General features: G+C 34.7%; 1 protein-coding gene across 1 annotated transcript; it reads left to right on the forward strand.

Annotated features, from left to right (window-relative positions):
• Positions 1 to 26,285: 26,285 nt before the first annotated feature.
• LOC131148725 (GDSL esterase/lipase At2g04570-like) lies at positions 26,286 to 33,317 on the forward strand. The gene is made up of 3 exons (XM_058098617.1): positions 26,286 to 26,806; positions 31,726 to 32,215; positions 32,986 to 33,317. Exons 1-3 carry the CDS (start codon positions 26,429 to 26,431, stop codon positions 33,180 to 33,182), a joined length of 1,065 nt encoding a protein of 354 aa, XP_057954600.1. The 5' UTR covers positions 26,286 to 26,428; the 3' UTR covers positions 33,183 to 33,317.
• The last annotated feature ends 38,772 nt before the right edge of the window (positions 33,318 to 72,089 follow it).

The raw sequence follows: 72,089 nt of genomic DNA on the forward strand, positions 1-72,089 counted from the left end.
GGTAAAACATGTAATTTCTACTAATAATCATACTAAAATTCCTAACATAGTATATTCCCTTACCTGACTATTTAAACACTAGCTGCTAGTTACAGTCTCACACGTGCGGCAGTTATAACTTCAACATCCTGAGATAATACACATATAATTTCCCAAATCCACATATGCTCAATTCCTAAAAATCATTTTACCTGCATTCCTGAAATACCACCCATTGGGGTCCTCAATCCTTGTCTGCAGGGTCCCAAAACACCCTATTCCTGAAAATATAATACCCTGATTTTATTTCACAAAACTCTAGTATATTCACATATAATACAGAATTTGGCCTCAAATGAATTGGGTAATACTGAAAATATTCAAATAATCTACTTACCCTGGTTTTGGGATGGTTCCCAAACTTCTCAAATCAACATTTCGCTCCAACTATGTTGTAGAGAATCTCCCTAGGATCACCGTAGTAGCTTCTGATCGTCAAACCGGGGAGAGACAAAGCCGGATTTCTAGAGAGAAGTCAGAGGAACCATGTAGAGAGAGAAAGAAAAACTGATAAAATGGATGTTTTCATCAAAAATCCGTTTTAGGGCTATATATAAAATGCTGTCCACATGGCCTCGTCGACGAGTCTAAGTTGTAATCTCATCGACGAATGCCTACTCTTCGTCGACGAGATTCAGGTCCTAAAAATAGCCCTCTCGGTGACTTCTCGTCGACGAGATGAATGTCCCCATCGACGAACCCAAGAAGGATGCTCGTCGACAAGCACCCTGTGTTCGTCGATGAGACCCTATAAATCCCCTTTAAAAATTTTCCTATTTCTCTCTTTTCTTTTATTATTTAACTGCTATAATTCTTCGGGTCTCTACATAAACAATATCAGCTATCAAGCCACATATCTTGGACGGAAAGACGGTACTGAACTCTTCTTAGACATCTTATAACTCTTTATACCTCAACAAAAAAATTCATTGTATAAAATATACATCCTAAAATTAATTTATATTTTATATTCATGTATATGTAATTTATTTGTAAAATCATTATTTTTGTTCTAAAAATTATTTTACAATTCTAAAAACTATTTTATCATAATACCAACAATGCCTTTGATTTCGTGCTTCAAGGAGATAACATATGGTGCATTATTCATATGGCTACTTAGAGAGAGTAATATTATTGGGTGCCTCGGAAAATAATTGACTTTAGTGAAAGAGTATATTTGAATTTCCATTTTTTTTTCCTTCTTTGCATTTAAAGTGAAAGGAATAAAATTTTGTAGCTTCAACATAGTTCAATCTTCTATGATTATGTGTTGCTTTGTGTACGTTTTCTTTCATCCAATTGTTAAATCTATTTTATAGAATAATGAAAATGCTTCATAAAGACTTATGTATGTTAAGAAATATGTAATCCAAAATATCTTATGAACATACAAAAACCTTATATTATATGTATGGTATAACTATACAAAACTGTTGTGCAAAAATACCAATGCACAACGGAAATACAAATCGTTCAGATCGTGTAATGCAACAATTAACGATGAATAATACGAAAAGACAATCAAACACAGATAATAAAGGAAAGAAAATAATCAATGACACAAGAGATTACGTGGCTCGGCAATGTGCCTACGTCCACGGGAGCAAATGACTGAATTTTGTTGACTTTATGAGTCCTATCCCATTTTGATAATGACAAATCACAAGTATCTCATGTGTGCATTTAGTACTTGAGCAATTTTACATTTCAACACACACATTTAGAAGCCATGGGGAACTTAATGCATATATGACTTGGCCCATTCCATGGAAGATTGAAGAGTAAAAGGATGAAGACAATTATTTTTTCAATTGTATTTGTATTTAGTTGTATTTGTAATTGCATGCTTCATATGATATAATGGAATGCTCAATACTAACCATAGAGAGACCTTAGGGAATCAAAGTTTTTTTTTGGAAAAACCTTTCACCTAAAATGCAAAACACATACACAAAGGTTTGAAATGTTTTTAAGGTCATAAGAGGGCTAAAATGCGACTTTTGTTAAGGCCTAGCCGACCGACATCTATAGCCCAGTCGACCGGACATAACCCTTGGCCAAAATTCATTTTTAGTAAAGTCCCAATCAACCAGACCTCATAGCTCAGTTGACCGACAAGACCAAACGACCTGAATGTAAAGTCCCACTCGACCAGCCTCTTGAAAGCCAGTAAAGCCCAGTCGATCGGACTTTTATCTGGTAGACCGGATCACAAGGCCCAGTCGACCGAACGTTCAGGATTTGGAAAATTGCCTAAGGCTAATTGACCGGAGCTTGCCCCAGTTGATTGGAACTCTCGGGTTGAGCTATTTTTAAGCTCCAAATGGTCAGAATTTTTGAAACAAATTTATATTTTATTCCTCAATAGTCACTTAATGGCTATAATTTGAAAATCTCTATAAATACCAATCCCAAAAGCCATTAAATAATTTTTGATCAATCTTGCTCATACCCTTAGATTTTTGAGCTTTGATTTCACTCATGTTTTCAAATTCAAAGAGCAAATATTCTCTCTTCTACTCTTTATTTGCAAAAATCTTTTAAAGAGTAAATCAATAGTTTCCCACATCTTTTCTTGGAAAGTATTCTTTGGAGAAACCATTCGTAGCTTGTTAATCTTTGAGCATTGCTATTGCAAGATTCAAAATCTCTCTTACTCATTTATTTGAATTAAATTCATTAAGATAAAAACCCTAGCTTCTCCTGCATCTAATTTTTGAAAATCAATTTTGCAGAAATCACTTTTGGGTTTTAGATCTTTGAAAGTATTTCTTGCATACTTCACTTTTTGAATCAAATCACATATTCTTATACCCTCTCATTTATTTAAAAATAATATTTTGAAAGAGGAATCCGAAAACTCTGTTGAGCACAAATCTTATCATTTGAGAGTGCATATATTTTTACATTGTACATATTAGCTTTTTGAGAAGCATCTACTTGTACACAAAATATTTTTCATATCTTTTGTATTCCTAATGTTCGGGTAGTGAATCGTGCCAGGCTTGGGGTATCGTTTGAAGAGGAGGGCTCCACCCTGTAAGGAGTGTGTAATGGTTTGCTCCGCTTGGTTAAGGGAGCAGTTTAGTGGAATCCTCAAGCGGGTTGGCTTGAGGCGAGGACGTAGGAAGGGTTTGCCGAACCTCATAAAAATACTGTGTTTGCATCTTCTCTACCTACACTTTTTATTTTCTGCATTTGTATGCTTGTATTTAATTTATTGTGATTGTTGTGCATGATTTAAATATTTGCATACTTGAATATTTGTAAGATTTGAAAATGCTAGTAAAACCCTAGGTTTGTGAAATACTGGTTGTGTTTTAAAATAGGAGACACTTGACCTAGAAATTTTAAAATATCCAATTCACTCTCCCTCTTGGGAATACACCATAAATCACAAATTTCATTATCAATAATCAAACAAGGTTTACAATAGTATTTATATGCTAATCCTACATGTACAAAGCACTTAGGTAGTTTCTAAAATACCCCTATAGCAATCCTTGGAGGTTTGTCCTCTAAATACCCATCCAAATGATCTTTATGATTCAAAATTCAAAATCAGCACCGAATAAGACTGTCAATGGTTTCATCAAACCATTGATGGTTTAATACCAAGACTAAAATGCACAGACTAAAACTGTCAATGGTTTTAGGAAAATCATCGACGGTTTTCTCCCGAGGGTAAACCGTTGATGTAACCATTAACCAAACTATTGACTGTTTCTTCCTACAGCTCAGCTTCCTTGTAGAGCTCACCATGATTTCCCTGTGCACGTGTTCCACTTAATATGAGCCACATACTCTAACAATCTCAACCTTGACGAATGCTTACCCCTTAGGAGAAATACGAAAGCATAACCCGCAGCTCCACCTAGGATACTAGGTTGGGACGCCTCCCATCTAGCAATTGGAGATGTTGATCAAGTCCAAGCAATGCTTGAACTTGCCTATGGTAATAGGATTTGTCAGCATATCTGCTGCATTCTCAAATGTGTGAACTTTTTCAAGCAGTAGTTTACTAGAAGCAACAAATTCCCTAATCCTGTGAAACTGCACATCTATGTGCTTGGTCCTCGCATGATATACTTGATTTTTCGCCAAATAGATGACACTCTCACTATCACAATGTAGCTGAACTCCACATTTTTGAATACCCAACTCCTTGACCAATCTTGTAAGCCATGATGCTTCCTTGGTAGCCTCAGCCACTGCCATATATTTCGATTCAGTAATAGATAAGGCAACAAGGGATTGCACCATAGACCTCAAACAAATAGGCCATCCCACAAGGGTGAATACGTAGTCATCCAAGTCCCCCACATAGTCAGCATCCACATATCCTACAACTGAAGGATCACCCTATTGTCTGCTGAATATAATTTCATAGTCTTTAGTACCCCTTAAGTATCTGAGGATCCGCTTGACTACATCCCAATGCTATTGACTTGGATTCGAAAAGAACTTACTCACCACACTGATATCTTGTGTCAGGTTTGGTCTTGTACATGCCACATCATACATTAAACATCCCATTGCACTGGCATAGGAGACCTTTGACATATCACGAAGGTCATCGTTCGTCTTTGGGTACTGAACGGTAGACAATTTAAAATGATTCGCGAACGGTGTACTTACCAGTTTGGTATTAACCATTCTAAACCTCTCAAACACCTTCTACATATAGCTACCTTGAGATAAACAAATCTCCCTATAGCTCTGTCTCTATGAATCTCCATCCCAAGAAACTACTTGGTCACACCCAAATGCTTCTTGTCAAACTCTTTACTCAACAGAGTCTTCAACTGATTTACCTCAGTCATATTCTTTGTAGTAATTAGCATGTCATCAACATAAAACAAAAAAAAAAATGAGTGAAACGTCCTAAAGACTCTTCACATAAATGCAACAATCATACTCACACCTCATGTAGCCAATCTGAAATATCTAGAAGTCAAAACATTTGTACCACTACATCAAAGACTGCTTTAGCCTAAAGTGATTTCTTTAGTTTACAGACCAAGTGCTACTGTCCAGGCTAATTGAACCCTTCTGGTTGTACCATATAAATTAGATCCTCCAAATCACCATAGAGAAAGTTGTCTTTACGTCCATCTGCTCCAAATGCTTGTCGTAATGCACCACTAATCCCAACACTACCCCGATGGAAATGTGTATGACCACAGGGGAGAAGATCTCATCATAATCAACTCATTTTCTCTGTGAGTAACCCTTTGCTACTAACCGAGTATTGAACTTCTCTTCTTCTTTTTCTGACACTGCTTCTTTCTTTCTATACACACACTTGCATCCTCTTGCCCTCTTCCCTACTGGAAGCTCCACTTTGGTTCTTATATAGTGATTCCATCTCCTTCATCATAGCACCCATCCATCTAGTTTTCTCTTAGCTATGCACCACCTCTTGAAAAGTAGTAGGATCCTAGCTACTAGTGATAAGTGCATAAGACACTAGATCATCAAGTTCGTACTTGGATGGTGGCTTGATAGTGTGTTTGGGTCTGTTTACAACTATACTATGTTTCTGCTGATCTTCTGAGTTAGAACTCCTTGCATTCCGTACCAAATGATTATTGCTGCTGCAGTTTTCTAGAATTCTCTTCTTCTTCTTAAGTACAATGCAACATGGATTTCTTATTAAAAACCACGTCTCTACTGATCACCACCTTGTTTGCCTTTGGATCCCACATCTTGAACCCGTTTCACCCCTTTCAATACCCCAGAAAGATGCACCGTCTAGACTTTGCATCAAGCTTTGATCTCTCCTCACTAGAAACGTACACATATGCTGGATATCCAAACACCCTCAAACCGAAGTAGTCTATTACGCTTCCTATCCATACCTCCTTTGCAACTTTCCCATCTAGTGCTACCTTTGGTGATCTATTAATGAAGAAACACGCCATATTTATTGCCTCCACCCAGAAGTTCTTCGCGAGCCCTGCATTCAACCTGAGACACTGAGCCCTTTCAGCTATGGTTCAGTTAATCCTTTTTGCCACACCATTTTGTTGTGGTCTCTTGCATACCGTGAAATGTCTCCTAATGCCATGCTGCTTGCACAACTCCATGAACCTCGAATCAGTATACTCAGTTCCATTATCTGACATGAAGCATTTGATTTTTTTTTCCCGGTCTAGTTTTCTATTTCAGCTTTCCACAATTTGAACTTGGAAAATGTCTCTAACTTGTGCCCTATGAAGTACACCTAGACCTTTCGTCAGTAATCATCAATAAAGCCCACTAAATACATATGCCCTCCTCATGATGCGAGGGCCCCAAACATCTGAATGAATGTAGTCAAGGATTCCCTCCATCGTGTGCGTGGCGGTCATGAACTGCACCCTATTCTCTTTCCTAAGCACACAATACCTACAGAAATCCAGCTTGCATGATTTTAATCCCTTCACAAGATTTCTATTATAAAGCTATATCATTCCAAACTCACCCATATGCCCCTAACCATATATGCCACAAGACGATATTGTCTAACTCAAACTCTACAGCTGCAGCTCCACCTACACTGTGGTACCTAGCAGTGCATAAATATTCCTTGGTACTTTCAGCCCCTTCATCACGGTTAGAGCACCCTTACTCACCTTCATTACCCCACTTTCAGACTTGTAACTAAACCTGTTACAATCTAAAGTGGCTAATGAAATCAAATTCTTCCTTAACTCTGGTATATGCCTAACATCACATAATGTCCTCTCCATACCATCTAGTATTTTAATTCTGATGTTCCCTATTCCGAAAATTTTGCATGAAGCATCATTTCCCATCAGAATATAACCATAATTTTCCAACCTATAAGTGGTGAACCCGTCTTTCTCTGGGTCATGTGATAAGAGCATTATGAATCTAGGATCCAAGAATTTGTTAGACCATATGAATCAGATGAAACCAAAAGCATGTCACCATCATCGCTCCCTGAGTCTCCTTTTTCCACTACATTCGTCGAGTTTAATGAACATATTTTATTTTCTACATTCCATTTCTTCCTATCTAGACAATTCGATTTTATGTGCCCTTTTTCCCCACACTTAAAACATCGTATGTCCTTCCTCTTCCTAAAATTGGACTCAGCCTTATTGTTACTCGGTCAGCTCCAGAACTTGCTTCTCCCATGATTATGATTACCTTTTACCACAAGCCCTTCACCTTGTGAATTCTCATCACTGGCCTTCTTCCTTTAGTGAAAGCCCAAAAGAGCACTCACGATATCCTAAAACTCCAAAGTTTCCTTTCCCCATGTCAGATTCGTAACTAGATTTTCATACGTAGGAGACATAGGTAGGGAATTCAGTAGTATCAACACCTTGTCTTCATCTTCGAACTTCACATCAACCCACTTCATATAACTGATGATCTAATTAAATACATTGATGTGTTGATTCATATCCGAACCCTCTACCATCTTAAGCCCATACAGTTTCTTCTTAAGATATAACTTGTTCATTAATGACTTGGACATATACCGACTCTCCAGCTTCAGCGAAACTATTGTTGGTGATTCCTTATTAATGATTTGATACATCACGTCATCAGCCAGACAAAGCCTAATAGTCACCATAGCCTTCACTTTCAATTCCTTCCAACTCATGTTGTCCATGCCTTTTGGATGCCTCCTGTATAATGCTTTCACCATACCCTGCTGCACTAACAAGTCCTTAACCCTCCTCTACCAAAGTTCAATTTGTTGTGAAAAAATACCAATGTGCAACGAAAACATAAATCGATCAGATTGTGCAATGCAGCAATCAATGATGAATAATATAGAAACACAATCACACATAGATAATAAAGGAAAGAAAATAATTAATGACACAAGAGATTACGTGGTTCGGCAATGTGCCTACGTCAACGAGAGCAAACAACTGAATTTCACTATCAATTATCAAACAAGCGTTACAATATTATTTATATGCTAACCCTTTGCATACAAAGGGCTTAGGTAGTTCCTAAAGTACCCCTGTAGCAACTCTCGGAGGTTTTTCCTCTGAATCTTCAACCTACTGATCTTCCTGATTCAAAATTCGAAATTAGCGCCCAATAAAATCGTCGGCGGTTTCAGCAAACTGTCAACAGTTTAATACCGAGACTGAAATGCACAAACTGAAACCCTGCATAGTTTTCTCCTGAGGGTAAACTGTCGATGTAACCATCGACCAAATTGTTGACGGTTTCTTTCTGCAGCTCAACTTCCTTGTTCTTGCTCACCATGCTTTCCCTGTACATGTGTTCCATTCAATATGAGCCACATACTCCAACAAAAATAATAGATAAATATAAGTATGATGTACAATAATATTATTTATATATATATATATATATACACACACACACACACACACAAAACATTCAATTTGTTACATGTGGCTTTAGTATTTTTCGATGACTTTTAAGAAAAAAGCCTTTTTTTTTTTTTTAAAAAAACATAAATAAAAAATACGTGTAAAATAAAGAATAATGACCCAAAGGCAAATAAAAAACTTGGTTGAATCAACAATTATACAAAAGTGAGTCTTGTACAGTAGCATAAATTATTTAGGAAATGACTTGACAACAATCTTGAACCGTAAGTGTAACAGGAAAGTTTAAAACAAACTATAAAGTGATGAATGATGATAAAGAAAAAAGAGCAAACACAACCAATAATAAATATAATAAATTAAATATATGCGAGAGGAGACATGAACGACGTGAAAAAGAAAAGAACGTAGCATGAAATTATATAATTGGTGTAGTTTGATAGTTGTCGAGTATGCTGGACGTTTGAGAAAATATTAGAAACAAAATAAAAATAGTGAAAATGAAAATATAAAATTAAATAATCAATACTAATGATAAACTAGTGAACAAATAATGAATAAGGGGGCGTTTGTTTAATCTAAATGGTCTAAATAAAGACTACTTCTTAAGTGGTTCACTTCTTTAATGAAACCAGCTAAGCATCAAAACGTTTGGTGACTGTTCTAAATTTTCTTAAAATTCCTCTATAGAATCTGACATGGAAACATGTCTGATTCACGTTGAGAGGTCTCTCTTCTAATTTTATCCCTTATAAAACATGAAAAATGACAAAGAAACTCAATATCCAAATAATTAAAATTAGAATAATAAAATTTATATTTTATACAATAATATATTATAATTTTATTTATAATTATTAATTACATATATGCCAAGAAAATGTTATTTATGTTAAATTGAAAACTTTAACTTATGCAATTACTTATTAATTTTATCAAATATCTATGTTTCAAAGCATTAAGAAGGTTAAAATTAAAAAAATAACACATATTCAAATATTAGATACCAAATAATTAAGATAATTTAAATTCTAGATTCAGTGATCATTTCAGGTTACATTCAAAATTGGTTAACAAGATTAGATTTGAATTCATTGTTCAACATTTAACACTTAATTTTACTAATCGCCCATTAAATATAAAGATGATAAATTAATTGGAAGTAGATAAATAATAAAAATATAAACCTAAAAAAGAATATTGAAATGAAATTTGAAAATATAGGTATTTATAGTAACAAGGATGCTTGAGAAGAAAATAAAAAATAATAATAAACATATTATTTGTAGCAATAATAAGAATAGTAATATTAATAATTGTATATGACGAATAATGGCAAGACATGTAAGAAATAAATAATGAATAACAGGAAAATGGAGTAAAGAAGACATTCAACAAGATTGGAGATGAAAAAAAAAAAAAAAAAGCTTTTGAAATATATGTATAAAATACGTTAACAAATCTTAAAATAAATATTTCAACTAACATACGTATAGTTGTAGAAAACACTACTTAAAAAAGTGAGTAAAAATATGAAACCAATAAACAAAAACAACAATAATAAGCTAACATACTAATGAAAAAGTTTTGATACCATATTGTCCTAAATTATTTTAACTAATTAATTATTCATTGTTGAAAAAATTTAATTTATGATTGCGAAAAAAAAAAGGGTTGATTGAGGGAGATTAAAACTCTAAATTCTTCCCTTCAGTTATCAATCAGAAGCGGAATAAGAGTCGTATAGACTGGATGGTTCTGAACGACGGGAGGATATTGGTGGGTGCGGAAGCAATTCATAATGAAGCAACTGTTTTTTTCCAGAATTTTCTTTCAGAGTCTTTAGCGGTTGAACCATGCGATCTCTCCGAGTTAATTCAAAGGCAAATTTCAGATGTTGATAATAATTTCCTTTGCGCTGAATCGACAGAAGAAGAAGTTAAAAGAGCGGTGTTCTCTATTCCAAAAGAAAGCAGTCCGGGACCGGATGAATTTGGCTTTGAATTTTGTAAATCTTGCTAGAACATTGTAAAAAAAGATCTTTTGGATGCGGCTATGAATTTTTTTCAAGGCACTACTCTTTCCAAGTTTTTTTCCTCTTCGTTTATTGTTTTAATTCCGATGATGGATAATCCTTCTAGCTTTGATAAATTCCGACCTATTAGTTTATGCTCCGTGGCTTATAAAATTCTTTCTAAGATTATTGTTTTTAGACTAACCGAGATTGTTGATAAGTTGGTCTCGCATGAACAAGACGCTTTTACTCCTGAGCGTAGTATTTTGAAAATATTACACTTGCTCAAGAAATGGTGCAGTCTTTGCACAAAAAAAATAGTTGGCAGTAATGTGATGGTAAAACTCGATATGGCTAAGGCTTATGACAGAGTGAATTGAAATTTTCTTCTTGAGGTTCTTAAGGCTTTTGGTTTCTCTGAGAGGTTTTGCAAATTCATAAAAAATTGTGTGGAGTCCCCATGATTTTCTGTTTTGATGAACGGTACCTTTAAAGAGTTTTTTCAATCTACGAGAGGCTTGTGGCAAGGGGATCCACTCTCTCCTTATTTATTCATCATAATGGAGGAGGTTTTGACAAGGTTGCTTAGGAAAAACTATGAGATTGGCCGGATTGATCAATTTAATCATCTGATTGGGGCCCCATTGGTTTCGCATTTGTTATATGCGGATGATATTCTTATTTTTGCGAATGGTGGGAAGAGGTCTATTGGAAATTTAGTTTACGTTTTGGAAATGTATGAGAAGTGGTCGGGTCAAAAAATCAGTAAGACGAAGTTAGCATTATTCCTTTCGAAATATATCACTCCTGCTCGGAAGCGTGGTTTATTGAGAATCACGGGTTTCATGGAAGGTAAATTTCCAGTTACATATTTGGGTGCTCCTTTGGTGTTTGGAAAGTTGTTTTCTAGGACATTGGAGCCTCTTGTGGAGAAGATGAGAAAGAAAATTGTAGGGTGGAAATCTAAATTGCTCTCATAAGGTGGAAAATTGATTTTATTAAGACATGTGTTGTCTAGCATGCCTATTCATTTGATGTCAGTTATTAAGGTTTCGAAGGTCACATATTCTCGCATTAACTCTCTTTTTTCTAATTTTTTAGGGGGAGAGGTGAAAGATAAAAGGAAGATTCATTGGCGCTCTTGGGGGAAATTTTGTAAACCTACCTCAGAAGGGGGTCTGGGCCTAAGAGATCTTAAGGAAGTTTAGAAATCTCTTCTCATGAAATTTGCCTTCAGATTGCTCACCTCTAACAATTTGTGGGCAGGTTTTTTCTAGGCTAAATATTGCAGAAATGATCATTTATTAATAAGAAAGGGGAGATCAAATGACTCACGGTTCTGTAAATCAATTATGGCCACCATTCCAGAAGTTATGGATAATGTTAAAATTTTGGTGAGAGGTGGGAATCTTCTTTTTGGTTTGATAGGTGGCTGTCATCAGGCCCGTTATTTGTGAGCACTGAGGATATTTTGAACAAGAAACTATGTATTAAGGATTGCTGGCTAAATAATAATTGGAACTCTGATTTTGTTATGAATTTGGTTGGTGCCGATGAAACAATGGAAATTTTGCACCAAGTGCCGGTGGGTAAAAGTGGGCAGGATATTTTTGTATGAAAGCTTGCTCCCGATGGTAATTTTTCTACAAAAACGGCTTGGGAGGCAGTGAGGAGCAGAAGTGATAATTTTGTGTGGAATAACTGGTTTCGGCATTCTTTATTGCCCAAAAGAATCTCAATGTGTTTATGGAGAGTCTGGTTTAGATGCTTGACTGTAGATGATAGAATTTAGGCCAAAAGAATATCAATGGCTTCGGTTTGTGATTGCTTTCAGAGAAGTCAGGAAAACATTGATCATGTTCTTTCTTTAGATGAGGTGGCTTTAGAGGTTTGCCGTCGGGCTAGTGTGGTGTTGGGGATTCCTTTCGAACGATCCCTTCCTTGGAAAAACAAAATGGCAAATTGATTCAACTATGCTCAAAAGTCGTCTATTAAAGGTATTTTAATTGGGCTGATTTCGTGTTTGATTACGTGGTGCCTCTAGAATCGAAGATGTAAAGCGAGAATAGAAGAAGTTTACCAAAGTATAGATCGGATGTGGAGAAGTGTTCGATTCTGGGTTAATTTTATTGCTGAGAGTATCAATTCTTTTAAAAAATTGAAGAAGTCGAATATTAAGATTTTGAATGAGTTTCAAATTAAGCATCAGGGAGTTTGCGACAGGCCTGGAAATATTATTTCTTAGGCTAAACCTCGAGTAGGGTGGACAAAACTTGATTGTGATGGAGTTGTAGGGGCAATCTGGGTACTTCAAGAGGTGGAGGAATTATTCGGGATTGTCATGGCATTGTAAAAGCGGTTTTTTCAAGTTATTTTGGCAATGGTACGAATAATAGTGCAAAATTAAAAGCAATCAGGGAAAGAATTCGCTTGTGCAAACATTTGCATTATTTTAATGTGATTATTGAAAGTGACTCACGAATTGTAGTTAATTGGTTGCGGAAAGGTAGATGTACTTTGTGGTATCTTTGGGAATTTTGGGAGGAGCTCGTGGTGGAGCTAGAAGGAGTGAACGTCATGGTGATGCATCAATATAGGGAAGGCAATAGTGCGACTGATTTTCTTGCTAAAGAAGGAGAAATGGGAAGTAATGTAATCTACAAAGAACAAAAGCTTCTACCACGTTATCTGAAAGGTATTTTTCTGATGGATAGGTGGGGTCTCGTTTCCATTCATCGTTAGTTCAACTCTAGAGTTTCATTGGGTGTATTTTGATTTAATTTTGGTTGTGTTTATGTTTTATCTTCTTTGTTAGTTATGTTTATTTTTTGTTGTTCTAGTTTGGTTTGGTTGCTGGTGTTGGTTTTTTTTGGAAGGGTTTTTCTGTACTCTTCCTTTTGTTTTATCTTGTAACCACGGTATTACTCCGTCATAAGTGAGGGTATATTAATAAATAAATGGAGGTGCCGCCCTATTTTTTATTTTTTATAAAAAGGACATGAATTTAGTTAAGCACATAATCTTAACAGGTTTTTGTGTTAAAAGTATAATTACTCTTGATATATAAGTGTTACACATATCAAGTGTATAATAGTCAACTTCTTGAAATGTTGATCAAAATTTTCTTTGTGCTAAACCAAATACAGACATGGGAATCTTGTGGTAAATTCAAGATAATCTATTACTAATAAATTCAAGGGTATAATTATCACTCCATTACTATGTTGAAAATAATAAACTATTAATAAAAAATAATAGATTATTACTTGTTGTGTGTAATTCAACTGATTGCTAATTCAATTTTCAGATTTCGATCAATTATAAAATAATAAGAATCTGATTTTACCTAAGCATCAACCACAATCACACCTAAATGAAAACCTATTTATTTTAACGTGTGCGTGTGTGCTAAGCCTGACAAAGAAAAATATATGTTCACCAATCCAATATTCAGCAAAGCCACAATAATAATTCAGTAAAATATAAACATGCCAATCGCATAATCACAAGGACACATTTACGTGGTTTAGCCCAAAAGTGGCCTACATCCACGGCAGAAACTCACCTTCGGAGATACTATATTAAATCTGGCAGAAATAAATATACATACACAGATTTACCCTTTCTTGGCTTACCAATCTCCTTTGGAAATCAGCCCAAGAACGACCCAAGAAATCCCCTCTTCGCACTTGCGAAGAACCCTAGGCTTCTTCTTATCCTTCTCCCTAATTTCCATAAAAGAAAACCCTACCATGAAATAAATCTGTGCATTACCTTCCCTTACCCTTGCGTGAACCTCTGCTAGAGGTTGGAGATCCCCCCAAAGCCGAACGTCCGCTGCCATCTCCTTCTCTCATGCGGCCCTCGCTCTCCCACTGCAGCTGAAAGAACTTTCGCTGCTGTGAAGAAAAGGAAGACCCTCGCGGCTATGGCTGAACACAACTCTCTCTCAGCTGAGGTTGCAGGTCTTGATTTTGCAAGAAGTCTCGTGGATGGCCCTCTTTGAAGCTGCAAACTAAAAAATTCTGAATCCTGAAGCTGCCCTAAAACTGAAAGAAGTCCCCCCGCCCTTGCCGTCTTAATTCTTTTATTTACAACATGAAAAGGAGCAAATTACATCCATGCCCCTCCACTAACAAAAGTGAAAACACACAGCTACTGGATCTCTTTAAAGAATGGACGACTCAGATTGTTTTTTTTTTCTTCAAGTAAGCTTAACACTCCAACAATTCTCCACCTTGGCAAGCTTGTGACCCTTGCACCTCCTTAGCATCTCCTATGGCGGTTCCTCCAAAACAAAAATTAGCAACTTACAAGGTTAACCAAGTTCGAACAATGTTCAAACTTGGATTTAGGTACTGCTTTAGTCATCATATCAGAAGGATTATCCTTTGTCGGAATTTTCCTTACTTCTATTTCACCACTAGAAATAATATCCCTCACAAAATGAAGCCTAACATCTATATGTTTGGACCTATCATGATAAACATGATTCCTAGCCAAATGAATTGTGCTTTGATTGTCATAATAAATTATAACGGTTCCACTATACATTCCTAACTCTAGGCACAATCCTTTTATCCATATAGCCTCCTTCAAGGCTTCAGTCATGGCAATATATTCAGCCTCCGTGGTAGACAAGGCTACCACCGACTACATGTGTGATTTTCAACTAATAGCACTACCTAAAAAAAGAAAAGACCATACTAGACAAAGACTTCTTGGTATCTAGATTTCCAGCATAGTCAGAATCTACATATCCTTTTAACCCTATTTCACAATGCATATCCATTTTTCCAAATATTAATCCTTACTGTTTTGTTCCAGACAAGTATTGAAAAATTTGTTTCAAAGCATGCCAATGTGGTTTTCTAGGTTTGCTCATAAATCTACTCACTTGATTTACAGCATAAGATAGATCAGGTCTAGAACATACCATAGCATACATTACACTACCAACCATACTTGCATAAGGTATTCTATTAATAAACAGTGACTCATTTTCAGTTTCAGGATATTGTTTTCTAGACAATTTAACATGCTGTGCAACAGAAATAGAAGTAGATTTAACATGACTCATTCCAAATCTTTTCAACACCTTTGAAATATAAGACTTTTGAGACAAGTAGAGAAGCTTTTTATTCCTTTCTCTAGTTATTTCCATACCAAGTATTCTTTTAACAGGTCCTAAGTCTTTCATTTCAAATTCAGATTTAAGCATGCACTTAACTTGATTTAACATATCCATGTCTCCACAAGCAACCAACATGTCATCAACATATAATAGCAAATATATATGACATTTATCACATGATTTAAAATAAACACAACCATCATAATTGCTTCTACAGAAATCAATTTGAATCATGTAAGAATCAAATCGTTTATACCATTGTCTAGGTGATTGTTTCAGCCCATATAAATATTTCTTTAATAAACATACATGATTTTTATTCATTTCTGTATCAAAGCCCTTGGGAGGTTGCATATAAACTGTTTTTTCTAAAGTACCATGCAAGAAAGCAGTTTTAACATCAAGTTGTTCCAAATGCAAGTCATGTACCGCAACAAAAGATAAAAGAATTCTAATTGAGCTATGCCTCACAACAAGGGAAAATATTTCATTATAGTCTACCCCTTCCCTTTGTGTAAATCCCTTAGCCACTAACCTAGCTTTATACCTAGGTGGTTCAACTCCAGGGATTCCTTCTTTCCTCTTAAAGATCCACTTGGATCCTATGAGTTTCTGTTTTTTCGGTCTAGGTACCATCACCCATGTCTTATTCTTGTTTAGAGACTCCATTTCTTCTTACATTGCAAAAATCCATTTTTCAGCCTCTTTACTTTCCATGGCTTCTCTAAAAGTCCTATGCTCCACCTCAATTTCTATTTCAGCAGCAGAAAGAGTAAAAACTATCATATTAGCTTCCCCATACCTTTGAGGAGGTCTTATGACCCTCCTCTCCCTATCCCGTGCTAGAAGGTAGGTTTTACTTAATTCAGAGGTTTCTGGTTCTGAGTTTTGCTCCTCAAAATCTGCAGCATCTGTTTCTAAATGGCTATGAGAAGTGGAGGGTTGCTCCACCTCAAGCTGCAGGTCACTAGTATCAGAGTGCCTAACACTTTCATATGAATTTTCTAGTTTTCCCCCCATTTGAGTTTCATTAAAAAGTACATTCTTGCTAATAATACATTTTTTTTTCCAGGTTCTATAACCCAGAGCTTATAGCCTTTAACCCCCTCTTGGTATTTCACAAAAATGCATTTAATAGCCACAGACTATAATTTATCAGTTCTAATGTGGGCATAGGCTATGCATCCAAAAAAATTTAAACCCTGATAATTAGCAGGCTTACTTGACCATATTTCTTGAGGGGTTTTAAAATTTAGAGCTGAGGAAGGACACCTATTAATAAGGTATACAGTAGTGGTCACCACCTCTGCCCAAAAGGTCTTGGGCAAACCTGAAGTGGCTAACATGCATCTTACCTTTTCCAAAATAGTCTTATTCATCCTTTTAGCTAATCCATTCTGTTGGGGAGTATCCCAAACAGTCCTATGTCTAGCTATGCCCTTAATTTTACAAAATTCAGAAAATTCATTTGATAAGTATTCTAATCCATTATCTGTTTTCAGTGTTTTAACTTTTCTGCCAACTTGAGTTTCAACTAAGGTTTTCCATTCTTTAAACTTTTCAAAATTATAACTTTTATGTTTTAGAATATAAACCCATACTTTCCTAGAAAAGTCATCTATAATTGATAGAAAATACCTAGAACCACCATGAGAACTAACCGTAGCAGGCCCCTACAAGTTTGAATGTATGTAATCAAGAGTCTGTTTCATGGTGTAAGTGGACTTCTTAAAACTAACCCTAGTAGACTTACCCAAGACACACTCCTCACAGAATGACAATTCCTCAAGTTTCCTATCCCCAAGCAGCCCTTGTTTCTCTAGCTCCTTTAGGCCCCATTGGCTAACATGTCCTAGCCTCTTGTACCACAAGGAAACCTGATTTTCTACCCTGTGATTGATAGGTGAAGCCTCACCAATCACTGTCTTTCCTACTAAGGTGTACAAGCTATTCTTTAGCATCCTTTTCATCACTACCAGTGAACCTCTACATACTCTTAGGCTACCTCCTTCAAACTTAAACGTGTACCCTGTCTTATCCAAGCTACCAAGAGAAATCAAGTTTCTCTTCAGCTCAGGTATGTACCTCACATCTTTTAGCACTCTTTCAATCTCATCATGCATTAGAAGCCTCACTGTCCCCATACCTTGTATTTTACATGATTTATTGTTTCCTAGGATAACATAACCTCCTTCTAAGCATGTAAAGGACTCGAACCAGTTTTGCAATGGATACATGTGGAAGGAACATCCTGAATCTAATATCCATTCATTTCCCGAATCTCTCTCAGAGACGTTCAACACTTACGCACTATCATACCCATCTAAAACTACATTTGCCTTACCCTTTGATTCAGAGGTGGTGGCATTGGCAACCTTTTTCCTCTCAGGGCAGTCCCTCTTAAAATGCCCTTCCTTGTGACATGCAAAACACTTTAGTGTTTCGCTCTTAGACTTTGATCTAGACCTTTTGCCTTTTCCTTTCTTGTCCCTCTTTTCAGACCTACCTCTCACATTTAACCCTTCCCCTGACCCTGATTTAGACTCAAACTTAGTGTGAAATTCCCTAGAGTGCAAAACGACTTGCACATCTTCTAAGGTCAGCCTCTCTCTCTCCCATACATCATAGTTTCTTTAATATTTTCATATATGGAATCAAGTGAACTCAATAAAAGAATTTCCTGGTCTTCTTTATCTATACTAATATCAATATTAGCAAGATCCAAAAAAATTTAATTAAATTCATCTAAATGTTCATCAATAGATGTTCTAGGGGTCATTCTAAAGGTGTAGAGTCTAATCTTCTTATGGAGTCTATTTGCTAGGGATTTTTTCATGTACAAACTTTCTAGTTTTGACCAAACTTCAGCTGCAGTATCCTCATTGGCAACTTCCTTAAGCAATTTGTCTCCTAAGTACAAGATAATGGCACTATGTGCCTTTTGGAGGATTTCGGGCTTCACTTTGTCGGCGGAGGGTAAACCTAGATTCCCCTCTTGTGAAGTGGAAGCTCCCTTCTTTTCTCCAAGAAGAGCCTCCTCAAGCCCCTCCTGTACCAAGATGGCGCACATCTTAATCCTCCATAAACCAAAGTCATTTTTCCCGATGAATTTTTCTATTTCAAACCTAGCGATCCCCATCACATAGCCAGGCTCTGATATAACTTGTTGTGTGTAATTCAGTTAATTGCTAATTCAATTTTTAGATTTCAATCAATTATAAAATAATAAGAATATGATTTTACCTAAGCATCAACAACAATCACACCTAAATGAAAACTTGTTTATTTTAACGTGTGCGTGTGTGCTAAGCCTGACCAAGAAAAATATATGTTCACCAGTCCAATATTTAGTAAAGCCACAATAATAATTTAGTAAAATATAAACATGCCAATCACACAATCACAAGGACACATTTACGTGGTTTGGCCCAAAAGATGGCCTACATCCACGGCAGAAACTCACTTTCGGAGATACTATACTAAATCCAGTAGAAATAAATATACATACATAGATTTACCTTTTCTTGGCTTACCAATCTCCTTTGGAAATTAGCCCAAGAACGACCCAAGAAATCCCCTCTTCGCACCTACGAAGAACCCTAGACTTCTTCCTATCCTTCTCTCTAATTTCCCTAAAAGAAAACCCTCCCAAGAAATAGACCTGTGCATTACCTTCCCTTACCCTTGCATGAACCTCTGCTAGAGGTTAGAGATCCCCCCAACGCCGAACGACCGCTACCGTCTCCTTCTCTCGTGCGGCCCTCACTCTCCCGCTGCAGCTGAAAGAACTCTCGCTGCTCTGAAGAAAAGGAAGACCCTCGCAGTTGTGGCTGAACACAGCTCTCTCTCGGTTGAGGTTGCAGGTCTCGGTTTTGCAAGAAGTCTCGTGGCTGGGGTGAAGTAGAAGACTCTCGCAGCTGATCCTCTCTAAAGCTGCAAACTGAAAAATTCTGAAACTTGAAGCTGCCCCAAAACTGCAAGAAGTCTCCCCGCCCCTGCTGTTTTAATTCTTTTATTTACAACATGAAAAGGAGCAAATTACATCCATGCCCCTCCACTAACAAAAGTGAAAACAGACAGCTGCTAGATCTCTTTAAAGAATGGGCGGCTCAGATTATTTTTTTTTTCTTCAAGCAAACTTGACACTCAAACAGTTATGTTATAATAACGTAATATAATGGTTCATATTTAGATACCATATTGTCCTTAACTATTTCAATCAATTAATTATTTAATTATTTAATTATTATTTTGTATTTTAAAAAATGTTAAGGACATGAATTTAATTAAGTAGGTAATCTTAGTAAGGTTTTGTGTCTAAAATATAATGGTCATGTTATTGAGAAATTATACAGGGGACCTCCCCCCTCCACATATTCGTGTGTCTGTTTTCTTAATTATACGCATATTGAAAGTGGGTCCCTCTTTGATTTTAAAGAATGTAAGACCAATTTATCACATGTCTAACATTAAGAAAACAGACACACGAACACGTGGAGAGGAATGCCACTTGTATAATTTCTCCACGTTATTAAAACATTGACCAAGATTCCCTCCATGTTAAAAACCAAACAAAGACATTTTTATCTTGTAGTACATTTCTTGATAATTTTACAACTCAAACCAAATAACAATATTACCATAAAACAAGCATCTCATTTTCAGAAATAAAATGCGCAAAAATGTCATTTTGATGAGAATATATTTTATGCATGTTGCAGAAATAATCCTGAAAGACGCCGTTCACATAAAGTCTTTAAGTCAACATAAAGTCTTTAAGTCAAATAGTTCAAATGATATATTACAACTCTTTTTGGCATATAAAGCATGTATACTACATTGTTTTGTTGAAAAAAAAGTAAAAAGAAAACTAGCCACTTCATATCTAGCCGTTGGTTCTCCTCCTCTGCACGCCTAGACATGCCTGTTTTAGGTGTTTGAAATTTGAACTTCGGTTTTGGATACCCGGCCTACATTAAATCACACTCTCAAATGGCCGTAAGACCAGCTCAAACTCGTTCAATCAATCCCATTCATTCCTTCATGCCTCCAACCTTTTTCCACCACCGTCTTAAAATAGTCACCAACTCCTCCTATAAAGACCGAAGGGATCCATCGGATGCCAGCCTTCGTTCACGAGAATGGCGACCATGTCTCAAAGAAGAATGGGTTTATGCCTTCTGACCATCGTTGTCGTTGCGTTGCTTGCGATCGATATTTCCTACGCCGACGTGATCCACTACGAACCTATCCAGAAGGGCGACCTGGGCGCAACATGCACCGGCAAGTCATGCACAGGACCTCCGGCGAATCCTGGCTCCAAAGATGACGACTCCACTGCTAACGATGAGGTGTCCGATGGGAAGGACTCCAATGCACCCCCAACGGCTACAAACACCCTACCGGTCGGCGACCCTCTACAGGCAATGCCACAGGAGATGATTGTCATGGGACACTAATTAAGCCATATATACGTATATTGCATGTATACCTAATTATCAATCTCTTAGCTAATTTTTAAAATTTTAATACCATAATTGGATTGAATCAATTGTTTCTTTTCTCTTCATTTTTTTTATATGAAAGCTTTTGTATTCTCAAGACGTGTAATATATATGCTGGCTAGGTCTTGTTGTCTATATACGTGCATGCAGGCTTATGGTAATTCCAAAGTCTTATAGAGTACTGGTAAGATCTTTGGAGCTTACATGCACATTCTAATATGGTGGTGTTTGGAGCCTTATGAGAACCTGATTATTATTTAAATCAGAATATATAACAAACATGTTGAATGAACCAAAAGGAAAAACATTTGGAAAGTTAATGATCGAAGATGAATGCATGCATGCAATATCTATAGATCATTCATTAGGTGAAAATAAAAAAAAAAAAATTAGTAAAAAAAAAAATCTCAATCTCATGCATTACTTCATATGGTCGAAAAATCTCAATAATTCAAAAACAAAAGGTATGCCCAAACTCCACCCCTTTAATTAGGCTTGAAATAGTTGTCTTTTACTTTTAGTCAAAGTTACAAATGATGAGTTACATGATCCATGAGTCAAATAATTGTAGCAATTTCATCAAGAGGCTACCAATAATATTTTCAGGTAAAAATATCATATGTGCATGACATGTAGAGAATTTTGATCACATCAATACTACACAAAGACGCTGATAATGTTTTTAATTATAAGAAGATATTTAATATATCAAAGAAAATAAAGATACCCGTATATAAATGAGAAACCAAACACTATAAAAAGAAAAAGGAAAAAAATTCATTTTATGCAAGCTATGAAGTTCTAATTGAAAAAAAGATGAGGAATTAAAAAAAAAAAGTAGAATTGTGAGACTTATGAATATATATTATCTCCACTTTCTTTCTTGCAAGTTCTTAGAATAACATTAATGTTTCTAGGGAAAACAATTTTTAAGCGAGAAGATTACCATATAAAGGATTTGACCATCCTGATAGCCATAATAATAAACTTGATCAAGTCACCTTTGTCAGGGAAATCCCAATATATAAAGAGGCAAGTGGCTGGGTTATTTTAATATCAAGAATGCTTTTCCAAAGCCCTAACTAATAAGGATTTGTTTGAATCAATAATTTTGATAGGAAAAGAAAAGGAAAGGAAAATGAAAAGAAAGTTCATTTTCTATTATATTTTTCTCTTTGAATCAAATACTATTAAAAATAAAAGTTTATTCTAATATGATTAAAAATTAAGAAAAATTAAATCTGAATGATCTATAAAGCCAAATATTTGTTCATTGATTTAATATATATTTTATTTTATTTTTTAATTTCTTTAAAAACTAAACATGAGAAACTGGATTTGTTTATGTTTTCCTTTCATTTCCCTTATATTTTTCAAATTTGAAACGGAGTTTAAAGGAAACTTGATTCAATCTTTTGGCATCCAATCCCTTATGGTGCGACAATATTTAACGGACATCATGGCTCTCTGCAATCTCTATCCTCGAACAAACTTCTGAAATTCATTTACATAGTGGAGCAATGCTCGTTAGGGTGATGTTTGTTATTCCTTGCCCTCTTGCTTGTATGGATATGTAGTTGAATGTCTATTGTATGTAGCTGCTATGTTCTCTTGATCCAAATCATAGTGCTAGGAATATTAAAAGGTAAGAGGTAGGAGAACTAAGGATCGAGAGTGCCCTTGATGAGACTAACCTTCAACATGATTAAATATCCAACTTTCTTTAATGCTAGCTTCCTTTATATATATTATTGAATATAGCATATATATATATATATATATAATAACATGGGCATAGAAAGGTCTTGGCGGTAAAACTCTCTTCTCCTTTTTGTGCAAGGAATTGAGATTGAGATGAACAACATGATGGCTAGGTTATTTTTGTTGTGGGGGCAACATGTTTATTCACTAGCTAAGTAGATAACTCGTATAGGTGACACAAATTGCCTTAAAAGAGAGCTACATAAATTTTGGAAAAACATCTTTGCTTTTCTAGTTTTAAACTGTATGTATTCTAACTTTACTTTTAAGTGGACAAAAAGCTCTCGGGGAGGAGTTTTTGGACACCGTCAGTTCCGGCACTTCTAATTGAATGTGACGGACATGTCGGGATTAACCCCACTCAGTTTGGACATCGTATGCCTGAATTGGACACTTGAGTGCTTAAAATGAACAAAGTTTACTAAATTTACCTCTAAGTATATAATTTTTAATCGAGGAGGAGTTTTTAGGCACTTCCGACATGTCTAGCTCAATGTGATGGATGTGTCAGGACAAACACTGCTTGATTGAAACCTCGTATGCATGAATTGGACGCTTGGGTGGTTAAAATAATATAAATTTATTAAGTTTGCCTCTAAGCATATAATTTTCAATCCGAGAGGAGTTTTTAAGCGTTGTTAGCTCTGACATGTCCAACTCACTGTGACGGACGTGTTGGGACCGACCACACTCGGTTGGGACCTCGTATGCTTGAAATGGACACCTAAGTATTTAAAATAAACTAAGTTTACTAAATTTGTTTGTATTCTAACTTTACTTCTAAGTAAGGGAAAAGCTCCTAGGGAGGAGTTTTTTGACACTGTCAGCTCTGGCACGTCCAGGTCAATGAGATGGATGTATCGGGATTGACCCCATTTAGTTTGGACCTCGTATGTCCGAATTGGACACCTAAGTGCTTAAAATGAAGTAAGTTTACTATATTTGTATTCTAACTTTACTTCAAAGTGGGGAAAAAGCTCCCAACGAAGAGTTTTTGTTTATGAATGTTTTAGTAATTTTGGTTTAATTTTTTGAATGCTAAAATGTAATTACAGGTTTTTATAGGAATTTAAAAAAAAAAATTAAAAATTTTAAAGTATTAGTGACGATTTGAAAAACCGTTACTAATAATAGTAGGATGAAGTATTAGTGACGATTTCTAAACTATCACTATAAAATCAACATTTTCTTGGCCCAATTTCATCACTAAAGACCAAATATTATTAACGGTTCTGTAATCGTTACTAATAGTACATTATTAGTGACGATTTTAGTAACCGTCACTAAAAGCATCGTATTAGTGACGGTTATTAAAATCATCACTAATACTTGAGCTTTAGTGACAAATTTGAGTTGAGAATATGTTGATTTTATAGTGATGGTCATAGGCTATTAGTGGCGATTTGTTTCTGTCACTAATACTTCACTATTAGTAATGTTTTGTATAATTTGTCATTAAAAAGTAGTTGTATCAGTAGATATGGTGACAAATTTAAAATCGTCGCTAATACTAATAAAATCGTGACTAATACTATTAGTGACTATTTTTTGATTAATAGTGATAGTTTAAAAGCATCACTATTAACCTTATTTCTTGTGGTGCTTGTTACCTCTTCCAACTTCAGGGTCTCTTTGGTCCATGTAAGAGTCGTAACCAAGTTCTCATACGTGTAAGACACTGGTAGGGAATTCAGTTACATCAGCGCCTTGTCATCATCCTCGAATTTCACATCAACCTACATTAAATCACTTATGATTTGATTGAATGCGTTGTTGTGTTGGTTCAAATCCAAACCCTCCACCATCTTAAACCAATATAACCTTTGCTTAAGAAAGAGTTTATTCGTAAGAGACTTATACATGTATCGACTTTCAAGCTTTTGCCATACAGCTGTAGGAGAATCCTATTCCATGATGTGCTACAACACGTCATTGGCCAGACAAAATCTGATAGTAGCCACCATCTTTGCCCCCAATTCCTTCCAATTTGCTTCATCCATGTCTTTCGGTTGAGCACCATACAAGCCTTTCACCATCCCTTGCTGCACAATAAAATCTTTCACCCTTCTTTGCCATATACCGAAGTTTTTTGGTTCCATCAAACTTAACAATGTCAAATTTTGCAGACAAAGTACCTGAAGCCATTACAACAATTGCTCTGAAACCAATCTATTGTATAAATTGTATTTGCATAAAGGAAATCAAATGCAGCAATCAATGAAAGAACAAATACAAAACTCAACCAAAGAGTTTATCTGAAAGTAATAGAAACAATATAAGGAATTACATGGTTCGGCAAATGCCTACATCCACAAGAGCAAATTTACAAAGAATTTTACTATATGGTGTCAAAAGACACTTACAAGAATCTTCTTACATTACAAATACACTCAGAACAATGTATATATAAAGTTCCCCAAAGGTTTCCCTCCAAACCCCAATCAACTTAACTTAAAAATATGCGTTGGATTCTCGAGCCAAACCGTCGATGGATTGGGCCAAATCTTTAGCCTTTTTAGACATAATGTAAATTATCTGAATTTTGGTGTCAAACTGTCGACGGTCATAGCCAAACCTTTGACGATTTACCTGCTGCTCCTCAGTACTATGATTTTTCCACCGTCTTCTTCTTGTACATGCATCCCATTAAGTATATCACATGCCAAAGGTTTTATGGTCATCTTGTGAGCATGATATGACCATCACAATTACATTTTTGGGAATTTTATAACGCAAAGGAAATAGAAATATTTTCAAGAGGTAGACAAATTATTCCCATAAATAAGATTCTCACACATCATTTCAATGAAATATTTTTAATGCTGCGAACTAAATACCCCTAAGGTTGTGTTGTATGAATTAATTTCTTGCCTCAAGTTGTATTTATATAATTTGAATCAAACTTGGTTCAATATTTGTATTACAGTTTACTCATATATATCTTTTGTGTGTGTGTGAATTCAAATTTAAGATATAAATACCAAACTCCTATGGCTCTCCAAGCACTACTATGGCTATCTAAGCGTGGTTCAGGTGGTAAACTCAAGTTTCTTTTGATTATAATGTCAGGGTTCTAGTTTTGAAGGTTTTAATTTCCTATTTTAGATACATATTTAAGTAGAGAATGATAGAGAGACGGATCTATTTTTTGAACAAATTAATTGTCATAAACACCTCATAAAAAATGTTCTCAAATCTAAATCCTACGAAATCTAGGTTCCTTAGGTACCATAACACCACTCGAGCAAACCATGGATTCAACCCATGAAGGAGCATGATCCGGGAAATATGAATTGCTTCTGTGGTTGGAAGCCTAGCAGTGATCCGTGCTCTTCATCAGCTTCATGACTCAGAACTTCATATCCCATGTCATCTTTCACAATAATGACTTCCTGTACCTGAACCATAAAGTCTCTGCTGGGCAGACCCTGACCAGCCCCTAACCCCGTTCACACATGAGGCAAGCTTATGTACTGCTCATTCCACCCCTGCCGCTGCCCATTAAAGCCCATCACCAAACTCTCACGTTCTCTCTTCACCCCTCCCTTCCATATTTATTTGGCTAGCTTAAACCCCCTTAAACCCCAACTTCAATTCTCACCTCCATCCTCACGAACTAGTACTGGTCAAAATTCAAGGGGCAATGGCACTTACGTGCACCGCTGCTTCGTGGTTTTTGTTTCCTCTGTTTGTGGCACTGGCGGGTGGCACCGCCGGCGGGAGTAAAGTTCCGGCGGTCATCGTTTTCGGAGACTCGTCGGTGGATGCCGGGAACAACAACCAGATTTCAACCGTTTTGAAGAGCAATTTCAAGCCCTATGGCAGGGATTTCCCCGGCGGTCGGCCGACCGGGCGGTTCTCCAACGGTCGGATCCCTTCCGACTTCATCTCGCAGGCTTTTGGTCTCAAGCCGACGGTGCCGGCCTATTTGGATCCCGCCTACAACATATCAGATTTCGCTACCGGAGTTTGCTTTGCCTCTGCCGGGAGTGGCTATGACAATGCTACTTCTGATGTGCTCGTAAGTGTCCTTGCCTCCGAATAGAGTCGAACCATTTCATCTGCAGTAATTTTGATCATCGCTGAAATTTATATATATATATATATATATATATATATTCTTATATTATAATCTTCTTATTCTTTTGTGGCCACTAGTAATTTTGACTATAATCTGATCGGGGTATTCTTTGGTAAAAACTAGTAATCTTGATTTATATCACTGAAATTTTTATATTCTAATCGTTTTTTCTTTTTTGGAAGTAATTTTGTTGACTGAAATTTTTTATATTGTTTATTTTATTCGTAGAATTCTTTTGTGATAAATGTCGATTACTGTACTTTATACCAAACCAAATGTACATTCAGCACTTTATTTTTAATGTTAGGTCGTGATTTTTGCTTAAACATTTGTATCCTGTTCTTATTTCATGAGCTTAGACCATAAAAATGATTTTCTTATTTTAATAAATGAAAAATTTTGTTTTACATCCTTTTAGATGGGGGTTAATTTTTCTTTTTTAAAAAAGGAAAAGGAAGAAGAAACCATCTACTTTATTGGTTACATTAAATAATAGTTGCATTAAATATATATATATTCCTAAGTAATTTTGTTAATGACTGTGTAGAGGGTATATTAATTTTGTAAGAGTGATTAGACCTAACTAAGTGACTCTTAATTCATGTTTGGGGTAATAAAGTTGACAATTATATTTTTTTAAAAAAAACTCATGACAATTGTAATTGGTATATTTTTGAAAATGTTTGAAAATTGTATGAAAAACTCATGACAAATGCATCTCTACTATGCATTAGAACTAATTCACGTCTAATCTCTATAAATCTATCATCCTGAAGAGGTTTTGTGAATATGTCAGCTCACTTTTCATTAGTGCACACGAACTCAAGTGTCACATTACCTTTTTGCACATGATCACGAATAAAATGATGTTTAACTTCAATGTATTTGGTTCGTGAATGTGAGATAAGACTTTTTGAGATATTGATTGCACTAGTGTTATCACATTTGATTGGAACCGTGTCATAGTGCAAACCAAAATCTATAAGTTGTTACTTCATATAAAGATTTTGAGCACAATAATTTCCAGCCACAATATATTCAGTTTCGGTTGTGGATAAGGTAGTTGAGTTTTATTTTTTGGAGAACCAAGAAACTAGAGATTGTCCTAAGTAATGACAATTACTGCTAATGCTTTTTTGATCTACTTTAGTACTGGCAAAGTCAGCATCTGTGTAACTAACAAGCTCAAATGAAGTATACTTAGGGTACCATAATCCTAATTCAATAGTCCCAACAAAGTACCTAAGTATCCTCTTAACTACTAACAAGTGAGACTCCTTAGGTTTAGCCTGAAATCTAGCACACATACAAACAATAAACATATTATCAGGCCAGTTGTTAGCTGTAAGATACAAGAGAATACCAATCATGCTACGATAAAGTTTGACATCAATAGGAATACATTGTTCATCTTTGTTAGGTTTAGTGGAAGAGCTCATAGGAGTTCCTAGAATTTTAACATCTTCCATATTAAATTTCTTAAGCAAGTCCCTAACATATTTTGATTGGCATATGAAAGTCCCATGTTTTGCTTGTTTAATCTGGAGTCCTAGGAAGAAGCTTAGTTCACCCTTCGTGCTAATTTCAAATTCGTTTTACATGCATTTGATAAACTCATTGCACAATTCATCATTTGTAGCTCCAAAGATAATATCATCAACATACATTTGCACAAGGAGCATGTGATCATTTTTGATTTAATGAAAAGTGTAGTGTCAATCTTGCCTCTAATAAATCCATTTTCTAGAAGAAAATCACTAAACCTCTCATACTAAGTTCTAAGAGATTGTTTCAATCCATACAAGGCTTTAGATAATCGATATACATGATTAGGATATTTATAGTTTTCAAATCCCGATGGTTGTTCTACATAGACCTCCTCATTTATATAGCCATTTAAAAAGAGGTTTTTAACATCCATCTGATATAATTTTAAATCCTTAAAAGTGACATATGCAACTAACATGTGAATGACTTCCATCCTAGCCACGGGAGCATAAGTTTCTTCAAAGTCTATTCCTTCCACCTGATTATACCCCTGGGCTACTAACCTAGCTTTGTTTCTAGTCACTACTCAATTTTCATTCTTTTTGTTTCTATAAACCCATTTAGTTCCAATGATAGTGTGATCGTCAGGTTTAGGAACTAGGGTCCAAATTTTACTTCTTTCAAATTGATCTAACTCTTCTTGCAGAGATAGTGCCCATGATTCATCCTCTATGACTTCATTAATATTTTTAGGTTCTTCTTGAAATAAAAATGCAAAATGGCTAACCAGGTTTCTTAAGGAAGAACGTGTAGCAACTCAACATGACGGTTCACCTATGATTTGTTCTAAAGGATGATTCCTAATAAATTTCGAATCTCTAGGTAGTTCTTGAACTTCATTTTCAACTTTATTATCTTCAATTAATTTATCATTAATCTCTGAATTCTTATCTACATTATTTTCAATGGAGAGCATCTTTAATCCTGATCTAATTTCAATATCATCTTCATTATCTCTTTTAGAAAAAGGATTAGACACATCAAAGACTACGTGGATGGACTCAATAACAGTTAATGTTCTTTTATTAAATACCCTATAAGCTCTATTGTCAAGTGAATAGCTTAGAAAAATTCTTTCATCAGATTTTGAGTCAAACTTTCCTAGACGCTCATTATCCCTAGGCATAAAACATTTACAGCTAAAGATAATTTGATTTCAATGATTTTAAGAACACCAACAAATATCTCAAAAATAAATTTTCAAGTATTAAGTATAAGAGATATTTGGATTTCTACCTTATCAAAAATAGTTTGCTAAAAGCACAAGATGAGCTCTTGAATCTTCCAACAAGAATGCAAGACTCACAAGCCCTAGAGATTTTTCTCAAAGAAGACTTATGAATTAAATAACGAGGGAAAACTCAAGCTTAATCTCAATAAAATCAATATAAAACAAGTACAAGTAACGAGAGTGTAAGCCTTATATGGAAGATCTTTAAAACACTCTAACTAAAGGATTTTAGCAAGAAGAATGAGTAAGAATGAGATTTTTAGGCTTGTATGAGAAAAATGAGTATTTGGAATTTTAGAGGATTTTTGCTAATGATGTTTTCCAATCTCCTACTAATCATGACAAATGAAAGAGTATATATAGACACTCCAAAAATTACAACAATTTGGGACTTAATGGGTATTTTTGAAAGTGTTAAATTAGGTTTAATAAAAAATAACTCTGTTTAACCTTGGGAAAAATCTCGCTAACTCGAGAGGTTCGGTCGACTGTATTCAGGTTTTGGTCGACCACATTGCTAAGTTTGGTCGACCGTGGCAATTTTGAACTATAGAAATGGTAGACCATCTCAAGGCGATTTTGAACCCCTTCGTGGGCTTGATTGACCAATACAAAGGATGGTCGGCTATTCAACTAGGTTTGGTCGACCATGGCCAAAATGAACTATACATTTGGTTAGTCGAATGGTTGGAGGGTCAAGACACGTTTCAGTTCGGTAAACCTAGGATGATCCGTTCATTTCAAAATGGTCGATCGTGTGAAGTCAACATGTTGACTTTTGATCGGTTCGGTCGACCAAGGCTTTTACACTGCCTGGGGTTCGATTGATCGAGGCTTATTCTTTTCAGCCAACAATGTGTTCGGTCAACCAAGCTAGTTATTACTAGTTTGGTTCGGTCGACTGGGGCTATTTACAAGTAGAATGTTGACCCTAATTTTGACCCTAAATTTTTTCCCTATTTATGTAAATGTAACATTTTAGCCTAAAGAGAATTTTCATTAAGTGCATAGGGGTCCTAAGGCCGATCTATGGTCATTGAACTTATTTTACCCATCATGCATGCGATGCATTAATTATTATAGATCATATAAAATTACAAACTCAAGACAAAAAATTGAATGCAAATTCAATAGACAAAGGTAGTCTTCATTCTTTTCGCTCTTCCAATGCCAACATATGATGTAATCTTTGTAGTCTTTATGGCTTCCTTGTGTTCTTATTATTCATGCGTGCTAAAAGTTAATCCTGTTCATAAGCTCAATGCAAAGGTAAGAACTATTGGATTTGTCATAATCAAAACAGGAAGGATTCATAAATTCAACAAAAGGAAAGAAAATTTTGAATGAATTCACTATTTTTTTTTTCTAAATATTTGCTTAACAAAAAGGTGAAAAATAAAACAAATTATATATCAAATCAAACATAAAAAGATAATTTTAAATTATGACATATCCTCAATATTTGATTTTTCTTAAATTTTTAATCAAATTAGATCAAAAATTTGTTTTTAATAGTATTTGATATATAGATAGAAAATATAATAAGAAATAAATTTCTTTTTGCTTTTTCTTTCCTTTTTTTCTTATGAAATAAAATTCTTCATTTAAATGGATATTTACTCCCTACTTTAGGGGTTTGTTTAGATCAAGAATTTTATTTGGACAAAAGAAACAAAAGAAAAATAATTATGAAATTTAATTTCCTTTATATTTTTCTTCTCTATTAATTACTATAAAAAATGAAACTTTATTTTAATATGACTTAAACTTAATAAAAATTAAATATTAATGGCATAAAAAGTCACAATTTTGTTCATAGATTTGATATTTTTTTTTAATTTTTTTTCTTACTTTCTTAATAATCAAACATATAAATATAAATTTTTAAAATATTTTTCTTTCTTTTTTAAATATTTTTTAAATTTCAAAGGGAGCTTAACTATATATGTTTTTCTCAAAGAACAACCCTAGCTAGCTAATTTATCATATTTATCTATCTGCCCAGCAAATTGAACCCCCTGCCCCTTGTTGAGTTAATGGATGAATTGAGTCAAATGCATTTCCTGGCACCACTTTGCAGTCAGTGATACCTCTATGGAGGCAACTGCAGTACTACGAGGAGTATCAGAAGAAACTGAGAGCCTATCTCGGAAACGACAAGGCCAATGAAATATTCGGCGACTCCTTGTATCTGATGAGCATGGGGACAAACGACTTTCTGGAGAACTACTACTCATTCTCCGGCCGGCAATCCCAGCTCCCCGTCGGCCGGTACGAGGATTTCCTGGCCGGAATCGCCGGAAACTTCATAAGGGAGCTTTACGTGCGTGGAGCACGGAAGGTGTCGCTGGGAGGGGTTCCTCCCATGGGGTGCTTGCCGCTGGAGAGAATCACCAACATCATGACCGGACGGCAGTGCGTGGACGAGTACAACAAGGTGACCGTGGAGTTTAACGGGAAGCTGAAGGGTTTAGTGGGGAAGCTGAACGGGGAGCTGCCTGGCATGAAAGTGGTGCTGTCCAACACCTACGACATTTTCATGCAGATCATAAGGAAGCCCTCCTTATATGGTGAGTAATAAGCTTAATTTGGTAATGGCAATTATTAATGTCGTTTGCAGAAAGGGAAAAATTATATATGGCTTCTATATTTATTTTTTAAATGTTAAATATGTGGTAAATGGATTTTATATTTATTAATATTAGAAGCATTCAAAAGTGGAATCCATTTGCTGTATGTGATATCTAAAAAATTTCTCACAGGTAGAAATTTGTTGAAGAATGGAATGTATTAGGTAGGATTAATAATGGTATTAATTAACCCAATATTTGATATGCTAGAATTTAATGAGTTAAGTACTTATAAAAAGACTTTAACTAATTAGTCGTGACACAGTAATTGTTTTAATGAAGTTTTGATATAAAACTCTTTTAAACTTTTTTTTTTTTTTTTTTTTCTCTTTCTTGGTTGACATTGATTGATTCATTGAGCAAAAAGGGAGAAGAGAAAAAGAAGAGAAGTGAAATGTGGAGTGGAAAGTAGATTTTGGCTCTTCTATTATATTGTTGTGTTTGAAATTTGGATTCATACCTTAGATTTGAATTTTAGTGGATTTGGATAAATTTCAATACAATTTTATAGTGGATTTGGTACTCTACTAGTCCATACCCTTCCCCACCCAACGATAAAATTAAGAATGAATAATAAATAAAACATTACAAAAAAGAAAAGAAAAGAAATTTATAGCTAGTTAATTAAGTTTTAAAATCTTGAAGAATTACAAAATATGGCTCATTAATTTTTCAAATTTACGTGCTCTTATAATCTTTTTTAATTGCAGGTTTTGACGTGGTTGAAACAGCATGTTGCGCAACTGGGATGTTCGAGATGGGTTATATGTGCGATCGGTTGAATCCCTTCACCTGCACAGATGCAAGCAAATATGTGTTTTGGGATTCTTTCCACCCTACGGAGAAGACAAGTCTTATCATCGCAAATCATCTTGTGAAGACTGCTTTGGCATCCTTCTTACCATGATTGCCTATTTTATATATATATATATATATTATCATCATTATCATCCATGCATGTCGATTTGTATCGATGTATACCATTATCCAATTATATCTACTTAATTACAATAAATATAAAGAAGGGTTTCATGATTAGGTATCTATTTTTTATTTTAAAAATATTTCATAAAATTTTATTATACATAATAAACTCAAGGCTCTATTGATTAAATGGTCAAAATTCGAGTCTTGGGGCTCGCGATGTTCCATTTGATATAATACCTTGATATTTTAGTAGAAAAAAGGTAGAGAGGTGGATCCATTATTCTAATGGCTTAGTTAAGTGTCCAAAAGGGTCTCGGATACATTTTTTTAAAAAAAATATAAAAAATAATTACAAATAAAAATAAAAATATAAAATAAAATGAAAATTATAATTCCCAATAGTAGAATTTATAGGCTAAAGTGATTCGCTAGAGGTGTACATACCGGTTTAGCATCTGTCATACTGAACTTTTTTAACACCTTCTCTACATAATCGCCCTAAGATAACCACAACCTCCCCATAATTCTGTCCCGACAAATCTCCATCCCAAGTATTTTCTTGGCAATGGCAATATCCTTCATATCAAACTCTTTATGCAATAGAATCTTTAACTGATTTACCTCAGGTAAGTCCTTCGCAGCTATTAGCATGTCATCAACATACATCAATAAGAAAATGAAAGAACCGTCATCAAGCTTCTTCACATACATGCAACAATTATTCTCACACCTCCTGTAGCATATTTGGATCATATAGAAATCAAACAGTTTGTACCATTGCCTTGGAGACTATTTCAGCCTATAGAGAGACTTCTTCATCAATTTACAAACAAAGTGCTCTTGCCTGGGTTGATTGAATCTCTCTAGCTGTACCATATAGATTTGCTCCTCCAAGTCACCAAGGAGAAATGTTGCCTTCACATCCATTTGTTTCAAATGTAGGTTATAATGGGCTACTAATCCTAACACTGCCCTAATGGAAGTGTGTCGGATCACAGGTAAGAAGATCTCATCATAATCTACTCCCTTATTCTATGAGTACCCATTGGCCACTAGTTGTGTCTTGAATTTCTCTCCTTATTTTTCTTAAATTGCTCCTTTCTTCCAATATACCCATTTGCACCCTATCGCTCTCTTCCCATATGGAAGCACAACCAAATTCCAAGTCTGATTCTTATGTAGCGACTCCATTTCCTTAATCATAACACCCATCCACCTATTTTTCTCCTAGCCATGCATTGCCTCTTGAAAAGTAGTTAGATCCTTGCAACTGGTAATGAAAGCATAAGATACCAGATCATCAAATCCATATCTGGACAGTGGTCTGATAGTGCGTCTAGAGCACCGTATACGAACACTCTTGACTTGCTAGTTTCCCAAGCTAAAACTCCCAACAATCGAGGGACCAAGATCATTATCATTGCCCAGAGTTTCTAACTCTGCCTGCACAACATGCTCATCTCTGCTTTAGTTTTTTGGCTCCTATTTCTCATCATCATCTATTTGAGTACGCTTCACCATAACTTTTTCATTGAAAACTACATCTATACTGATCACCACCTTATTTGCCATTAGATCCCATAGCTTGAACTCCTTCACACCTTTCTAATACCCCAAAAAGATGCAATGTCTAGACTTTGCATCAGTCAACCTTTGATCTTTCCTCACTAGACACTTGAACATAGGTTGGACAACCAAGTACCTTCTAAGAATAAAGATGTACTCCTAAGAGGGCGAGTGAAATGGGTTTTAAAAATTTTCTTTGTAAAAACTTTAGTTTAATATAACCCTTTTCAATTTAATTTTATACAATCACACAATCACAAGAATTCTTATTGACTACCTTACTAAACCAACCAACAATCCTATGAATGAAGACAACAAAACAATTCCTAACTTTAATACTTCAATAGATAAACAAACTTTAGAATTAGAATTTCTTTTTCAATAATAAACAATGATAATATCAATTTATAATTTTAGAAGATTGATTTTCAATGCCTTGCAACTTTCCTTCAATGGAATAATTAAGTTCACGAGATTTTACCTCAGCTATGATATTCAAAAATTCAACAATTAAATCTAATTAGAAATTTTAATCCAACCAATAACAACCAATACAGTTTGAAATTAGGAATAGCTTCCCAAGAGGGGGGGGGGGTGAATTGGCTTTTAAAATTTCTTTTAATTCTTTTTTAGAATTCTTAAACTTATTTTATTTCTTTTAACCAATTCGTGACTGATTTGTTTAATTTGTTAAGCACTCAAGAATTTAGTTTCTTTACTTAATTTTTAACCATACAAACATCCAATCATTCAACCAAACCAATCAACTAAAATTATAAAGTAAACAAACAAGCCAATACACAACACTTATGTAATATAACAACTCAAGATGATTGTTTGTTTATATTTTCCAAATTTGAATCAAACCCTGTAGTGAATGAGAATTTATGCTTGTTGATGTAAAGCCTTGTATAGATGAATCAAATCACTCTTTCCAAATATTTAGAACTCAAATACACTCTTGGTAAATTTATCTTTGGGATGTTAATCAAGTAACGTACTCCCGTAAGGTTTCCGCAAGATATAGTGTAACCAACGTACTCCCTTTCGATTTTCGCAACTCAAATCAAAATTTAACTTTAAGTTTGTTTGATTTCCAAATATTACGTAGTATATATGATTATCAAATAAACCATCCACGCAATTTAAATATGCTGAAAATAAAGAGTAAGGGAAAGAGAGAATGAGATGGAGATTTTTACGAGGTTCGGCTTATACCCAGCCTACATCCTCACCCTTGGCAATCCACCAAAGGATTCACTAAATCTGTTCCGTTGACAGGTGGAACAAACCTTTACAACCTCCTTGGTTAAGGCTAGAGCCCACCTTCTCCAAACGATACTCCCTCGTTCAGTCACTCCTTTAGGCTAAAGCCCGCCTCTCTAAGCAATATCCCCTTGCTTAGCCAACGATCCAAACAATCCTTGGAACGTCAAAGAACTACAAGAAATACAAGATAAGATCTGTGTACAAGTATACTCTCTTAAAGAGTAAGTTAGTACAATTTCAGCACTATATACTTGAATGTAAAATATCAATATGAAATACAATGAAGCTCAAGTGTAGAATTCACTAATATCCTTCTTAGATGAGGATTAGTAGTAGAAATTCAGAGGAGGAAGGATTAGCACTTCAGAATATCTCAGCAAAATAGTTTTGCAATGAGTGAACAAGAGAGCTTTGGAAGAACAAGAGTGCTTTCAGCTTTACAAGCAGATTTTTCAATTTTTTGATGAGTTTTGATTTGCAAAACCATGTACTTATAGGCTTTCAAACTTGTTTCCATGTTGAAAAAGTTTCCTTATAGAGTTTCCCAATTTTTTATAAAGTTTGGAGCTCAAACGGCTATATTTTAAAATATTAAAATTTAAAAAATTTGCCCGTTGAACAGTGTTCAGATGTCTGACCGCAGTGACCTCGCTTCAATGTTTTGGCCATAATTTTTTATATATAACTCAAAATTAGTGTTCTTGGTGTCAAAAGAAAGCTAAAATAAAAACCTAAAACTTTCATGTTTACCAATTTTTAAAATAATGAGTTTTTGATAGAGAAATATTCACCTCAATGCGACTGTATAAAAACTGACAGCATTTGGGAAAACTCTTTTTGGTGCTTTTTATTCCAAAAATGATTCTAACCTTTTTTAAAATAATTTTTTACCTTATAAAAATATTTTTCAGGTATTTTAAAAGGTATCTAGGTCTAAGAAATTAACCTATGAGCTTCAAAATATTTCAAACGATATTTTAAACATTAAAACACTTACATAAAGACTTCTAAGATATTAACATTCTAAGTTCTTGAGTCTTCATGCTTTGTCTTTGGTTTAAGTTCATATTTTCTTCAAGCTTCCATATTCTTTAAGCTTTATCACTTTGCCTTTATTTGGCTCTTTGGACTTTAATATGCCTTGGCTTTCAACAACTCATTCATGTCCTCATATTCTTCAAGGTTTCATATATCATCTTTAAATCCATGCTTTGACTCATTTAAGTTTCATTTGATCCTTGTGAGCACTTTCACCTTACTTTCTCATATGTGAGCCCTGAAATAACTTTACTCACACAAATACATTAAATTTCACTTGTTTGTTAGTATCAAAATAAGATAATAAGATTTTAAGCCTTGTAAGGCCAACACAGTTATTTGATTGAAACATAATCAAATCAGTATTCTAGCTGTTTTGCAATATCCAGAAAGTTCTTAACAATTAAATAAGCATACACTCAGTTTATAAACTTGCAATAATGTAAAGAGATTAAGGCAAGAAGAAAGGAGCACCATATTTTTATAAGGTTCGGCCAACGGCCTACACCAGATTTTTATAAGGTTCGGCCAGCGGCTTATCCCTCTCTTTAGGCAATGAAACAACTATCTTGAATCATCAAACAAAAACAAGAAGCACAAAACAACTTTGTTCTTACAAGCAATACTCTCAATTAGAACAGATTTGTACAATTGAAATTTAGTATACTTCAATCAAAATACAATATAGAAACTGAAGCTCAAAATAATATCACCATGGATCTGATTTAAGTGTGAAGAGATCAAATGATTGAATCAGACTTTCAATTGAAACTTCAGCAAGGGCACAACAACTCTTTCAAAATACTTTCAAAAATATGATTTTAGAAATATGATTCGTATTAGAGTTTTGAGTCACCCTAATTTTTTAAAATATCAAGTATATATAGAGTAATAAAGTTTCTTACCATTTTCCCCAAGTTTCCTCTTTGGTTGGGAGTCAAGAAATCAATTTTGGAAACTTTTATCAGCATTATTTAAAACTTAAACATGTACCTCAATCAACTAAGAGCCGAGGATCAGTTGTCTGAGCTTCTTAAAATCAACATGTTTTGAAGACCAGTGTTAAGTCGGTCAACTGTATATTAGAGGGTCAGTCGACTGCTTCAATTCTATTTGCTTTATAATTAATTAGAACAATATGTCAGTTGCTTGATGTTAAAATATCAATCGCCTGTCCTCTTACTAATACCTTGTTCTTCAAAATTTTATTTCAAAACTTAGCATTAAAATTGTAAAACTTATTTTAGACTTAATGAAAATATTTTCCATAGTTTAAAAACAGGTCTCTAAGTCAATGATATTTCCTAAGAACTTCAAGCATCAATATTGAATTTTGTGAAGTACTTACAAGAGACTTTTAAAGTAAACTTTCTAAGCACTAAGTTTTCATGCTATAACTTCCATTCATTGTATCCATCTTTAAGTCTTTCTTTAACAAGCTTCATCATTTCTTATGTCTTTAAGTACAATCGTCATTCATTCTCTTCAACACATGAACTTGATCTCATTAACACTTTTGAAGCTTGAAACCTTACTTAAACAAACAAGTTAAGTATCCTTAATTTGTTATCATCAAAACCTAAGATTAAGCCTTGTTAGGCCAACAATCTCCCCCTTTTTTATGATGACAAATAAAGAACAAAAGTGAGTAAGCCTTAATAAGGCTCCCTATTGACTTTGGTGTATTCCCAAAGAGGGAGGGGGGGGGGGGTGAATTGGAAATTTAAAAATTTATCTCCTAGGTTAAACTATCCAACAGTAGTATATACACAACCTAAGGTCTGTCTATGTAATTCCAAATGCGCAGATAAAAATAATGTGCGGAAATTAAATCATGCGCATCATTTACCGACAATTGATAATAACATACATGTGCAGTAAATATAAAGTGCTGAAATGTAAAGTGCATACACGATATGTTATTGGGGTTCATCCAATACTGCCTATGTCCCAGCCTTAGCTCGCAAGCCCAAGGATTACCACTATTGCTCGCTTAATGGGAATGTATAAACACTTACAAAACTTGGTTTCTCAAAAGAATGGTAGTATATGAGTGTGTAGGGTTTGTATGAAGAAATAGGGCTTAGGAAATTTTAGAGGATTTTGTTGCTAATTAAATCCCTAATCTTGTCTTAATTGAGCAAATGAACTCATATTTATAGACATGGGAAGAATTACAACCGTTGGGAACAACAGGGGAATTATTAAAATTGTTTTAAGAGTTAACAAAATTAACCCTGTTTTAACCCCAATTAACCTCAGTAAAATTAAAAAAACCCGAGAGTTTCGGGCGCCTGACCCATGGTTCGGTCGCCCGAATAGACACAATGGAAAAAGTTGATTTTGAAAGTTTGGTTGCCTGAGTGTGGGTTCGGTTTGCTGATCGAAGGCAATTTCCACTCTATCCGAGGTTCGATCGCCTGCTATTGAGTTCAGTAGCCCGAGACATTTTTGAACGTGAAGCTCGGGCTATCGAGTTGGTGGAAAAATCAAAATCATGGTTCAGTTGACCGAAGACTGTACGTTCCTTTTCATTCGGTCGCCCGAAAAAAAGTCAACATTCTAACTAGTCAGTGGTTTGGTTGCCCGAAGTGTTTTGAACATCATAGTTTAGTCGCCCAAAGCCTCACTGATTTTACCTTATAAGTCCAGCTTTGCTTCAATTAATTCCCTTGATAATATATGTGTTTTTGGGGACATCTTATGTGTATGTGCAAAGACCTATGGTCTTTTTAAGGTCTTTTGAGAGTACGCCTAAAAACCTGGCATCGGTCGACCGATCCCTAAGGTCACTCTATGGTTTTGAGCTTATAATCCCATGCGTGATGCACATCAATTTTTACAGACAATTCCTACTTTACTATTACAAACCCGAATTAAACTTAATATTAAATACAATAAATGACTATTCTGGGTCTTTATTCTTCAAGTCACCTCGTGCCATCATATAATTTTGCTAATAAGAATCTGTACACAAACTTGAGAGACATTAAATACCAGAATAGTTATCATAATCAAAACAGGGTATGACCTATAAGGTTAACACTTCCCCTTACAATAAGCATATTCTTAACAAGATGTGTAGAGTAATGAGATTGCATATCAGAATTCATGTTGTCTTTTCAGCAATGGACAAATATCAAGATATCATCATTTATTAATTATAACTCCCCTTGAATGACATATATACCATATTCAATAAATTGTGAATTTAATTCATAAAGTTTCATAGCATAATTTAATATCAGTAATATCAGATTTCATCATCAGATTTCATGCTCATAATGGTGCTTAGCTCAAACAACTTCATGCTCAGTTTTTCCCAAACTTAAGTTTCAGCTTAAATCAAATAACACGTTTCAGCTCAAATAAAAAATCAAACCTCTTTATATGCTTAGTTTTGCCCAACCTTCTCCCCCTTTTGACATTAATCAAAAAGAGAAAGATAACAAGAATCGTGTGCAAAGTGTAAATCATGCAACCATCATAAGGACTAAAATAAATCATTCGTTATGATAACCAAAAAAAAAATCATTCATCATGCACAATAAGATAGTCAAGAATCATCAAAATGGCATGTGGAAACCCTAAAAACATAAGAAGAAAAACATAAAAAGTAGTGTCAAATGCATATTACAATCCAAGATTGTTCATTGAGCAAAAATAACTATGCATCAGCTGCATTATTAGTATCAGTTCCTTCCTCCTCATCATCATCATCAGCTTCATCTTCATTATCACCCGAGCTTGTCTCCATGGGAGCCTTGCCTTTTAAAGAAGATTAATTAGCCATATAATTTTCAATTTAGCCAAGTCGATGGTTAATAGAAGTTTAACTCAATTATAGAGAACTAAAACCTATACGTACTTCATCACGAAGATTAGTCATCTGCTGCTAATAGGAAAAAAACCAGGAAGGCGTACCATCTACTTAAGGAGCAACTTGTTGTGGTTCAAGAGGTTGTCTACATCTCCTACCACCTTTGTGAAACTAACCCTGGTCATGTCTTTCATACCCCATTTTTTTTAATTATGGTAGAAGAAAACACGTCATAATGGATTGCTTGATAAACAAGGTGGATGGTGTGGTTACTTCAAGATGGTCGAAGATGAGATTTAGAATTCTGCCATACAGAAGAATTACTCTACGGGCTTCTTCTCTTGAAATCATCCATTTCATGATTAAGCTTGGCGAGTCAAGCTTCTTCCCTTTTAGTAGGCACCAAATGACAAAGCAATCAAGATAGGAGACTTGGTCATGTGATCCTATCCTACACAAGATATTGTAAGTGAAAAAATTTGGAAGAATTTGAATCTTCAAGTTTTGTTGATTGTATAGTGGAAGATGACCAAAGTAGACAGGGTTTGTAGTCATAACCAAAGGTAGAAATTCCTCAGGGTGAAATCTTGAGCCATAATCCATGATTGGCCAAGAGGTGGACACTCAAACTCTCCTGCTTTAATTCTTAGAACAACAGCTAAGATTTGGGGAGTGATTGGAAATGATTTCTCCATGACTTGAGTCAAGGTCACAGTGTCCCCTTTTATCATATTTGCATAAAAAATCTTAACAAAATTTGGATACATTCCCTTTACTTGATATGTGATAAAATTTTTCCAACCTAAAGCTTTGAACATAGGCAAAATAACTAGAAAAACTTCTTTAAAAAATGCAACGTTTAGAATCTTACCATATATGGGTTTGGTAGCACAAATATGGTCCCAATGAAGTAGCCTGGAATGGGGTGTCACTAGCCATTGCTCGATGCTATTGTTGTCATCTTTCCTAGAGGTAGAACCTCAATTTGCCGTAATTTTGTTCTTAGCATGGTTGTGGAGAAAATGAACGGTGAAATCCTTAAAAATAAGGTTGGAACGACGTAGGAAGATGTATTTCAAGGTGAAATTAGGAATAGCTTCCCAAAAGGGAGGTGAATTAGAATCTTTTTTTAATTTCAATGATTTTTTTTTAATCTTTTTCTTAAGATACTCAAGAAAGCACAACAGATAATTTATAAGCACACTTTAGAATACTTGTAATTTAAATGAACAAGACAATCAATAAAGCTAAGATAATTCAATCACTCAATCAAGGATAATTTTGCTTTTGTTGATTTCCTAGTGAATGTTTATCGCCTTCTTTGAATTAGCTTTTAGTATGTGCTTCTCTTGATTAAGATTTCCACAGATTAACTAACGTACTCCCTTTTAGGTTTCCTCAAACGGTTAATCGAAACGTACTTTCTAAATACCAAGAGTATTGGTTTCTTTCTCTTTGGAACTTGTTACCCGCACTTTGAAATCAAACAACACAGCAAGTATAGTATATAAAATAGAGAGAAAGACACAAGATTTTTTTATGAGGTTCGGCTTCAACACAGCCTACGTCCTCGCCCTGGGCAAAATACCAAAGGTTTCCACTATAGCAATTCCGTTACCGGGTGGAACAACACTTGTTTACAACCACTCCTTTGGTCAAGGCTAGAGCCCACCTTCTCCAAACAATATATTCTTGTTTGGTCAACGTTCCAAGAACCTAGAATCGTCCAAAATCTACAAGAGAAATATCAAAATCTGGTGTACAAGAGAAGCTCACACAAAGAGCAGATTAGTACAAATCAAAACTATGTACTTCAAAAGATAAAATATCAAGAATGAAATAAACTTTTGAACATTTTCAAAGAATTCACCAAAATCCTTTTCTCTAGATGAGAAATCAGTATTTCTTCAGGATTTGATGAACAAAAGATTAGAACAACAATTCTTTTAGCTTTGCAAGAGATCGAGTAAAAGAGATTTTGAGAGCAAGAGAGCTTTGAGAGAATTTCAATGCTTGGGATAGATTTTTGATTCACAAGAACCATGTATTTATAGGCTTCTAAGTAGGTTTCCTTGTTGCAAGAGTTTCCTTAAAAAGTTTTCCAAGATATTAGAAAATTTGGGTTTCAAACGGCTACAATTTAAAAATAAGAGTTTTAAAATTTTTGCCCGTTGAACAATGTTCAGACGTCTGAAGTTCTTGAAACCCTTGATAAATAGAACTAGATATAGGGTCAGATGTCTGAAGTCAGGGTTCAGACGTCTAAGGTCGCAGGTTCAGATGTCTGAAGTCGCAAGTTCAGACGTCTGAACTTGCTACTGAAACTCTTTGCCTATTCTGTAAATTCTTCATACGTTTGCACTTAATTTTCAGACGTCTGAAGTAATTCTTCATATGTCTGAACTTAAAGTTCAGTTATCTGAAGTCTCTACTTCAGTCATCTGAACTGAAAAGTTCAGTCATCTGAACTATTAAAAATCTGTTTTATAAAATGTCTTTCTTTAAAACTATTTTTCTCTCCCATGATCTTTATAAAAACTCAATTCAATATATTTAAATAGGTCTTTAAATATTTATAATCTCTTTCAAAAAACTTCAAAATATATTTCAAATGATATTTTGCCTTTTGAAATACTTACAAATATGTTTCCTAAGCCTTCATGCTTGAGTTCTCTTTACTCTTGAGATTCTTTAAACAATTTTCTTGAGTTGGGCTATATTTGAACTTTGCTTTGAACCACACTTGATCCATATTTCCTGAAACACTTTGCTTTGAACCACACTTGATCCATATTTCCTGAAACACCAAAACTCAACCTTTTTCAAGTTAAATCATCCTTTGTTTGTTATCACCAAAACCAATTGAAAGACCTTGTTAGGCCAACACAAGGTTTAATCAGAAGATTTTTTGTGTGGGAATAATCGTGGATGAAGGAGAAAGGGTTTTGAAGAAAAGAGAAGCATGGTCAGTAGACTGAGGAGAGAAAAATTAGGGTTTTTATGAACAGTTAATATTTATACTCCCGTGGGTCAGTCGACTGTGCTCGAAGAGTCAGTTACCTGACCTATGTATTTCTTCAAAAATTCACACACCTGTAGAGAGTCAAACACGTGACCTCAAGGTGTCAGTTGACTGATGAGCTTAAACTTGAAAAAATGGTAAGTTAGAGAGTGCTCAGTCATTGAGGGTAATTTTTTAGTCCCTTGGCCTTCAGTATTATGACTTTCTTCCTAACTCAAACACTCATCCAATTTCCTTTTCAAATTACTTCTCTACTATTGAAAAAGCCAAATTCTCTTCTTATTGAGATGAATCTATCCTCTAAAAGAGGTTTTGTAAAAATGTCAGCCCATTGATCATTTGTATTTATGAACTCAAGTATGATATCTTCTTTTTGCACATAATCTCTTAAAAAGTGATGTATATTGTTGATATGCTTGGTCCTAGAATGAGATATGAGATTTTTGGAGATATTTACGGTGCTGGTATTATCACATTTTATTGGTACAACTGAATATTCCAAATTGAAATCATTTTAACCGTTGCTTCATATAAAGTGTTTATACACAACAGCTACCTGCTGCCACGTACTCTACTTCTACAGTAGATAGTGCCACCGAATTTTGTTTCTTGGAGAGCCAAGACACAAGTGATCGTCCTAGAAAGTGGCAAGTGCCACTAGTACTTTTTTGATCAATTTTACATCTGGCATAAGTGCCACTAGTACTTTTTTGATCAATTTTACATCTGGCATAATCTGAATCTGAATATCTAATTATCTTAAAGCCTGTATCTTTAGGATACCATAGACCTAAGTCAATAGTACCTATCAAATATCTTAATATCCTTTTAGCAGCTATTTGGTGAGATTCTTTAGGGGCTGCTTGAAAATGGGCGCACATACAGATGCTAAACATAATGCGCAGTCTACTAGCTATTAAATAAAGTAGACTACCTATCATGTCTCGGTAGTATTTCATATCTACTGGCTTTCCTTGCTCATCTTTGTCAAGGCTTATAGAAGTACTCATTGGAGTCCCCAAGGGCTTTCCACCTTCTATATCAAATTTCTTAAGCAAGTCTCTTATATATTTGCTTGATTTACGAAAGTCCCAATTTTAGCTTGCTTGATCCGAAGACCAAGAAAATATGTCAACTCACCCATCATGTTTATCTCAAACTCATCTTACATGCATTTTGAGAAGTCTTTGCATAAATCTTCATTTATAGCACCTAAGATCTGAATGATGAGCATATCTTTGTCTTTACTGAATAAAGATAGTATTATCCATTTTCCCTTTTAAAAAACCATTTTCCAATAAAAAGCCACTTAAACGCTCATACCAAGCTCTGGGATCTTGCTTTAGTCCGTATAAGGCTTTTGTTAGTCTAAACACATGAGCAGGATAGTGAAAATCCTCAAATGTTGGAGGTTGTACTACATATACTTCTTCATTTATAAATCCATTTAAGAATGCACTTTTCACATCCATTTGATAAAGTTTAAAGCTTTTGTGAGATGCATAGGCTAGTAGCATTTTAATTGCTTCCATTCTTGCTACATAAGCAAAGGTCTCATCGTAATATGTTCCTTCTTCTTGATTATATCCTTGAGCTACTACTTTAGCCTTGTTACGCACTATGATGCCGTTCTCATCCTTCTTATTCCTAAACACCCATTTGGTGCTGATTACTAAGTGATCAGTGGGTCTAGGAATTAACTTCCAAACTCTATTTCTCTCAAATTGATTTAACTCTTCTTGCTTATCTACTATCCATGAGTCATCATCTAATGCGTTGTTTATGTTCTTGGGTTCCTTCTGAGATAGAAACGTGCAATGATTACACATATTCTTCAATGAAGATCTAGTGGATACTCCTCGTGACAGTTCGCTGATGATTTGATCCTTTGGGCGATTCCTTACAGATTTCCATTCTTTAGGTAATTCGGATTGATTTAGAGAGCTATCATCTAAAGATGAGCTTGATTCATTACTTTCATATTTTACTTCTAGAATTTCTAAGTCTTCTAGTCTTTGTTTAATTTTAGCTTCCTCAATATCAGATGGTTTGGAGAATGGATTTGCCTCATCAAACACTACATGGACTAATTCTATGATTGAGAGGGTCCTTCTGTTGTAGACTCTAAAGGATTTACTATTAACTGAATATCCTAAGAAGATTCCTTCATTTGATTTCACATCAAATTTTGCTAAGTCCTCTTTATCATTCAAAATGAAGCACTTGCATCCAAATAAAAGAAAGTAAGAAATGTTTGGTTTTCTTCCTTTCCAAAGTTTATAGGGGGGGTTCTTTATCGACTTTTTTGATGCCGATTATTTTACCTTTAGCATTGCCTTTGAAGGTGACATGTCCACCATCCTTTAGTACTAGTGAGGTAAACTTGGACTTGCCTCCAGTCATATGTCTTGAAAATCCACTATTCAAGTACCAATTGTCTTTCGATGGGGTGGACCTAAAACATACCTACAAAAAGGGTTTTAAGGTGTTACTTTTGGTACGCAAGCCTTCTTAAATCTTTTTGATTTAGTTTTAGTTTTAGTTTTGACTCTCCATACTTTTTTTAACTTTGACATGTTTTCTTTTATATGGACATTCAAACTTTATGTGCCCCCTTTTCTTACACAAGAAACATGTAGTATGTTCATATGCATTTGTGGAAGATGTACTTGCAGAGTGTTTTGAGGCTTTGACAAAGTAACTGATGTAGAGGTTTTTTTTCTTCTTGTTTTCAACTCCATTGTATCCTATTCCTTCTTTATCCAAGGACATTCTTTGTAATCCAATCAGTTTATCAAAGTTTTCCTTTCCTCTAGAAAAGTTATAAATGATTTTACTTTGATCCTCAACTTTACTTTTAAGATCACAGATTTCAAAGTCTTTTGTATTTTTATCACTAACTTGCAGCTTTACTAGAACATGAGACATTTTGTTGATTTTACTCATAAGTTCATCAATAAGTGAGTCTTTTTCTTTTTCTCCCGAAGTTGATGTCTCTAGTTGGTTCATAAGATTTTCATTCTGTTCTTTAAGTGCTATGTTCTGTTTAGATACTTTTATGAACCTATTATGTAATGAAAATAGTTTAACTTGCATTTCTCTATATGAAGGCATACTCTCACTCGAGTCACTACACGATTTGTCACTGAATTATTTATGTGAGCTAGAGTAGGAATTTACCTCATCATCTCTTACCATGAAGCAAAGGTTTGCCACGTCTTGATCGCTTGATTCATTTTCCAATTCACTTGACCTTGAGTCATCCCATGTGGTAGCTTTCATAGCTTTTTTTTTCTTCTTGGTGTCATTCTTTAGCTGTGGACAATTAGGTTTTATATGTCCAACTTTCTTGCAATTATAGCATGTAGATGGTTCATTCTTTGTTTCTTTCTTGCTATTTTCACCTTTATTAGTTTTAGAGCCTCTGAATTTTTGAGCAAATCTCTTGTTCTTTTTGAAGAAATTTATGAGTCTTCAAGTGATTAAGACTATATCATTGTCATCTAATTCATTATATTCTTCTTCTTCACTAAAACTTTCTTTTACAACTTTTAGAGTAATTGACTTCTTTTCTTTGCTACCTTCAGTGTTTCTTTCCTTTATTGCCATCTCATATATGAGGAGCGATCCTATTAATTCATGTAAGGAGGTATTTTTCATATTTTTGCATTCCGTTATAGCAGTGGCCTTAGGTTCACAAATCGGTGGAAGTCCTCTAAGGATTTTTCGAACCATTTCATAAGTAGAGTAGTGTTTCCTTAATGCATAAGGGAATTTATTATGTGGGTGAACCTAGTATACATACTAGTGATAGACTCTTCAAGGTTTATCCTAAATGCCTCATACTCGCTGGCGAGCATGTCAATTCTACTATCTCTTATGTCATCCGTTCCTTTATAAGTAACTTCAAGCTTATTCCAAATTTATTTAGTTGATTTACATCCCATGATTCTATTGAATCCATTGGCGTCCAAAGCATAATATAGTGCATTCATTGCACTTGAATTTATCTAGCGACATCTTCATATCATTGTCAGTCAATTCTTTTTCTTCCTTAGGTATGTCTTTGTTATCTACATTTTTAGTGGGAATGAGGTCACCATGTGTGACTACTTTCTAGACCTTCCAATCCATGGTTTGTAAAAATATTCTCATTCGCTGTTTCCATAAGGTATAGTTAACACTGCAGAAGATAGGTGGTCTAGATGAAGATTGGCCTTCGCCAAATGGGGATACACCTATGTGTTCCCTAAGGATCTTTATGTAGCTTTTAGTTTAAGATTTACTACAACCTAGGGCTCTGATATCAATTGAGAATAAAGGTGTACTCCCAAGTTGGGGGGGGGGGGTGTGAATTGGGTTTTAAAAATTTTCATTGTAAAAACTTTAGTTTAATATAACCTTTTTCAATTTAATTTTATACAATCACACAATCACAAGAATTCTTATTAACTACTTTACTTAAACCAACTAACAATCCTATGTATGAAGATAACAAACCAGTTCCTAATTTCAATATTTCAATAGACAAACAAACTTTAGAATCAGAATTTCTTTTCAATAATGAATAATGATAATATCAATTTATAATTTTAGAAGATTGATTTTCAATACCCTGCAACTTTCCTTCAATGGAATAATTACTTTCACAAGACTTTACCTTAGGTGTTATATTCAAAAATTTAGAAATTAAACCTAATCATAAATTTTAATTCAACCAATAAGAACCAATATAGTTCTTTGATTCAAAGATAATCAAATCAGTATTCCAGCACTTTTCCAATATCCAACAAGTTCTTAACAATTAAATAAGCATACACTTAGTTTATAAACTTGCAATAATGTAAAAAGATTAAGGGAAGAAGGGAGGAACACCAGAATTTTACAAGGTTTGGCTAGCAGCCTACATCCTTGCCTCAAGCAATACACTGTGAGGATTATTTTCCAACTTCATTATCAGGTGAAGTTACAACCTCTCTCCATTCAAGGTGGAGTCCCCTCTCCAACGGGAATACCCCTCTCACTAGGCAACGATCCAACAATGCCGAATCATCAAACAAAAACAAGAAACACAAAACAACTTTGTTTGTACAAGCAATACTCTCAGTTAGAGTAGATTTGTACAACTGAAATTCAGTATACTTCAATCAAAATACAATATAGAAATTCAAGCTCAGAATAATATCATCAGGGTTCTAATTTAAGAGTGAAAAGATCAAAAGATTGAATCAGAATTTTAGTTGAAACTTCGGCAAGGGCATAGAAACTCTTTTAGAATACTTTTAGCAATATTATTTCTGAAATATAATTCATATATGAGTTGTGAGTTACCTTAATTTTTGAAAATATCAAGTATATATAGAGTAATAAAGTTTCTCACCATTTTCCCCAAGTTTCCTCTTTGTTTGCGAGTCAGGAAATCAATTTTGGAAACTTTTATCACTACTGTTCAAAACTTACACATATACCTCAATCGACTAAGGCCCGAGGGTTAGTCACCCGAGCTTCTTAAAATCAGTGTGTTTTGAAGACAAGTGTTAAGTCAGTCAACTGTATGTTAGGGGGTCAATCGACTACTTCAATTTTTTTTTCTTTATAATTAATCAAAACAATATGTCAATCGCCTGTCCTCTTGCTAATACCTTGTTTGTGACACCCCGAACCCGTCAGGTGGGACCCAAGTGCCACTCTATTCAATCCTTTATCTTTGATACCATAATTAACATACATGCAGCAAAATATAAATATATAACCTCAAATAAATACCAAAGTTCTATATAACATCTTAAAAATGAACACTATAACATCCAGATATCCGTATTTACAACCAACATTTAAAACATAACCCCATACAAATATATCTGTATATTTACCAGTATCTCACAAATACCCCAAAAATAAAACTACCAAATACAATCCCAGCTCAGGCCTTCAAGCTCGATCTCCAAAAGAACCTAAAAAGTTGATAATCCACTAGGGTGAGACACTTCTTAGTAAGGGTGGAATAAATTATAATAGTATGTGGATATATATATATATATATATATATATATCAAAATAAACTTTTTCTTATATAATATCAATAACAGTTGAGAAAATGCATCATTAATAATATCACTGACATCTAATATCATACACACATCCAATATGCACAAGTACATAATTTTTATGCATGCAAAAGTCCTCGAGGATAGGGAAGATTACTCGCCCATACAAGTAGCTTCCCCTTTACTTTGGTACCTAAAAGATACCTATCAGAGCACTCACCTTACTTAGTAAGCCCTCAAGTGAAGAATTACCTCGCCGCTAGTATACACATCTTTATTTTTATAAAGGCGAAGATTTTTGGGGATTGGGATGATTACCCGCCCATATCAGTAGCATCCTTTTGCACTGATACCAAGAAACTACATATCAGAGTACTCGCCTTTCTCAGCAAGCCCCCGGTGGTATGTTTATCTCGTCACATGCACACACATGCATTCACAATATGATATACCATTATTATTATGCTATAATTAAATTCACATGCGCACTACACATCTACACAGAAATCATGCATTTCATACTTCGTCATCCAATGTCCTCAGTACGTGGCCCACATAGAGCCACTACGTACAAGAATCAATGGCACAGAGTAAAAAAGGTCTTATGATCCAACATTATTGATGAACCAATCTAATAAATCCACTTATAACAAGTTCCTATATGATTTCTAGTAGAATCGGGAAAGATTAAGCACAAGCAAAATACACAATCAGTACGTGGCCTACATAGGCACCTACGTACTTCTTACCTGCACGTGGTCCACAAAAACATCACTGTCCACACATGGTACATAACATGGCCCACACAGGCGCCATCATCCACATAGGATACATAACATGGCCCACACATGCGCCATCATCCACATATGATATAATGTGGCCCACACATGCATCACTATTCACCAGTATCCAATCCCTATGACTTACCCGTAGTACATCAGTATAACAAGCTCCTCAAGCCCTTCAATGTCCTATCCCAAACAAATGACAATATGACGAACTCCTTGGCCTGCCAATGTCATATCATGATTTATATTTAGGCAATATAAAAACCTCCTCATGCCAATGTTATATTGTGATGCATATGAATGACCACACCAGGTAATTCACACAGACGCATCAATGCATGTCCACATAGGAATTGAACATATCAATACATTTCCACACAAGAATCAAACATGATAATTCATTCATCATGCCATAATTATTACAAACATCCCTATATGCAAGCCTAAATACCCCAATAATTCATATTCAATTTATTATAAAAAATTGCTGTCATGCCCTACAAATTTAATATTATAGCAATTATCCCAAATATAAACCTTAAACAAAATCATCATTTTGCAGTACTTAGGCTTTTCTGAAAATCATGTAGATACATACTAGGTTTCATATGCTCGTAAATAACTGGTTCACCTTAATAAAATACTGATATAATTTTATTCCCCCTTACTTGGTTTCCTGAACCATGCTTGCAGGGTTTCCAAAACTTTGCCTGCGGTGCTCACCTAAACCCTGTATTCCAAAAACCTCACTTCCACACTTCAACCCCAAAATGCCCAATATTCTAGCATATCCAAAACTGCAATAATTAAATAACAATTAATCTCTAAATAACCCTCTTATCCTAGTTTTGGGGCTATGCCTACGACGATCCCACGAGAAATCCACTCCGCTAAACTTGTAGAGAATCATCCCTAGATTCATGTGGTGGTGTCCGATCATCAATTTGGCTTAAGATTTAAGAAAAATTGATGTAAGAGTGAGAATTTACCTTACCCCAAGAGATATGGCTATGTTGCTCCTACAATAAATCCACTCCGGTAGAAGTGTCAGTGGCGGAGAATGGGGCCCAGTGGTACTTTTCGATTTTCAATTGGCCAAATATTTACTGAAAAATTGAGGAGAGAGAGAAAAGGCGGAGAAGAGACTGTTGATAAGAGAGAGAAGGAGGTGTGAGAGCTACTGACAGAAAGAAAGTCTCAAGAATCATAATTTCAATTTGGATTGAAGAAGAGAGAAGCTTTAACTATATGCATACATATATAACTTAGTATATATATATATATATATATATATATATATATTTATATATCTCTTTATTTCAATTTGTTCCAAACTATTCATTTTATTTATTTATTTAATTTAATAATAATTAATTAATAATTAATCCTAATTTTTTTTCCTGGGTTACTACATTGTTCTTCAAAATTTTATTTCAAAACTTAGCTTTAAACATGTAAAACTTATTTTAGACTTAATGAAAATATTTTCCATGGTTTAAAAATAGGTCTCTAAGTCCATGATATTTCCTAACAGCTTCAAGCATTAATATTGAATTTTTTGAAGTACTTACATGAGACTTCTAAAATAAACTTTCTAAGCACTAAGTCTTTATGCTTTAACTTCCTTGAAGTATCGACTCACTCTAAAAATGAGTAGCTTGAAAGCTATCCCAAGTATGCGAGTTCTGTCGTGTAACATTCAGCCCAAAGGCCAGATCGACTCCTTAGGGAATGCGATTTAATCTCAAATTTTACATTCTTCCAATCGAAAATAAAAAGTTACCGAACTCAGTTTAGATTCGAGATTTTCAAGATTGTTTAAGATTTACTTTGACAAATTAAACGAATGTGCAAATTAAACCCTAATCCTAGCATGCACTAAGTTAAATAACAAGAATGGGAACCCTATGTATAATTAGGCAGACATCGAAACACGCGTTCAACTTCGGAATAGAAAAGACTGTAACTTTAACACGTAATTATAACATGTAATACTGAAACTCACACAAACAAAAATGCAAATGATAAAAACTGAATCTTTAACAAAATTAAGAAATTGAATCAAAACCAAACTTTAAGGGCAACCAAGAACTCAGACAGAAATTAAGCTTTAACAACCTAAAGTAAACTGAACACGATAAAAACAAAATAGAGACTAGTGTACAAAGAATCGTCCAAAAAAAAAGAGAACTGAGTTCCATGAACTCTGATTTGATATTAACACTCAAAAGGACAACAAATAGCTCAAGGATATCTCATAATGTGTCTATTCAGTCTCGTGAGATGTCGTGTAAATATAAGAAATTATATAGCCAGATTAACACAAGTGTACTATTAATCAATTCTTCATGGAGTTACAAAGTCATACAAAGAGAAACTACGCATAAATGACTCAAGTGTGTAATTGTTAGGTTATATGCAAGTATGTGAAGGGTATAAGTGAGTGCATAATTGTGTAATTTCTCACTACTCTTTCTTTCTTTCTTCTTTTTTAAATTTTTTTTTAAATTAATATAAAACCCAGCAAGTTTATGTGCACAGTGTCACATGCAAATGTTCACCCCCTTAACTAAAATGGAACATTGTCCTCAATGTGAAAGCATAGGGAAAATAGAAAAACTGTGCACGAGAAAAATTGGGCGTACATGGGTGGAAAAGTAATGGAAAATGAAAACTAAACTACAAGAAAATGTACCTGAGAATTAGCTAAAAATAAAAAAAAAGGTAAAATAAGAGGAAAAGAAGGGAAAGAAAAACATCACAGTTGTCTGGCGGAGGCTTTAGAGGAATTTCCTTTGGTGGGTGCAGGTCTATAAATTGAATTATGGGTCTCCAAATTTGAGCCGCCACAATGAATCAATCTTCATAACTGCACGAAATTTAGCCTAAAATGAATTAATACTTGTCAAAATACCAGACAATATGTGTGCAGATTGACTTTCTTGTTTTAACAAGAAATTGTCTCTATTCAGCATATTTTCGCGAAAATTTACTTCTTCACGAACTGGTATTTGAGGAAAAGTTGTTGGAATAGTTACCTTTAGTTCTTCAGAAGCATTGGCATTAAAAGTTTTACTTGGTTCATTGAAAGTTAAACATTAACCATTCTGCTCACCCTCTTTATCGGGTGTACCAATCATCTTACCACTGTAGAGATTTGCTTCAGCGTTGGGCTCCTTGACATTTAATTTAGTCAGGAGTGATAGTTCCACGGTTGCCAAGTTCTAAGGATGAGATATCATAGGTTGGTACTCTTTATTGGTATCGACCTCCTCATTAACTTATTGCTTCACTTCTAGGCCTGTTTCCTCTGATTTTTCTTTGACTTCATCTGTTTTAGCTGTAACTTCCGGTGCCGGGACAACTGGTTGTCGGTGATGAACGTATCAGATTGGGAAATTTCTTTCCTACTTCTTGAAGTGATGGCAGCCTCCGCTGTCTTAAGAGAAACATTATGTACTTGTTGTTGCTACTGGTATTTTTAAGGACTAGGTTGAGGTTCCACAGTCAATTCCTCTTTTTCTAAGATGTCCAAGTGCGTGCTCATCGCATTAATGGTGTCCCGCCATTCATTATAATGATTGACTTGAATTTGCATGAACTGCTGGAGCATATTCGCCATTTGTGTCATGCTACCATTAAGAAGTCCTAACGGCGCACCGCTTTAAGGGATTTGTTGTGGCTGATATTGAGGCAGAAAAGTGTCTGAGTAGTATGTTGGCTCATATGCATCTTCCCCACTGATTGTATTGATAGGGTGTACTTTCATGGGTTCCTGATTGTATCGTATATTCCAATATGGGACACTTTTAGCTAGGTAATCAAAGAATGATAGTACCTGATCCGGATCCTCGCTGAAGGGTTCTCCATTGCACATGGACTGGACAAAGTGCTTGCAATCAAGGGTAAAAGCAGTATACAAAAAATTAACTAACCTCCATGATCAAACCTATGATGTGGATAACTACTTAGAAAATCCTTGAATCTTGCCCAGCAAGCCCGAAAATTCTCGTCACCCTTTTGCATAAACTGAATAATTTGTTATTGCAAAAATTGAGTTCTCTGTGAGGGACAGAACATATGCATAAATTCACACTCAATATTAGCCCAATTAATGATAGAGTGAGGTCTCAATGAATTAAACCACATCTGTGCCCTATCCTTCAAAGAGGCAAGAAATAAACGCAGTCTAGTAGATTCATTAGTTCTAGCATGAGAGAAAAAAATATTGCAAATTAACTCGAAGTCTGTCAGGTGCTGATAAGGGCACTCAGATTTCGTTCCGTAGAACTGGGATAGCAATGACGTCCTCCCGTGCTACATCATGAAATCAAGTTCTTCATTAGGTAAAATAGTGGTAGATGGTGCACTGGTGTATTGAAGCTACAAAAAGTCCATAAGCGTGCATGGTGCAGGTGCAGCCATATTTATTTATTTATTTATTTTCAAAACTCTCTTTTTTTTTTATTTCTTTTCTTTTTTATGAGACTAATTAAAATGATGGAAAAACACTAATTTGAGACTAAGACCGACATTCCTCGGCAACGATGCCAAAAACTTTACTCGCTCTAAAAATGAGCTGCTCGAAAACTATCCCAAGTATAGGAGTTCTATCATGTAATATTCAACTCAATGGCCAGATCGTTTCCTCAGGGAATGCGGTTTAATCTCAAATTTTATGTTCTTCCAGTAGAAAATAAAAAGTTATTGAACTTAGTTCAGATTTAGGATTTTCAAGATTGTTTTAGATTTACTTTGACAAATTAAACGAACAAGCAAATTAAACCCTAATCCTAGCATATACTGAATTAAATAACAAGAACGGGAACCCTACATATAATTAGGCAGACATTGAAACACGCGTTCAACTTTGGAATAGAAAATACGATAACTTTAACACGTAATTAAAACACGCAATAATGAAACTCACACAAACGCAAACGCAAACGATAAAAACTGAATCTTTAACAAAATTAAGAAATTGAATTGAGACCAAATTTTAAGGGCAACCAAGAACTCAAACAGAAATTAAGCTTTAACAACCTAAACTAAACTGAACACGATAAAAATGAAAACTTTAATAAGACTTGACCTTAAACTAAATCAAGCTTTGACAAAAAATTTAAAGTTTGAGAAGATCAACTAATCTAATTTCTTTTTTTTTTCTTTTTTGTATTTTATTCTTTTTTTTTTATTTTTTATTTTAGAACCAAATCGGACCTTACTAGACTAATTAAATAACTCGAATTAAATCTACCACTAAAATGACTTGAGACAATAAGTAAATAAATAAAATGCAATAATAATAAACACTTTAAATATCATTCAAAATTCAAACTTTTCAAATAAACTTAATAAAAAATATCAATATTCAAATTCTCAATAAAAGTATAAAGAAAAGAAGGGGGAGAGAGAGAGAGAGAAAGAGAGGGTTCTCGGGCATTGGATGTGTAGCAGCAAGGTGGAGTTCTCTCGGTGGTGGCTGTTGGCTGGTGAGGCTGGGTTCTTGATAGCAGCAGGTTGGCTTGGAGTAGATGACCTCGAGTGGTGGCTATGTAGTAGAGAGGGGCCGTTTGTGGCTCGGTGGTGGCTACTAGAAGCTGGCTAGAGTATAGGAAAGAAGTAGGCTTTAGTGGTGGCTACTAGAATTCACGGGAGGTTGCTGGTGTTGGTGAGGAGGTCTTCGCAGTTGTGCGTGGCTGGAACAGGGGGTGGCTCACGGTAGCAGCAAAGGGGATGGAGAAGCTTCACGGGAAAGTAAGAGACTGAGGGGGTGAAAGGGTGCGCGGGGCATAGCAGAGGAAGGACAAGGAACTGAGGGAGATGGGGAGAGCCAAGTTAAGGGAAGAAGGGTGAGAGAGAGTGAGAGAGTTGGAACAGAGGAAGGAGAAGAGAGGGGCTTAGGGGTGCATACGGGGCGCCCCAAAGAAAAAGAAAAAAATAGATTTTATAGAATAAAAAAAAAAGAAGAAAAACCCTACACCCGGTTTAGCATGCTTGGACCCAGGAGATCCGACCCGACCAGCATGGCCGGGTCACATCAATGTTTAAAGGTTTGTTTTATTTATTTATTTTTTCTTATTTTTCTCTTTACGAACGAGGCCCGTTTTGACTCTCTTGAAACCCGTTTCTATCAAAGATCAAAACATGGAAGTTGTAGATAATCTTCTCATCATTCTCTAAAATTTAAAATCATCTCGATCGAAACTTGAACGGAAAAGTTATGTGTGAATTACGAACTGATGCTAGTTTTAGCCCCCGAAAATTTTCCTATGATATAAAAATGCCAAAAATTCGTAAATTGCTCAATAAAGCCCAATTATTATAAATAGGACACCTTGTTAAAATATTGAGAGTAGTTAGGCATTTAATTAAAAATATAAGCCCTAATGCTCATATTAAAATGCCTAATTACGCAGTTTAAGCGCGTAATCAAGTCTTTCTTCAATAAGCTTCATCATTTCTCACGTCTTTAAGTACAATCATCATTCATTCTCTTCAAACTCGTGAACTTGATCTCATAAACACTTTTGAAGCCTGAAACCTTACTTAAACAAACAAGTTAAGTATCCTTAATTTGTTATCATCAAAACTTAAGATTAAGCCTTGTTAGGTCAACACCTTCAATCCGGAATAGTCTACCTAATTTCCCGTGCATACCTCCTCTAGAACTTTCCATTCTAGTGATGCCTTTGGTGATTGATTTACCAAGAAACAAGTCATACTAACCGCTTCTACCCACAAGTTCATCGCTAGCCCTGGCTTAAGACTGAGACACCGAGCTCTCTTTGTTAGAGTTTGCTTCATCCTTTCAGCCACACCATTTTGTTGTGGTGTTAGACGAATAGTGAAATGTCTCCTAATGTCCTGTTGCACAAAAAACTTCACAAATCTAGAATCATCGTACTCGGTCCCATTGTCTGATTTGAGGTATTTAATTCTCCTTTTGATCTAGTATTCCACCCCAACTTTCCACAACTTAAACCTGGCAAACGTATCTAACTTGTGTCATACCCTTCAAGATTTTTATTTTGTGAAGTTTTTTGAGATCAAAGGTGTACTCTCAAGAGGGGGGTGAATTAGGTGTTTCAATAATTTTTTTTAAAAAAAATTTTTTAGTGAAGTATTTCCCTTTTCAAATTAGTTTGCTACAATCACACAAACAAAAAAATTGTAATCAGCAACCGTACTGTACCAATCGAAAGTCCTAGGTATATATGAATGTGAATATGAGATTACAACCCAAATCCAAATTTCAATGCTTCAATAGATGAGAAAAATTCAAGATCAGTTATATGAGGAATGGTGTGATCCCAAGGGGGGGGGGGGGTTGAATTGGGTTTTTAAATATATTTGGCTAGTTTAAACTTTGCGTCGATTCACCACAAATCATATCTCATTCAAAATATAAACGTGTATGTAAAATGATTAAGTTATGAGTGCAAACATACACATGTGGAGCATATCCCATTTAACTTAAATGTGTGTATGCAAAATAATTATAATCATAAGTGAACGAACATACACATACAAAATTTAAAGTACAGTAATTAAATGAGATAGAGAGAGAGAGAGAGACACATAGATTTGTTATTGAGATTTGAAAAATACTACCTACGTCCCCGCCTTGGGCATACCTCCCCTAAGGATTCAACTAACCTGCTTACTAAGCTAGGAGGAGCAAAAGTTGTTTACATTCTCCTTACGGGTAGACTCCCCTGCTGAAATTATGGGGTTGAGCCACAACCAGTTCTCCTTACAAGGTAGAGAATCCTTAGCTCAATTATAGGGCTAAACCACAACCGGTTCTCCTTATGATGCGGAGACACCTCGGTTAACTTTTTGGGCAGAACCAAGCCGTACACCCTTTGACAGGAAGGTGCACCTCCTAGCTCAATTACCCAAGTTGAGCCAAATTGGTCTCTTTACGGGGTAGATACTCCCCAGCTCAATCCCAAGTTGAGCCTAACCGTTAAAAATATAATAATTTGTACAAAATAAGTGCTTCTTGGAAAGCAGAGATGTACAACATGAAAACTCTACAATACACTCTTTCATGATATGAAATAAGCTCAGTAGAGTAAGAGTGTTTTTCTCAAAATAAATTTTTAATATTTAAAAAAAAAAATGATGTGTGTAGTAAAATCTTCAAAGATTTAACCCCAAATAAATATTTCTCCAAAAATATAATTCAATGAAAAATAGGAGAACCTAGGGTTTTGCCTTTAAGGGGATTTTTACAAAAACAATCTTTGATATGAAATATGTAATAAGAATTTCAAAGATCTAACTGTAACAAATAATTTCACCAATGAAGATTTAGCAATAAAACGGTATTTGGAGAAGTTAGGATTTATGTTCAAAAATGTTTTTAATGAACTTTTGAATCTTGCAATAGATGTGCAAAGATTCACAAGTTAAAGATGAGTTATTCCTAAAATATTTATCAAGGAAATATTATAAAAAAACTCCAAGCAGATTCTCAAAATGATTTTCAAAAAACAAAGGCTTGAGTGAGAGTATATGCTTTCAAATACAATTAATGCCCATAAATAAATGCTCTCTTTCAATAAAATGTTTTTCAAAGGAATAAGAAAGAGAGAAGGGAGAGTATAACTGTTGATTTAGGTGTGATCCCAAGAGGGGGAGTGAATTGGGTATTTTAAAAATTCTTTGAAACTTATTCACCACTTAGTCCCTATGCCTAAATTTAACCAGTTACTTATCAAGTTCATGTGAGATTATTCATTAAACATACAGGCAATGTAAGTAATGAAGTGTGTTGTGAAAATTAAAAAAATAAGGGAAGAGAGAATGCAAACACAGTTTTTACGAGGTTCATCCAACCCGGCCTACGTCCTCACCTTAAACAACCCACTCAAGGATTTCACTATATTCTTGTTTCTTAAATTGGGACGGAGCTTCCCTTACAATCCGCTGCTTACAAGAGGTACAACTTCCTCCTAATTAGCTGCTTACAAGAGAAACAACTCTCTCCTCAAATCCGGTTCACAACCCGAACCGTGAATACAATGAAATCTGTAAAACACTCAAAGTTGCTTCCAACAAAGCTAGTGAGTACAAATGAAATTCCTAATACATAATCATATGATGAAACTTGAAGCTCAGAATGAATATAACGATATAATCGTTATATGCAAGAGTATGATTCACTAACTATCCTTTTTATCAAATCTCCCAAAAATATTTATATAAATCAATGCTTTGGAGAACTTAGGTTAAATCTTTGAATGCACAAACATCTTTGAAGATTGCAAAGATTTGAAAGCACACCTTGTCAAAACAATATTTCTCTCAAGTTTTCAACCACAATATGATCTTTGTAATATACGACCTAATATATATATACAATATGTATTCCAAAAATCAAAACGCTGAATATAAAGTTTACCAAAAAATATCCCTCAATACAATATATATATATATATATAAATAGTTATGAACTTCTAAGGATATCTACTCAAATAGTTTTGAAGTATCCAAAATATCAAGTCTTTAACTAAAAACACACTTGAATGATAACTATTTAATCAATGGCCAAAGAAAAACTTTCTCAAGTAATCAACTTGTCAAAAAAAACTCTCTATACGTATATGAAAACTGAAGATCAATCTCTCTAATGATACTCAATAACGGATGATGATATGAGAAGCTCTTGAAAAGCCTAAATGGATTAACCAAACCTCGATACCAAGTTGAAATCAAGATGTGTAAATGAATCGCCTTTAATTTTCTGAGTTGATTTGCTGAAATTTGATGAGTATGAACTAGAGTGCAGGCAATCGTATAGCTATATGCTCAAGTTTCTCAATTTTCTTTCAAAAGCAATGTTCTCTTCTCTTCTCTTTGATCTTAGCTAAAGAACTAGGGTTTAGATGTTCAATATATAGGTGTCTTACCCTTAGAATCAATCTCAACCATTGGATCAAAAAATATATCGCGAGTTCTCTCATTAAAAATTAGATTTTTAAGTTTTCTCGCAAGTTTAGATGACTGAGGTCAAAGGTCCAGATGATTGAAGTTCCTTAAAGTTTCGAAAAATCAACCTGGACACAAGGTCAGACGAGTAAAGTTTGGGGTTTAGACGACTCAAGTGTCGAGTTCAGATGACTGAAGTCTGGGTTTAGTCTTTTGAGGTGCTTCTGCTAGGTTCTGTGTTTCACCATAAATTCTTTAGGCGACTGAACTTAATCTTCGGTCTTCTGAAGAAATTCTTCAGACGGCTAAGGTTAACTTTGGTCTTTGGAAGTGGCAACTTCAAGCGAATGACCGCTGAGTTCGGTCGTATGAAGTTCCTAAATCTTGTATTTTTTCTTTTTTAGTTCTAAAATCTATTTTGCTCTCTTTATTGAATCTTTTATAAAAATATTTTCCAGGGTTTTAAAAATCTTTCTAAGTCCATGAATGTACCCTAATGATGTTCATGAAATGTATGAGTCCTAAGGTCATTCTAGTTAATGATTTGAGCCTCAAATTAAATCATATGAAAATGTAAATACATGAGTTCTAAATACCCATGCCCATGACGCTCTTGAACTTGTTGTTTGCATGTTCATTCTTGTACAATTTGAGTTCCATGGATCTTGCCAAGTTGTGTAAGCTTTACTCTTCATAGATTCCATGACTTATTAACATTCCGTGCATGCTCAATATAGTTCCTGTTCACAATCTCGATACACAGATTAAATACCAAGTGATTTGTCATTATTAAAAAAGGATTGGACTCATAGAGTCAATAGTCTCCCCCTTTTTGGTGATTACAAATACACGAGTAAAAATATAGAATAAAATGAGTTACGCCTAACAAGGCTCTCCCTCAATTAATGCATCAAATATTCAGTAAGTGAACTATGCTCATGCCAAATGAAATATGCTCATGTTCATACACAAGTTATTTAGCCTAATTCCAAATGAAATATGTTCATGTGCATACACAAGTTATTTAGCCTGATTCTTGATTACGCGTCGAAACTACGTAATTGAATGTTTAACCCGAGCTTTATGATTTATATTTTTAATTAAATGTCCAAAATTGTACAATATTTTAATAAAGTGCCAAAATCATCATTCTTGAACTTTATTGCACTATTTATGAAGTTTTGGTATTTTTTTGTCGCAGGAAAATTCCCGGGAACCAAAACCGACACCTGTTCGTATTTCATGCATAACTTTTCCGTCCAAGTTTCGATCGAGACTATTCAAATTTATGGAGAAATAGAAAAGGATTATCTACAACTTTCATGTTTTGAGTTTTGTAAGATACGGGCTCTAGAAGAGTCAGATTTGTGATGAATAGAGAATGAAAAAAATGAAAAAAATCAAGTTGCCGGGTCAACCCTTTCCAAACGGGTCGGGTAAGTGCTATCCGGGTCTAGGGCACCCAATGCCTCCTTTAAATCTCCTTCTCTTCCTCTCCTTGAGCAAGCAGCCCCATAGGGGTTCTCTTCTCCTCTCCTCTTCCTCTTCTTCTTCTTCTTCTTCTTCTTTAGTTGGTTTTGTTTTTTTTCATCTTGCTCGCTTCTCTTCCCTTTACTTTCTCTCCCTCAAGCTCTCCTCTCTTCCCCTGCTCTTCCTCTCCCTCTGGTTCTCATCCCAGCTCCTCTGTACTAGCCTCTTCTCCAGCCGGATCTGTTGCTGCGGCCAAGCAACCCGAGCACAACTCCACACAGCTCATATGAACACAGCAGAGGACAGCAGCAACCGAGCAGCAACAGCAGGCCCCGAGCACACTAGCTGTTGCAACTAGCTTCTCCAGCACCACCCTCTGTTCCAGCACATGCAGCAAAGGACAGCAGCAACCGAGCAGGAATAGTAGGCCCCGAAGCACAGCAGCAGAGGCCCTCTATTCCACAACCTGCAGAACTACCGACCACTCTCCAGCAGCTATACATATCTCTTTCTTTTTCTCTATTTTTTTTTCCTTTCTTTTATTGTTGATTGCAGTAAAATAGTTCCTTTCTTCTTATTTAGTTAGTTAGTAGATTTTTGAAATCCTTATTTTGAATGATTGTTAAGTAATTTTTAATTTGCTTGAGTGAAGTTTAATTTTGATTTTTTTTATGTTCTCTTAATTAATGTTGTCATTAGATTGAAAGAATTTGATTTAGTTTCTTTTATTTATTTATCGTTCCTTCAATTTAAATTCCATTTTATTTAGAGTGTTTTTGTTTTGAAGTTTTTTTTTTTTTCAAAATTTGGTCTTTTTATTGAAGCATGGTTTAGTTAAGGTCGGTTTGAGCAAAAACTCATGTTTTTATCATATTTCATCATTGTTTGCGTGCTTTAAATTCTCGTTGAGTTTGTGTTTGCATTTAAAATATGAAGCTTGATTTAATTTTCGTAGTTTTGTTAAAGGTTCTATTTTAGTATGTGCGTTTGTGTCTAATTGAGTTTCCATTTTTGCATGTTTTAGTTCCATGTTCTAGGTTTCCAGTTTTATTAACGCGTGTCCCAATGTTTCCTTAAGTAGACGTAGGGTTTCTATTCTTGTTTTCTTTTATTTAGTGCATGTTAGTTTTAGGTTTTTTAAATTACATGTCATTTAATTCGTTAGAAGAAATCCCAACAATCTTGAAAAACCCCGAATCTGAACTGAGTTCAGTACCTTTTTAATTTCGATTGGAAGAACGTAAAATTTGAGATTAAAACGCATTCCCTGAGGAGACGATCTACCCTGTGGGCTTAATATTACACGACAGAACTCCTATACTTGGGATAGCTTCCGAGCTGCTCATTTTTTGAGTGAGTCAATTCTTCTCCTATAGCCTGATTTTTCTCATAACCTGATTCTTCTCCCCTTTACACAATTTGTGTTGTCAACCATTTTTGCCTAAAGCTAGATTCTTATTTTTTCCTAAAGTCAGTTGCTTCCCCGCCTTTTGACATCAACAAAAAGGTGTATAATATTAATACATGAGTGGACATAGTCTTATATTTTTCTCCCTGTTTTAGTCTTAAAGTTTTGAACTTGTTCAACCATCAGATTTGACCAAAAAAAAACTTCTTCCCTGTTTGATATCAACTATCCCCCTTGCTAATGCATAAATCTATGTTATGGGATGTAAATTGCATTGTGAACATACACAGTGTGCCAAATTTCAAAGATTATATGATGGTACCAAATGGTAATTAATGTGTTACCAAATGTTTATATCTTAAAAATGCAATACCAAATAAAAATAAATGAGTCGAAAGTGAAATGTTTTAAAAAATTGTGAATGTTAAGTGTCGTTGCTCCCGCTAAATTATGTTATCTAATGTAATTCTAGGCAACCTCTCAACTATGCATCAGGCCTAATTCTCGCCTAATTTGGATAAACCTATCCTCCACAAGTGGTTTCGTGAATATGTCTGCCCATTGTTCATCCGTGCATACAAACTCAAGTGTCACATCCCCTTTTTGCATATGATCATGATGAAAGTGATGTTGTATTTCTATATGCTTAGTTCGTGAATGTAATATGGGATTCTTTGAGATATTTATTGCACTTGTATTGTCACATCTTATAGGAATTGTTTTATAACTTAATCCAAAATCTGTCAGTTGTTTCTTCATGTATAGAGTTTGAGCACAACAACTACCTGCCGCTATGTATTCTGCCTCAGCTGTGGAAAGAGCAACTAAATTTTGCTTCTTGGAAAAGCAAGAGACTAATGAATGTCCCAAGAAATGACAAGTACCACTCGTGCTCTTCCTATCCACTTTGCTACCCGCAAAATCAGCATCTGACTAGCTGATAATCTCAAAAGATGTGTACTTAGGATACCATAATCCAATTTTCACGCAAGTGTGACTCTTTTGGTGCAGCTTGAAATCTTGCGCACAAACATACGCTAAACATTATATCAGGTCTACTGGCAGTCAGATATAATAAGCTACCAATCATTCCACGATAAAACTTAACATCTACTGGTATACCTTGTTCATCTTTATTTAATTTCAATGAAGAGCTCATAGGTGTACCTAGTATTTTTCCATCCTTTATATTAAACTTTTTGAGTAGATCTCTAATATACTTTGATTGATTTATAAATATTCCATGTTTCGCTTGTTTGATCCGAAGTCCTAGGAAGAAATTTAGTTCACCCATCATGCTCTTCTCAAATTCATTTTGCATAGTACTAGCAAATTCATTACACAATTCTTTATTTGTAGCTCCAAATATGATATCATCTACATATATTGAACTAGGAGAATGCCATCTTTCTTAGACTTTATGAATAGAGTTGTATCTATCTTTTCTCTAATAAATCCATTCTCCAGTAGAAATCTGCTTAGCCTTTCATACTAAGCTCTAGGAGCTTGCTTTAAACCGTACAAGGCTTTTGTCAGTCTATACACATGATCTGGATTCTTATGGTTTTCAAAACCTGGGGGTTGTTCTACATATACTTTTTCACTTATGTAGCTATTTAAAAATGTGCTCATGACATCCATTTGATATAATTTGAAATCCTTAAAAATGCATAGGCTAAAAGCATTCGAATGACTTCCATTCTAGCTACAGGTGCAAAGGTTTTTTCAAAATCAATTCCTTTTTCTTAGTTATATCTCTGAGCTACTAGTCTAGCTTTATTTTTAGCAACTATTCCATGTTCATCTTTCTTGTTCTTATATATCCATTTTGTTCCAATGATTGACTTATCCTCAGGTCTAGGAACTAATGTCCATACTTTGTTTCTCTCAATCTGATTTAACTCTTCTTGCATGGACAACACCCATGATTCATCCTCAATTGCTTTACTCGCATTCCTAGGTTCTTCTTGCAATAGAAAGGCAAAATGACTCATCATATTCCTAAGTGAAGATTGTGTGGCTACTCTACGTAATGGTTCACCTATTATTTGATCAATGGGATGATTCTTTATGTACTTCCATTCTCTAGGTGGTTCATTAACCTCATTTTTATTTTGATTAGTTTCAGTGGATAGTTCTTTAATTTCATTTTTATTTTCTGAATCATTCTCAATGGATAGTTTCTCAAGTTCTTTGTTTATCTCAATTTCATCTTCATCAGTTCTTTTGGAGAATGGATTTGACTCATCAAATACTACATGAATAGATTTTATAACCGTTAATGTTCATTTTTTATATACTCTGTAGGCTTTACTATCTAAGGCATACCCTAGGAAGATACCTTCATTTGATTTCACATCAAATTTTCCTAAATGTTCATTGTCTCCACGCACAAAACATTTACAACCAAAGACATGAAAATATGATATGTTTGGTCTATGGCCATTCCATAGTTCATATGGAGTCTAATTAAGTGTCGGTCTAATTAGAACTCTATTTAGAACATAGCAAGCAATGTTCACTGCCTCAACCTAGAAATACTTAGGTAATTTTTGTTCATTAAGCATAGTTTTGGTCATTTCTTGTATAGACCTATTCTTCCTTTCAAATACACCATTCTATTGTGGAGTTCTAGGAGCTGAAAAATTATGAGCTATTCCTAATGAATTACAATAGTCTTCCGTGCCTTGATTTTTAAATTCTCTACCCTTATCACTTCGAATTTTAGTGATAGTATATCCCTTTTCATTTTGAATTTTCTTGTACAGGTTTATGAATTATTCACATGCTTAATCTTTGTGACCTAAGAATAATACCCATGAATATCTTGAAAATTCATCAACTATGACAAATGCGTATGATTTTCCTCATAAACTCTGAATTGGTTTTGGACCAAATAAATCTAAGTGTAGCATTTGAAGTGGCCTAGTAGTGGAGATTTATTTCTTCTTCTTAAAGCTTGTTCTTGCTTGTTTTCCTAGTTGACAAGCCTCACAAATTTTATCTTTGACGAGTTTTGTCTTAGGCAGTCCCTTAACTAAGTCTCCCTTAACTAGTTTAGATATTAAGTCCATGTTTGTGTGTCCTAGTCTCCTATGTCAAATCTAACTAATTTCATTCATAGTAGAAAACCATGTCACACTTTGTGAAGTTAAATTATCAAAACTAGTCGTATACACGTTTTCATGACGCTTAGCTGTGAATGGTATCTTATTATCAATTTTGTGTTCAACTATGCACTTGTCATGTTCAAAAGACACTTTGTAACCTTTATCACACAGTTGGCTTATACTCAATAAGTTGTGCTTTAAACCATTAACCAGTAAAACATCATCTATAATTAATGATGAATCATTACCAACTTTACCTACACCGGTGATCCTTCGCTTAGCATTATCTCCAAAAGTGACAAATCCTTCATCCTTGGGTGTGATGGATGTGAACTTCGCTTTATCTCCGGTCATGTGATGTGAACATCCGCTATCCATATACTATCTGTATTTTGAGGATGATAATCTTAAGCATATCTGCAAGACACAATCAGACAACTAGCTTTGGTACCCAAATTTTATTGGGTCTAGGGGTGTTAGTACTAGATTCCCATTTGACCTTCCATACTTTCTTAATTTTGACATCTTTATTTTTGAAAGGACAATCGCATTTTATGCGACCCAACCTTTTACATTTAAAACATACAATATTTCTATGATAATCCTTAGTTGGAACATATGATTTTGACTCTCTTACAAAATATCCCATGTGAAGATGTCTTTGTTTTATATTTTCTTTCCCATTAAAAATAAGACCTTCCTTTTCTAGAGAATTTCTTTGAGCTCCTAGGATTTTTTCAAAATTATTTTGTCCTTCAGTAAATTTACAAATATTTCAGATTTATCTTTGAAATCCTTTTCTAACTCATCAATTTTCAATTCTTTGTCTTTTGTGAGAAATGCATGAGATTCATTTTGGCGTTCAACTAAGTTTGAAAGTTCTTTGACTTTACTTTTCAAATCAAATTTTTTTTTTTTTGTTTTCTTCTCAAGCATTTTAATCAAGTACAAGTATTCTTGTTTCAGTTCATCATATGAAAGCATGTCATTCTCATTTTCAGAATCACTAGAATAATAAGAAGATGATGAAAATGATGATTATACCTTAAGGTCATCATGTGCCATTAGACACAAATTGGCAATTTCGTCATCATTGGATCCTGATTCTGAAAAACTAGTGTTGTGCATATCCTAACCGACTTTTAGTGCCTTCTTCTTTTTCTTGGAGGCTTTCACTAGTTTGGGCCAATCAGGCTTGATGTGTCCAACCTCTCTGCAGTTGTAGCATGTTGGTGGATCTTCATTCTTTTTCTTCATGCTCGACTCTCCTCGTTTTGATTTTGAATTCCGAAATTTTCTGTTGAACTTCTTATTCTTCTTCAAGAACTTTCTGAACTTCTTTATTAGCAAGGCCAAGTCATTGTCCGATTCTGAACCACTTTCTTCACTAGAGTTGTTTGACGATGCCTTAAGTGTGGTAATTTTCTTTTCCTTATTCTACCCACTTTTTCTCTCATTTATAGCAAGCTCATTGGTGATGAGCAAATCTAATAAGTTCGTCTACCAACATCTCTTTGAGATTTCTCCCTTCTTCTATTGCCATAGCTTTTGCTTCCCACACTGGATGTAGTCCCCTGACTATTTTCCTGATCAACTCATAAGTAGGGTAAGTTTTTCCAAGAGCATTTAAAGAGTTTGTGATGTGTGTGAATCTAGTGTATGTGGACTGAATAGATTTATCTTCGGTCATCTTAAATGCTTCATATTCACTGGTGAGCATGTCTATCCCACTATCTTTTATTTCCTTAGTGCCTTCATACGTAACTTTTAATTTCTCCCAAATTTATTTAGCAAAGTTACATGTCATTACCCTATTAAATTTGTTGGAATTGGTGTGATCCCAAGAGGGGGGGTGAATTGGGTTTTAAAAACTTTTTGGCTAATTTAAACAATTCAATGATTCACCACAGTATCATATCCCATTCAACATGTACACATGTATGTAAAGCGAGTTTAACAATAAAAGCAAACATACACGTGTGCAGTATCTTATTTCAATCAAATGTGTGCATGAAAATAATTTCGACATTAAATAAACATTCATACACAAGCTAAAATTAAAGTGCAAGAATTTAAATAAGATAAGGAGAGAACGACACCAGATTTGTTATTGAGGTTCGGCCAAACCAGCCTACATCCCCGCCTTGGGCTTACCCCCAAGGATTCCACTATACCTGCTCACTTAACCGGGCAGAGCAAAAGCCTTTTACATCCTCTCCTTACGGGGTGAGGAAAACCCCAGCTCAATTACTAGGCTGAGCCAAACTAGTCTCACTTGCGGGGCTGAGACTCCCCAGTTCAATTCCGGGATGAACCGAACCGGTCTCACTTGCGGGGCTGAGACTCCCCAGTTCAATTAACGGGATGAACCAAACCGTTACAATAAAATCATTTTGTACATAAAATATGCTTCTGAAATACAAGTAGAGATGTACAACATTAAAATCTAATATGCATTCTCATATGATTTTGAAATGAAGCTCATGTATAGTATGAGTTTTCTCTAAAAATATTTTTCAAGTAAAACTTGAGAGTTTGGAAAATGATTGACCTTTATAAAATAGAAGGAGAAGCCTCTCAAGCAAGTATATATTAAATTGATATATGCTCAAGGCTCCCTCTTGTACAACCCAAAGAAATTCTCCAACAAATGTATGTCAAAATAAGAGTAGGAGAATATTAGGGTTTTCTTTAAAATGATTGACCTTAATAAAATTAATCCCAAGAAGGCATTCAAGCAAAATATATGAGCAAGAATATTAGCCTAAGCCTTCAAGACATTATTCACAATAAATTTCTCTAAAAAATATTTTTCCAAATAAAAGAATATGGGAGAAATTTAATCTTTGAAAACATATCACAAATGAAAGAAGAAGGCCATCAAGCAATATATATGTATATGATATATGCTCAAGCCTCTTCACATAAAACCCCCAAGAATATTTTCTCCCAAAATGATTTTCAAATAAAAGAAAAGTAGGAGAAAAATGAGAATTTAAAGAACAAATGGGGTATAGAAGTGTGGGAGAATCAAAGAATGATAAACTAAATTAATAAAGGGATTCTCCAACATTTTCAAGTGTTTTGGGGTTGTATTTATAGGCAAAAATCCATTGTGACCGTTATATAGCCGTTGGGACCTTAAAATATATTTTTATTTTGAAAACTAGCCGTTTTTCGGCCGTTGGAACACTTTCCCGAGAAGGTCGGTCGACCAGGCTCAAGGTACGATCGACCGAGGCTTGAAATCAACGAGTTTCGGTCAACCGTAGTGAAGGCTCGGTCGACCGGCCTCTACTTTTCTGCGCAGACACTATTCAATGTTTAGGCCATAATTTTTCCTATACAACTCAAAATTGGATGTTCTTGGACCAATAGAAAGTTAAGAGAAAGTCCCACAACTTTTATGTTGAACACATTTTAAGATAATGATTTTTGTCTTGAAGAAAATGTCCATCAATGAGACGGAAGAAACATGAAGGAAGTTTTTCTCTTACGGACATGTTTCAGTGTTTTGGCCATAACTTTTTCTGTGTAACTCCAATTTGGACTTTATTGTATCAAACTCAAGCTATGGGAAAATTTCACAATTTTCATGTTGAACATGATTTGATATGAGATCGAATTGAGTGAGAAAATTGTTCATTTCTAACATTCGGTCGACTGGCCAGTTGACCGACCCCTTTGAAAAATTTAGTTTTTGCATTCTTTTAACTTTAAAACCATTTAAAAACCTTTGTATAAGTTAGGCATTTTATGAAAAAAGTTTTTCATGTTATTTGGAGGTCCTATGGTCAATCTAAGGTCAGGTAAAGCTTCAAATTTAAATCATGTAAGATGTATGCACATTCAACCCTAATTACTATTACAACCCAGAAAATAAATAAAGTCTTTTTGTCTTCTGCTCCTCAATGCTCCATGGAATATGCCGATTGGTGTTCTTCTCAGTGCTCTTTACAACTTCCATTTTACATTCATCACTTGTGCTTACAGAAATATAAACTTGTTCACACTCAGTTACACAAGTGGGATACTGTGATTTGTCATTATCAAAACAGGGATCAAATTCAAAAAGTCAACAAAATTCATTTACATCTAATGCACAAAAAAGCAAGTTCATTGCAGTAACATTTATTTGTATTGATTTTCAGTCCTCTTTAGTATACTCATCTTCGATTTTAGGTACATTTATCTTATCAATAACTTTCATGGGAACATGGTTTCCCTTAGTAACTATTTTCCATACCTTCCAATCTACGTTTAATAGGTATATGCTCATCCCACGTTTCCAATAGGTGTAATTTACACCACAGAAAATTAGTGGTCTAGTGGATGAGTGTCCCTCATCAAATAGAGTTACATTGATATGGGCTGTGTGATCTTTTTACAAATAAACTATTAAGTCTATGTAAACTTGCTCTGATACTAAATGTTGATTTAGGTGTAATCCCAAGAGGAGGGGGGAGGGGGTGAATTGGGTATTTTAAAAATTCTTTGAAACTTATTCACCACTTAGTCCTTATGTCTAAATTTAACCAATTACTTGTCAAGTTTGTGTGAGATTATTCAACAAACATACATGCAATGTAAGTAATGAAGTGCGTTGTGGAAATTAAAAAGATAAGGGAAGAGAGAATGCAAACACAGTTTTTACGAGGTTTAGCCAACCTGGCCTACATCCTCGCCTTGAGTAACCCACTCAAGGATTCCATTATAATCCCTACTCCTTAAATTGGGACGGAGCTTCCCTTACAATCCACTACTTACAAGAGGTACAACTTCCTCATAATCCGGTGCTTACAAGAGATGCAACTCTCTTCTCAAACCCGCTTCACAAACAGAACCGTGAATACGATGAAATCTGTAAAACACTCAAACTTGCTTCCAATAAAGCTAGTGTGTACAATTGAAATTCCTAATACATAATCATATGATGAAACTTGAAGCTTAGAATGAATGCAACGATATAATCGTTACACGCAAAAGTATGATTCACTAACTATCCCTTTTATCAAATCTCCCAAAAATATTTATATAAATCAATGCTTTGGAGAACTTAGGTTAAATCTTTGAATACGCAAACAACTTTAAAGTTTGCAAAGATTTGAAAACACACTTTGTCAAAACAATATTTCTCTCAAGTTTTCAACCACAATATGATTTTTGTAATATGCGACTTAATATATATATATATATATATATATATATATATATATATATATATATTCGATATGTATTCCAAAGATCAAAACACTGAATATAAAGTTTACCAAAAAATATCCCTCAATACAATATATATAGTTATAAACTTCTAAGAATATCTAATCAAATTATTTTGAAATATCCAAAATATCAAGTCTTTAACTAAGAATACACTTGAATGACAACTATTTAATCAATGGCCAAAGAA

This window comes from Malania oleifera, chromosome 2, assembly GCF_029873635.1.
Source record: "Malania oleifera isolate guangnan ecotype guangnan chromosome 2, ASM2987363v1, whole genome shotgun sequence".
NCBI classification, from domain to species: Eukaryota; Viridiplantae; Streptophyta; class Magnoliopsida; order Santalales; family Ximeniaceae; genus Malania; species Malania oleifera.

Coding starts and splice junctions, on each gene's coding strand:
- LOC131148725 (XM_058098617.1), top strand. CDS start 26,429: ATGGCACTTACGTGCACCGCTGCTTCGTGGTTTTTGTTTCCTCTGTTT. Junction 26,807..31,725: donor ATGCTACTTCTGATGTGCTC/GTAAGTGTCCTT, acceptor ACCACTTTGCAG/TCAGTGATACCTCTATGGAG. Junction 32,216..32,985: donor AAGGAAGCCCTCCTTATATG/GTGAGTAATAAG, acceptor TTTTAATTGCAG/GTTTTGACGTGGTTGAAACA.